Source organism: Oncorhynchus gorbuscha, linkage group LG23 (genome assembly GCF_021184085.1).
Source record: "Oncorhynchus gorbuscha isolate QuinsamMale2020 ecotype Even-year linkage group LG23, OgorEven_v1.0, whole genome shotgun sequence".
Taxonomy (NCBI): Eukaryota; Metazoa; Chordata; class Actinopteri; order Salmoniformes; family Salmonidae; genus Oncorhynchus; species Oncorhynchus gorbuscha.
Genome location: NC_060195.1, coordinates 46,909,570 through 46,975,323, shown reverse-complemented (window position 1 = coordinate 46,975,323; position 65,754 = coordinate 46,909,570). Strand labels below are relative to the sequence as shown.

General features: G+C 42.8%; 2 protein-coding genes across 3 annotated transcripts; both read right to left on the bottom strand.

The window, feature by feature from the left end:
- Positions 1-6,318: 6,318 nt before the first annotated feature.
- sash3 (SAM and SH3 domain containing 3) lies at positions 6,319-27,069 on the bottom strand. Of its 2 annotated transcripts, none has more exons than XM_046325183.1 (8): positions 26,896-27,069; positions 23,446-23,535; positions 19,857-19,991; positions 11,926-12,064; positions 11,683-11,840; positions 8,631-8,849; positions 8,212-8,356; positions 6,319-7,416 (listed from the first exon to the last, which is right to left on the bottom strand). In XM_046325183.1, exons 1-8 carry the CDS (start codon positions 26,962-26,964, stop codon positions 7,169-7,171), a joined length of 1,203 nt encoding a protein of 400 aa, XP_046181139.1. In that variant the 5' UTR covers positions 26,965-27,069; the 3' UTR covers positions 6,319-7,168. The 2 variants fall into 2 exon arrangements, with proteins under 2 accessions (XP_046181139.1, XP_046181140.1); XM_046325184.1 differs by having other exon boundaries at positions 7,308-7,432.
- A 4,636-nt stretch (positions 27,070-31,705) lies between these two features.
- On the bottom strand, positions 31,706-63,886 carry xpnpep2 (X-prolyl aminopeptidase (aminopeptidase P) 2, membrane-bound). The gene is made up of 21 exons (XM_046324212.1): positions 63,691-63,886; positions 56,347-56,408; positions 55,682-55,792; positions 55,395-55,458; positions 50,368-50,472; positions 48,331-48,417; positions 47,972-48,115; positions 45,141-45,242; positions 44,965-45,046; positions 44,688-44,892; positions 44,400-44,489; positions 42,115-42,224; positions 41,933-42,010; positions 41,757-41,828; positions 41,517-41,577; positions 41,121-41,190; positions 40,515-40,619; positions 40,207-40,266; positions 39,971-40,047; positions 38,818-38,907; positions 31,706-32,281 (listed from the first exon to the last, which is right to left on the bottom strand). The coding sequence occupies exons 1-21, from the start codon at positions 63,737-63,739 to the stop codon at positions 32,081-32,083; spliced, it is 2,025 nt and encodes a 674-aa protein (XP_046180168.1). The 5' UTR covers positions 63,740-63,886; the 3' UTR covers positions 31,706-32,080.
- Between the last annotated feature and the right edge of the window lie 1,868 nt (positions 63,887-65,754).

The following is a 65,754-nucleotide window of genomic DNA, read 5'->3' as shown; positions in this document are numbered from 1 at the left end:
TTGCCATAACCTCGAGAGAAGACAGATCAGAACAACAGTTTAGGGCATTTCTGATTCAGGAAATCCAGACAATTTATTTATGACAAATTAGTCATTGTATGACAAATTAGTACTACTGCCAATATTCTTAATACAAATGTCAAAGAGAATAATACACAGTCGAAACCATTTTTTTCCCCCCCAAATTGGCTTATACTCCCCTATCATCTTGGCGATCTCACCACAGAGTTACAGGGTCGGGGAGTCGGAGGGCTAATTCTTAGGGAGAAATCCCGGCCATCCAGCAAACCCAATCTGATGAGATTTGTATTGAAGCAAGACAAAAACAAAACGACAGCAATACACTTCATAATATATCACTCGATGTGGGGAAAACTTCAATCAATTTGGAGTAACTGTCAATCATTAACAACATACTTTTTTCCTTTTACAGGGAGGCATGGGAAGAAAATCTATTTGCATATTTAGCAAAGAGCTCCAGGGAATTGGTAATTCCCCCTTTTGGACACGACTCACATTGTGATTCATGCGCCCCCCAAAAAACAACACTGCCTGTTAATTAAAATAACAAATCAAATTAGAATTGTAACCCTTGATGACTCTATCTTAACTGAACTCTCTCCCATAAGGTAATGGTAGAGTAGACGAGACAGGTGTCCTTCATTCAGGGTCAGCGCTCTCTCTCTCTCTCCGTCTCATGTTTCAAATCACACATAGGACTGTTGATGATAAATGATAAACTTCTTCCTAATTATAAGTGTTTACATAACCCATTAAATCTCACCCAATGTCTCTAGTCTTTCTAGTGATTGTGATCAGGCCTCACCAGAAAGTCAGAACAGATGTCAAAGGTCATTCATTCCCATTGAGTGTTTATTTCCCTGTACCGCACGTTATTTAACGATATTTCAAACATATTGTGTATCAGGTTTACATTGGGTTTTTCAGTACATTTCTTATCAGGAGAATTGACATGTGTGCAAACAAAACTCTGACAATAGATACTTCAGAAAAAGTAATTTGTGTGCCCTTTAAGGTGCATCCTTTCTAACCTGTGGAAAAACCCACTGAAATAAAGACCCCACGCAATAAATCAGTATCAACACCACTAACAAATATAAACTAAACAAACAAAATTACCTTACTTTATTTGGGGCTCCTTTACCAGCCGGATTCAGTTACCTTCATACTAACTCCAAGGCACCAAAAACTTGGTAGAGGACATTGAAGAAGCCCTTGACGAAAGAAAATAAACATGTAGTTAGTTTTCACTATGCTACATTTTAATCAGTCCTAAACCTTCTTAATCATTAATCGAGGTTACTGCATCTTGGGCAGGAAGTCTTGATAAAACCATGCATATACAGATTTAAACTTCAGACCTATCAGCTGATATGATGTTCCATAAAGATGAATAGGCACCTTTCTTATTTAACTATTGCGTTGACATACAGTCCTGTGCTAACTGTCCCTGGGACATAAACTAGTCAAAATATGAAACCTGTTGTTTAACAAATCTGCTAAGTCAGTAGTTGGTACTAAAAACATTAACTTGAATATACTTCAATTTGGGACACAGTTCCACGTCATGGAAATAGATTATGTTTGTAGATGATATTTCCTTCTTACTTATATAATTTGTGCTACCCAAACTATAGAATTTTAGTAATAATAATTGGAACTTGTCAAATACGTGTCTTATTCAATTATTCATACCTCGATCTCAAATGTACAACTATAACCTTGTTTGAGTTCAGTGAGGACTGACGGCTATCCACTGTTCCCCAGGAAACTTATCTCTAACCCAAACACCAGATGGCGGCCTCTAATTTAATATCAGTCCCAATGTTCCATCCCTCTGTTCATGTGACCCTTTCTATAATGAAACATTTACAAAGATTTTGCATTATTAGAGTGCTCTCTGAAAGCCACTAATATTACCATTCACTTTGTTGCTTTCACTGTTTCCTTCAACTAGGACTACCTTCTTTCCCAATAGGAAGCCCTTCTCAATCTCTACTGCTAATACACTAATTTCACTCTCAAACAATGTTCTGCTTTTCCCCCTATTGCAAGGTTTAAAAACACAACTTTGTCAGTCTTGGAAGCCATTGTTTTTCATTTTAGTCTACCTTAACAATGTTACTCTATATAATTATTTCTGTAGTACATTCACTTTCTGCTTCACACTTATTACATGTCTATGTATGTAATGTAATGCGCTGAATTTTTATAAAATACTGACATTTCAGAGCGGAAGAAAAACTTTGGAGGGAGCGTCCTTTAAAAAAAATGTATCTCGAGGCTAGTCTCTTTCTAGGATCAACTTTCACTATAATGGTGCTGGCACTGTAGATCAGTCCCCTATATATGGCGTGCTCTGTCCATACTAAGTCTCTACCTAGCAAGTTAAACTCCAGTAACCCATTATACATTCATACATTGTTACTTTATAAAATCTAGTAACCTATTAATTTCTCGTAATACATTTTACACCACATACGTATGTCTACGTGTGGGAGTGCAAGTTGTATATGTGACTGACAGGCTCGAATCGGTCTTATGGAGCAAAATATGTAATTGTGTTTTTACATTGGATAAAAGTAGAGACTCCGAGCTAGAAAACAGTATTTCATACACTACAGTTGAGGAACAATGGGAAAGTCATTCTGCTTTGAAAGTTGATAAACTTGTTACCTCACTTTTGAGAAAATGGCCTTTGAGCTTGCACTTGCTAGCTAATTTGTCCTATTTAGCAAGCTTGCTGTTAGCTAATTTGTCCTGGGATATAAACATTGAGTTGTTATTTATATTATACCCGAAATGCACAAGGTCCTCTTCTCCGACAATTAATCCACACATAAAGAGGTCAACTGAATTGTTTCTAGTCATCTCTCCTCTTTCCAGGCTTTTTCTTTAATTTATATTGTGAATTGCATCTAAACATTCATAGTATTACCACGACGACCGACAACACCATTCGTCTTTCAATCACCCACGAGGGTATAACCAATGAGGAGATGGCACGTGGGTATCTGCTTCAATAAACCAATGAGGAGATGGGAGAGGCAGGACTTGCAGCGTGATCTGCGTCACAAATAAAACTCACTTCTAATTTAGCCCTTGGCAACTCACACATTCGTTGACACGCGCGAGCAGTGTGGGTGCAATTTAATAATATAGATTTTTACATTTATTTTGCAGTGCACGTTATACGAGCGGTGTAGTCAGGGTGTTAAAGCTGGTTTATACTACAGGTGTGTTCGTAAATGTAATCTGGAGTGCAAGAGAGTGCTCAGAGTGTGCTCTGAACGTTCGTAAACTCAAAGCGTTGTCTGACTGTCCATTCGTAAATTCAGAGTTTTGCTCTCGGAGCGTTAAGAGCGCACACTGGACACTTTGGCCGAGGACGAGGGTTGATCTGAGCATTCTGACCTAACAACAGCAATCAAGCACCCAAACTAACTGGCTAATGTTGGCTAGCTAATTCCAGACCCAAATGAGAGAACAGCTCACTCTGAGAATTTTACTCACCCTAGCAGAGCTGGTTAGGCTGTTATGTTATCCAGAGCATTGGTGACTGCAACTGAGCTGGCTAGACCATCTTCAAAGAAGCATCGTCCGGAGTGAATGGATGGAGAATAAACTCTGTAGTTCTGTTCAGGACTACACTACAAGTCACCGGGTACCAGACAACTTTAGAGGAGAACAACAGTAGAAGACTGTGGATCATTAGAGCTTTACAAGCGTGCCACGAAAAAGGCCCAACCCACTTTCCAAGGCGGCCCGGTTCCGGGAGATACACTGCGAACCAAGACATTTCAGGTAAATGCATTCCTGATTTCTTATGCCAAGCGGGCGACGGTTCGTGTGCAAAGTATACATTTGTAGTTTCTAAATGTAGCGATGTTAAGTGTCTCTGTCCCTCTCTCTCCATGTCTTTTGTAACAATTAGCCATATTGTTGTCAGTCCTCGAGGGACCTGTTTTTAAAGTATTAAGTGTGTATGTTTAGCCTGTGTTACCATTTTAATTACCTAGTAAATAAATAATGAAACCAATTTGTGTAGTACTGAATCATAAGAAAGGCTCAGGTTTTTGCAGATGCAAGGTTACGACTGTTCAGAATGATGATATGATTAAGTTGACTGTTTATAGATGTGATAGGTAAAGACCTTTTTCGTGTTTAATTCAGGAGATGGTAACTCTTTAAAGAACCACTCTCGTGGTGTCCCAGATCCTAATTAGTTAATGATTCATTTAATTGGGTAACAATTAGACATATTTAGGTAATTAAATAAATACGTCTTCAGAATAATGTTAAAGTCAAGTCACGACACCGGTGACGGAGGTGATTAGCTCATCAAAGTTATCGGCAGAGTCTCAAAACATATTCCAATCCGCGCTATCAAAGCAGTCCTGTAGCCAAATCTGATTCTGGTGACCATTTCTCAATGGAGCGAGTCACGGGTACTTCCTGTTTGAGTTTCTGCTTGACGCTACCCATCCCTTTAGCGGGATAATTGTCATCAACAACTGCTGAATTGCATAGCGCCACATTCAAATAATATCACAAAAAATATTTATATTCATGAAATCACAAGTGCAATTTGGCAAAACACAGTTTAGCCTTTTGTTAATCCACTTTGAAAATAAGCTTTACAGCGAAAGCAATCCAAGCGTTTAAGTTTATCGATCACTCGACAAAACATTATGAACACCTAGTATCAAGTAGATTGGTCACAAGTCAGAAAAGCAATCAAATTAATCATTTACCTTTTGATCTTCGGATGTTTTCACTCACGAGACTCCCAGTTACACAATAAATGTTCCTTTTGTTCCATAAATATTATTTTTATATCCAAAATACCTCCATTTGTTTGGCGCGTTATGTTCAGAAATCCACAGGCTCGAGCGGTCACGACATCGCAGACAAATTCCAAATAGTATCCGTAATGTTGACAAACATGTCAAACATTTTTTTATAATCAATCCTCAGGTTGTTTTTTCAATATATAATCGATAATATATCAACCGGGACTTTAGATTCATCAACTGTTGCGCAAGCAAAACTCTGGGGACACCCAGCTATACACTGACACGATGTGGTCTTTCTCGCTCATTGTTCAAAATCAAAGCCTGAAACCATGTCTAAAGACATGGGGAAGCCATAGGAAAAGGAATCTGGTTGATATCCCTTTAAATGGAGGGAAGGCATTCATTGGCACATGGAGCTTTCAAAATGGTCTACTTCCTGGTTGCAATATCAGTTCTATAAAACTCACAGACAATAGTGTTTTCTATACTAATCTGACAATTATATGCATATTCTGGGCCTGAGAAAGAGGCAGTTCAATTTGGGTGTTTTTTTTAAATCCAAAAATCAAAATACTACACTCAACAGGTTAACAGGAAGCAGGAGTACGGAGTCATGATTTGATTTGCCAAATGGCGGCTGAGGGAGGGCCTTGTATGGTTGCTTGTTGGTAAAATATCAGTGGTCTGGGACTTTATCGGTCCTAGTGGCATTGGAGACATGTTGATGGAAGTTGGGCATCATGTGTCTTAGTGATGCAGAATTCAAATTGTCCGCAATCGAAAAAGGAGCCTCTGAATGTAAATTGTCTTGCTTGTTTATAGCCTTGTAGACTTCATTAAAGGCCAGCTTGTTATCTTTCTTATCCTGAGGTGGAATGTATACAACAGTCACGATAATAGCTGAAAACTCCCCTCGGGACATAGAAGGGTCGGCATTTGACCATCAGTTATCCCAAGACAGATGAACAGTGGGTTGACACTTCCAGCGCTGGGGTTAGCGTGTAGAGGCAACCCCCCCCCCCCTCCCCCCCTCGATTTCCCTGACTCCACTGTCCTGTCTGCCCAGTGAATGGAGAATCCATCGAGTAGCATCTTGCCCGAACCCATGTTTCAGAAAATCGCAGTTTCGAGACTCCCGTTGGTAGCAAATCCGCAATCTAAGGTCATCTATCTTATCGTGTATGTTGGTGGAGGGGAAGAGGTGACTGGTTTTCCCTTCACCTTAATTTTACCAGGAATATCATCTGTCGCGCAGATGGGTTGATGGGTGGAGAGAAATAACTGGAGGTGCCTACCTGGTATGATTGAAAATCGAACTGGTGGTAAAGCGGCCTCCATTTACTATTCAAGTGCACACAGATGACATGTATTTTTACCCCTGCCCTTGTTCCTGACTGGCTGATGTCATGATCGCCATAGCCTGTCCAACCAATCAAATCCTCCTTTCGGAGGTGGTCAGGAAGATATGATCACAATCAGTTCTTTTAATAATCTACACTGGTATAAAAATCTGTTTTTATTTCAAATTGAATACAGAAAAGTCAACCTAACTACTATGACAGACATACAGACAACTTTGATCAACACAACAAAAAGGTAAAAGCAAATGTACAGTAACTCTTAACACATGAGATGTGACTTTGGTGCTGTCAAATGTTATATACAGTAACTCTGGACACATGAGAGGACTTTTGTGCTGTCAAATGTCTGAAACGCTATATACAGTCCACATACTATAGAAACATTCATTCATAGGTCATATTCAAGAATTGGTTGTCGATTACCAAAATAACGGTTGAACAACAACAAACATTCAAGCAAAAGCACAACACATTGAAAACATTTTAAAATGGAAATGCCTAAAAATTTTCAAAAGTAATAGATTGAAGATGACAGAATAAAGGATTTTTTTTAAAGACACAGGAAAGAGGAATTGCGTGACTATATCAAGTCCGAAACGCACAGAAGAATATTACCGTTTTTAGTATATATAAAATCCACTCAGAACTGCTCAAATGCCATGGTATCATGGAAAAGGATAACACGTTTCTATTTACAGCCTGGCCGCACCAAGCTTTCAACAAAGGTCTTGCATTCTTCCAAAACATTTTTAATAGTTACTGGTGGAGCGCATGCTAAGGTTGCAGTCCCTATGGCTCTTTGTTACAAAAGTATGGGGGCAACAAATGAAAAGACACTCCCTTGCAGTATATATGGCTTAATCCTGATTATCACTATTCTGATGGTTTGAATAAATCAACCAATTGTTGTGGGCTTTTGAATAATGTCCATTAGTGAAGTCAACCAACCAAGGTTCTCTTCAATTCCAGAGCTTCTATTCTCTTCAGTTCTCAGGAGATCTCCTCATCCACCATAAGCTCCTGCAGTTGCTCCTCAACAGAACTCAGCTGGTCCTCCTCGCTCTGTTGCTGCTCTGGCTCCTGGTTAGACTTCTGCTCCATACCAGGCTCTCCCTCTGGTTCATGGCGCCCGTTCTCAATGTTCTCTGTGCTCTCGAAGCAGCCAGAGTCCCTGGGTACGTCACCCTTCTCCTCAGTGCTACTTCCCTCCTCCTCCTCTGGCTCAGACTCGTCATCCGCTGAGGGGGACAAAGACTAAAACAATCAGCATCATCAATACAGCGTAGATTAACGATCCCATCAATTTCAGTTTTGGTCCAAATGCATTATTTCAGTATGCATGTGCCTCTAACATCAGGGAAATTGCCTTTGAAGTCAAGTGCGGTGCGACGTCAGCGCAGTGTGGTTCGTTTGAATCCCAGTCGTGGTGTACGTAATTTAAAACAGGGAAACACGTTGAAGTCTGAGGGGGCTAGCAGCTAACAGCCAACCAAGCACTTATGTTCAGAACAGAGGAAACAGCCATAATGATATGGATCATAACTGGTCGGAAACAGGTGTTTTTAAATGAGGGCTAATTATCTGACTCGAGGGAAGAGAGCTCCCATATCAAAGTGTTTATGAGGGCCAAATGGGGTTTCCTACAGGCCAATGCAGTAACCTGTGAGCGGAATATTGTACCTTTTACTGTACAGTTTGGCTCATGAAATTAATCTAATTAGGTAGCAGTTTCCCAAGAAAGGAGAGAAAGCTGAAGATGGCACTGTACAGAGAACAGTTATAGGCTTTGCTGAAAATGTCCTGCATTACATTACATCTTGAAGTACCACATAGGAGGCTATGCTCCCATGTAAATGAGAAATGAATACATACAATGGAGTGATTGCTTAAAGGTACATTATGGCATCATCTACCTGTAGTAAAGCATTGCATCTGTGTGCTTAGTCTTTCTGTGATTTATTTTGTGATCATGGGCCCCCTATAGTGTTTGTTGTGTGATCGAGTATGTTATATGTAATTGAGTGTGGACCTACAGTCACGCAGCAGCTCAGAGGCAGTCAGAATCTTGGCACGTTGCTCAGCATCTGTGATGTTAAGTTCGTTGAGGTGACACTCCTTCAGGCCGCCAAAGTCCTCCAGGCTCTGGAAGCCGTGCATAGACAGCAAAGAGCCCAGCTCCTGAACAACAGAGAGAATCATCACATTAGCATTAGTTTTTCACAATAATCCAAAAATAAATATTAATTTGACAGGGATTTCTGAGGGCTACGAATGCAATGCAATTATATGAGATGCGTTGTCAGATACTTATCCAGTTTCACTAATGTCTTTATATATCACCTTTTCCAAATCTGAACTGATCGGAGTTAATAATGATTGCTCTTTGACTGCGTTCTCTAAGCCAATTGTCTATTTGAATGTGTATGAGATTAAGAGGATATGACTGTCTTACGGTGAGACCGATCCTCTCCAGAACTTCCTCCAGGGTCTGGGGCTTGTTTTTGGCCTTGGAGAAGCGGTTCTTGCTGGAGCACATTTTCCTCATGGGCGGCGTGACCTCATCCGGTAAGATGTTGACATAGATGAACTTGAAGGTGCCCACCTTGTTGTTAAGCTTCCCTGTCCATGTGCCCACCGGGTCCTTCTCAATGATCTGGATGATGTCGCCTTTCTGCGGGAGAAAGTGATGATGAATACCTGGATTCAAACTAGATCCAATCTGCTTCCCAGTTATATAATACAATGTGACCACATACAGTGCCTTCAGAAAGTATTCATACCCTTTGACTTATTCCACATTTTATGTTACAGCCTGAATTAAATAATGGATGACAGATTTTTCTCACCCATCTACACACAACACATAATGACAAAATGAAAACATGTTTAGATTACTTTGCAAATTAGTTGAAAATGAAATTCAAAAATCAAATTTGCATACGTATTCACACCCCTGAGTCAATACTTTGTAGAAGCGCCTTTGAGGGTGATTATAGTCATCTTTGGTATGACTGTCAGCTTTACACATCTGGATTTGGGGATTTTCTCCCTTTCTTCCTTGCAGATATTCTCAAGCTGTTAACTCTGCCTTTTCCTGGTTGCTAAAATGCTAATAGTATAGATCATTTAAGTTTATATGACATAACAAGCAAGTATGGTGTAGAGAATCATTGTACCATCATAACCGCAGTGAAATATATTATCCATAAGTTGGTGTACAAAACCGTAAGTAAAAGATGCAAAAATGAAACTTAAGAACGGGAAACAGAAATAGCGCACAATGAGAATGACAGATCTATAACTGGTCGGTTCACCAAAAAAGTTACATATTGCAGCTTTAAATTAGATGGGGAGTGGCGTTGAATAGCAATCTTCAAGTCTTTCCAATGGGATTCAAGTATGGTCTTTGGCTGGGCCACTCAAGGACTTTCACATTCTTGTTCTAGCATTGCTTTGGCTGTATACTTGGGGTCATTGTCATGTTGGAACGTAAATATTCTCCCGTCTAAGGTAATTTGCACTCGGAAGAAAGGTCTCAAGGATTTGTCTGCATTTAGCTCCATTCATTGTTCCCTCTAACCTTACCAGTCTCACAGTCCCTGCAACTTACAAGCATCCCCATAGCATGATGCTGCCACCACAATGCTTCATGGTAGAGAGATGGTGTTAGACTGGTGATGAGCTGTGCCTGGTTTTCAGACCACAGAATCTCTCACGTGGCGTCATGTGCCTTTTTCTCAAGAGTGTCTGGCCACTCTCACATAAAGCCCATTGGTGAATTGGTGTAGAGACTGTTGTCTCAGCCAAGTTCTGTCAGAATGGTCACGGGTCCTTGGCCACCTCCCTGACCAAAGTCCTACTTGCCCGGTAGCTCAGTTAGGTTGTACGGCCAGCTCTAGGCTGAGTAGTTCAATATTCTTTTCAATTTCCCAATGAGGAAGACACCTGTGCTCTTGGAAACTTTCAACACTCTAGAAATTGTTTTATACCCTTCCCCAGATACAGTATCTTCCTCATCACAATTTTCTCGGACATCTACAGACAGTTCCTTGTACTTCATGGTATAGTTTCTGCTCTGACATGCAATGTCAACTGTGGGAACTTTTATATAGACAGGTGTATATCTTTCTAAATTCTGTCCAAACAATTGAATTGGCCACGGGTGGACTACGTGTCATTTCATTTAATACATTTTCAGAAATGACTAAAAACATGTTTTTACTTTGTCATTATAGGGTATTGTGAGTAGATGGCTGAGAGAAAAACACATATATATAATCCGTTTTGAATTCAGGCTGCACCAACAAAATGTGGAATAAGTCAAAGGGTATGAATACTTTGAAGGCACTGTACATTTTGTAGTACTATGTGAAGTGGTTCGTTCTGTCACCTTTCTGCAGGAGTAACAGTGGATGACTACCTCGATTGAAGCATTATCTGCATTCCAGTTAAGTAGTATATGATCACATACATTTTGTGGTATACAGTATGTGAAGTCGGTCTGTGTAATTCTATACTTCACCGAGCTACTCTAATAATGGCTACATGTCTAATCTGGTCAGCGCTCAGTACAATTGCCCTCTATATAGATTCAGCCATGGATGAATACTAAGGAACCATTATTTTACTTCACAATCTGTTCACAATCTGTTAACAAGTTCTTTCAGGAGGGCCTTACTGGTTGAACCAGTCTGAATGTGGCTAGGGGGCAGTATTCGAAAGTTTGGATGACTGACGTGCCCAATGTAAACTGCCTGTTACTCAGGCCCAGAAGCTAGGATATGCATATAATTGGTAGTATTGGATAGAAAACTCTTTACTGTTAACATAATGTCTGTGAGTATAACATAACTTATATAGCAGGCGAAAACCTGAGGAGAATCCATCTGGGATTTTTTTGTCGTTGAGCTCACCACTCATTATAATGGCTGTCTATGGGAATGGAATACCTCCCAGATTGCAGTTCCTAGAGCTTCCAGTAGATGTCAACAGTCTTTAGAAAGAGTTTCAGGCTTATTTTTTGAAAAATTGAATTTGTAGTTTTTGTAAGTGGCTCCCATTTTGGCTGTAGTGTTGTGGTGCACGTTGGTGAGGGTGTGCACTTCGTTATTTATCTCCGGTAATGAACTTACTATTCTCAGTCTTAATTTTAGCATTTATTTTCATATCACGGTACCCAAGGATTCATTAGAAACATTGACTTGTTTGGACGAAGTTTATTGGTAACTTTTGGGATTCATTTGTATGCATTTTGAACGAGGGAAACCATTGGATGACTGAGTCAAGCGCGCCAACTAAACATACTTTTTTGGGATGTAAAGAAGGACTTTATTGAACAAAAGGACTATTTGATGAACATTTAATACATTTAATATTACGAATTTTGTATTTTGAATTTCACACTCTGCAATTTTACTGTATGCTGTCGAGGTGGGGCGCTAGCGGCACGCCTAGCCCAAAGAGGTGTAAGTGGACCGTCAGTCTGGTTAAACCAGGCTACTTACTTGGAGCTTGAGGGACTCTATGTCATAGGGGCTGGGGATGAAGTCTGTGTGGACACGAGCACGACCACAGAAGGGGCCTGTGTAGGGAGTACTGGACTCCTCCAGCCTCATGCTGTCTCTCTGGCTGTAGCCACTGTCCAGGCTCTGGCGGTCCCCACCTGTTGTAATACACAACACCCATAGTCAGACAATCACTGAAAATCACTTGGCTTAGATATATTTAATTTAACCATCTTAACTTACACCCAGAGAGCTGGCGAGAGACGGGGCTGTGGACAGTGTCCTCGGAGCCATTGGAGCACACAGATGTCCTATTGCCTGCTGTCAGGCCTGGCATCCAGTCTGTGGTGGGAGAAAGGGAACCCTCCTCACCACTCTCCCCCTGTATACATAAAGGATATTATTTAGGTGTTCAACAACAGACCGAACCTTCAGGTCAAAATATGCCCTAACCATAGACATATATTCGTTATACAAAAAAAGTGTGTTGTGTATATACATACAGTGGGGAGAACAAGTATTTGATAACCTGCAAAATCGGCACTGTTTTCTATATACAAAGCATGTCTAGGTCTGTAATTGTTATCATAGGTACACTTCAACTGTGAGACGGAATCTAAAACAAAAATCCAGAAAATCACATTGTATGATTTTTAAGTAATTAATTTGCATTTTATTGCATGACATAAGTATTTGATACATCAGGAAAGCAGAACTTAATATTTGGTACAGAAACCTTTGTTAGCAATTACAGAGATCATACATTTCCTGTAGTTCTTGACCAGCTTTGCACATACTGCTGCAGGGATTTTGGCCAACTCCTCCATACAGACCTCCAGATCCTTCAGGTTTCGGGGCTGTCGCTGGGCAATAGACATTCAGCTCCCTCCAACGATTTTCTATTGGGTTCAGGTCTGGAGACTGGCTAGGCCAATCCAGGACCTTGAGATGCTTCTTACGGAGCCACTCCTTAGTTGCCCTGGCTGTGTGTTTCGGGTCGTTGTCATGCTGGAAGACCCAGCCACGACCCATCTTCAATGCTCTTAATGAGGGAAGGAGGTTGTTGGCCAGGATCTCGAGATACATGGCCCCATCCATCCTCCCCTCAATACGGTGCAGTCGTCCTGTCCCCTTTGCATAAAAGCATCCCCAAAGAATGATGTTTCCACCTTCATGCTTCATGGTTGAGATGGTGTTCTTGGGGTTGTACTCATCCTCCTTCCTCCAAACACGGCGAGTGGAGTTTAGACCAAAAAGCTCTATTTTTGTCTCATCAGACATTACCTTCTCCCATTCCTCCTCTGGATCATCCAGATGGTCATTGTCAGACTTCAGACGGGCCTGGACTGAGATGGCCGCCTCGCTTCGCGTTCCTAGGAAACTATGCAGTTTTTTGTTTTTTTACGTGTTATTTCTTACATTAGTACCCCAGGTCATCTTAGGTTTCATTACATACAGTCGAGAAGAACTACTGAATATAAGATCAGCGTCAACTCACCATCAGTACGACCAAGAATATGTTTTCCGCGACGCGGATCCTGTGTTCTGCCTTACAAACAGGACAACGGAATGGATCGCATGCAGCGACCCAAGGAAACGACTCCGAAAAAGAGGGAAACGCGGCGGTGTTCTGGTCAGACTCCGAAAAAGGGCACATCGCGCACCACTTCCCAGTATTCTTCTTGCCAATGTCCAGTCTCTCGACAACAAGGTTGATGAAATCCGAGCAAGGGTGGCATTCCAGAGGGACATCAGAGACTGCAACGTTCTTTGCTTTACGGAGACATGGCTTACTGGGAAAACGCTATCCAGGGCGGTGCAGCCAACGGGTTTCTCCACGCATCGCGCCGACAGAAACAAACATCTTTCTGGTAAGAAGAGTGGCAGGGGCGTATGCCTCATGACTAACGGGACATGGTGTGATGAAGGAAACATACAGGAACTCAAATCCTTCTGTTCACCTGATTTAGAATTCCTCACAATCAAATGTAGACCGCATTATCTTCCAAGAGAATTCTCTTCGATTATAATCACAGCCGTATATATCCCCCCCCAAGCAGACACATCGATGGCTCTGAACGAACTTTATTTAACTCTTTGCAAACTGGAAAACATTTATCCGGAGGCTGCATTCATTGTAGCTGGGGATTTTAACAAAGCCAATCTGAAAACAAGACTCCCTAAATTTTATCAGCATATCGATTGCGCAACCAGGGGTGGTAAAACCTTGGATCATTGTTACTCTAACTTCCGCGACGCATATAAGGCCCTGCCCCGCCCCCCTTTCGGAAAAGCTGACCACGACTCCATTTTGCTGATCCCTGCCTACAGGCAGAAATTAAAACAAGAGGCTCCCACGCTGAGGTCTGTCCAACGCTGGTCAGACCAAGCTGACTCTACACTCCAAGACTGCTTCCATCACGTGGACTGGGACATGTTTCGTATTGCGTCAGATGGGAATATTGACGAATATGCTGATTCGGTGTGCGAGTTCATTAGAACGTGCGTCGAAGATGTCGTTCCCATAGCAACGATAAAAACATTCCCTAACCAGAAACTGTGGATTGATGGCAGCATTCGCGTGAAACTGAAAGCGCGAACCACTGCTTTTAATCAGGGCAAGGTGTCTGGCAACATGACTGAATACAAACAGTGCAGCTATTCCCTCCGTAAGGCTATTAAACAAGCTAAGCGTCAGTACAGAGACAAAGTGGAATCTCAATTCAATGGCTCAGACACAAGAGGCATGTGGCAGGGTCTACAGTCAATCACGGACTACAAGATGAAATCCAGCCCAGTCACGGACCAGGATGTCTTGCTCCCAGGCAGACTAAATAACTTTTTTGCCCGCTTTGAGGACAATACAGTGCCACTGACACGGCCTGCAACGGAAACATGCGGTCTCTCCTTCACTGCAGCCGAGGTGAGTAAGACATTTAAATGTGTTAACCCTCGCAAGGCTGCAGGCCCAGACGGCATCCCCAGCCGCGCCCTCAGAGCATGCGCAGACCAGCTGGCCGGTGTGTTTACGGACATATTCAATCAATCCCTATACCAGTCTGCTGTTCCCACATGCTTCAAGAGGGCCACCATTGTTCCTGTTCCCAAGAAAGCTAAGGTAACTGAGCTAAACGACTACCGCCCCGTAGCACTCACTTCCGTCATCATGAAGTGCTTTGAGAGACTAGTCAAGGACCATATCACCTCCACCCTACCTGACACCCTAGACCCACTCAAATTTGCTTACCGCCCAAATAGGTCCACAGACGATGCAATCTCAACCACACTGCACACTGCCCTAACCCACCTGGACAAGAGGAATACCTATGTGAGAATGCTGTTCATCGACTACAGCTCGGCATTCAACACCATAGTACCCTCCAAGCTCGTCATCAAGCTCGAGACCCTGGGTCTCGACCCCGCCCTGTGCAACTGGGTACTGGACTTCCTGACGGGCCGCCCCCAAGGTGGTGAGGGTAGGCAACAACATCTCCTCCCCGCTGATCCTCAACACGGGGGCCCCACAAGGGTGCGTTCTGAGCCCTCTCCTGTACTCCCTGTTCACCCACGACTGCGTGGCCACGCACGCCTCCAACTCAATCATCAAGTTTGCGGACGACACAACAGTGGTAGGCTTGATTACCAACAACGACGAGACGGCCTACAGGGAGGAGGTGAGGGCCCTCTGAGTGTGGTGTCAGGAAAATAACCTCACACTCAACGTCAACAAAACTAAGGAGATGATTGTGGACTTCAGGAAACAGCAGAGGGAACACCCCCCTATCCACATCGATGGAACAGTAGTAGAGAGGGTAGCTAGTTTTAAGTTCCTCGGCATACACATCACAGACAAACTGAATTGGTCCACTCACACTGACAGCGTCGTGAAGAAGGCGCAGCAGCGCCTATTCAACCTCAGGAGGCTGAAGAAATTTGGCTTGTCACCAAAAGCACTCACAAACTTCTACAGATGCACAATCGAGAGCATCCTGGTGGGCTGTATCACCGCCTGGTACGGCAACTGCTCCGCCCTCAACCGTAAGGCTCTCCAGAGGGTAGTGAGGACTGCACAACGCATCACCGGGGGCAAACTACCTGCCCTCCAGGACACCTACACCACCCGTTGTTACAGGAAGGCCATAAAGATCATCAAGGACATCAACCACCCGAACCACTGCCTGTTCACCCCGCTATCATCCAGAAGGCGAGGTCAGTACAGGTGCATCAAAGCTGGGACTGAGAGACTGAAAAACAGCTTCTTTCTCAAGGCCATCAGACTGTTAAACAGCCACCACTAACACTGAGTGGCTGCTGCCAACACACTGTCATTGACACTGACCCAACTCCAGCCATTTTAATAATGGGAATTGATGGGAAATTATGTAAATATATCACTAGCCACTTTAAACAATGCTACCTTATATAATGTTACTTACCCTACATTATTCATCTCATATGCATATGTATATACTGTACTCTACATCATCGACTGCATCCTTATGTAACACATGTATCACTAGCCACTTTAACTATGCCACTTTGTTTACTTTGTCTACACACTCATCTCATATGTATATACTGTACTCGATACCATCTACTGTATGCTGCTCTGTACCATCACTCATTCATATATCCTTATGTACATGTTCCTTATCCCCTTACACTGTGTATAAGACAGTAGTTTTGGAATTGTTAGTTAGATTACTTGTTGGTTATCACTGCATTGTCGGAACTAGAAGCACAAGCATTTCGCTACACTCGCATTAACATCTGCTAACCATGTGTATGTGACAAATAAAATTTGATTTGATTTGACATGCGCTGGCTTGAGCGGGGGGACCTTGCGTGCGCTGCAGGATTTTAATCCATGACTGTGTAGTGTGTTACTAATGGTTTTCTTTGAGACTGTGGTACCAGCTCTCTTCAGGTCATTGACCAGGTCCTGCCGTGTAGTTCTGGGATGATCCCTCACCTTACTCATGATCATTGATGCCCCACAGGGTGAGATCTTGAATGGAGCCCCAGACTGAGGGTGATTGACCGTCATCTTGAACTTCTTCCATTTTCTAACTTTTTCCATTTTGCTTGCCTATTGTCCTGGAGCCCATCCCAGCCTTGTGCATGTCTACAATTTAGCCCTGATGTACTTACACAGCTCTCTGGTCTTGAACATTGTGGAGAGGTTGGAGTCTGTTTGAGTGTGTGGACAGGTGTCTTTTATACAGGTAACGACTTCAAACAGGTAATGAGTGGAGAACAGGAGGGCTTCTTAATAAAGAAACTCTGAGAGCCGGAATTCTTACTGGTTGGTAGGTGATCAAACACCATTTTCTTGTTCAGAAAGTGAGCCATGGGCACACCAACACTCAGGTGACATTTACAAAAGCATTTGTGTTTAGTGAGTCCGCCAGATCAGAGGCAGTAGGGATGACCGTGTGTTCTTTGTAATTGTGTGTATAGGACAATTTTTCTGTCCGGCTAAGCATAAAAAATGTAACTAGTACTTTTGGGTGTCAGGGAAAATGTATGGAGTAAAAAGTACATTGTAATTGTTTTATTTAACTAGGCAATTCAATTAAGAACAAATTCTTATTTACAATGACTGCCTACCCCAGCCAAACCCTAACAACACTGGGCCAATTGTGCAACGCCTTATGGGAGTCCCAATCACAGCCAGTTGTGATACAGCCTGGAATTGAACCAGGGTCTGTAGTGAACTCTCTAGCACTGAGATGTAGTGCCTTAGACTGCTGCGCTCCTCGGGAACCCCCTTTTATTTCGGAGATACCTTAAAAAACGACGTAAGTAAAAATACTTTAAAGTACTACTTAGGTACTTTACACCACTGAGCCTTGTATGGTAGAATGAGTTATAGCTGTGAAAGCCTTTGTTTGGATGCTTTTTGAAATGTGTCCACTAGGGGGAGGCACTATCAACCTTTTGAAGATATTCATAAAAAGGGGTACAGTAGTGACACCGGTAACTACCAAAATAATGGAAACACTTGAGTAAATGAGGGATACAATGTAAATTGAAAGCAGGTGCTTCCACACAGGTGTGGTTTCTGAGTTAATTCAGCATTCAACATTCCATCAAGCTTAGGGTCATGTTTAAACATTCTGGGCAGGCCATTATTTTGTCTATCATGGCTATGCCCTCATGGGATGACGATGCCCCCATCCACAGATAACAAGTGGTCACTGAATGATTTGATGAGCATGAAAACTATATGCCATGGCTGTCTCAGCCACCAGATCTCAACCCAATTGAACACTTATGGGAGATTCTGTAGCGGTGCCGGAGACAGCGTTTTCCACCACCCATCAACAAAACACCAAATTATGGAATTTCTTGTGGAGGAATGGTGTCGCATCCCTCCAATAGAGTTCCAGACACTTGTAGAATATATGGCAAGGTGCATTGAAGCTGTTCTGGTGGCTCATGGTGGCCTAACTCCCTACTAAGACACTTTATGTTGCCTTTATTTTAGTTGTCATATGATATTCAGGAAATATAGTGTGTCGCTTTCAGGGGTAAACTAAATATCTATGTCCCCCAAAATTATATCACATATTTGAATCTATATTTGATTTTTGGAATATAAATAATGTTGATGTTTACAATATAAACTCAGCAAATAAAAGAAACGTCCTCTCACTGTCAACTGCGTTTATTTTCAGCAAATTGAACATGTGTAAATATTTGTATGAACATAAGATTCAACAACGGAGACATACGCTGAACAAGTTCCACAACGTGTGACTAACAGACATGGAATAATTTGTCAAAATCAAAAGTAACAGTCAGTATCTGGTGTGGCCACCAGCTGCATTAAATACTGCAGTGCATCTCCTCATGGACTGCACCAAATTTTCCAGTTCTTGCTGTGAGATGTTACCCCACTCTTCCACCAAGGCAAGTTCCTGGACATTTCTGGGGGGAATGGCCCTGCCCTCACCCTCTGCTCCAACAGTTCCCAGGCATGCTCAATGGGATTGAGATTCTGGTTCTTCGCTGGCCATGGCAGAACACTGACATTCCTGTCTTGCAGGAAATCACACAGAATGAGCAGTATGGCAGGTGGCATTGTCATGCTGGAGTGTCATGTCAGGATGAGCCTGCAGGAAGGGTACCACATGAGGGAGGAGGATGTCTTCCCTATAACGCACAGCATCGAGATTGCCTGCAATGACAACAAGCTCAGCCTGTTGATGCTGTAACATACCGCCCCAGACCATGACAAACCCTCCACCTCCAAATCGATCCCACTCCAGAGTACAGGACTCGGTGTAATGCTCATTCCTTCGACGAAAAGCGCTAATCTGACCAGCACCCCTGGTGAGACAACTGTGACTCGTCAGTGAAGAGCACTTTTTGCCAGTCCTGTCTGATCCAGCGACGGTATTGTTGCCGGTGATGTCTGGTGAGGACCTGCTTTACAGCAGGCCTACAAGGCCTCAATCCAGCCTCTAAGTCTATTGCAGACAGTCAGAGCACTGATGGAGGGATTGTGCGTTCCCGGTGTAACTCGGGCAGTTGTTGTTGCCATCCTGTACCTGTCCAGCAGGTGTGATGTTCAGATGTACCGATCCTGTGCAGGTGTTACATGTGGTCTGCCACTGCGAGGACTATCAGCTGTCCATCCTGTATCCCTGTAGCGCTGTCTTAGGCGTCTCACAGTATGGACATTGCAATTTATTGCTCTGGCCACATCTGCAGTCCTCATGCCTCCTTGCAGCATGCCTAAGGCACGTTCACGCAGATGAGCAGGGACCCTGGGCATCTTTCTTTTGGTGTTTTTCAGAGTCCTTAGAAAGGCCTCTTTAGTGTCCTAAGTTTTCATAACTTTGACCTTAATTGCCTACCGTCTGTAAGCTGTTAGTGTCTTAACGTCCGTTCCACAGGTGCATGTTCATTAATTGTTTATGGTTCATTGAACAAGCATCGGAAACAGTGTAAACCCTTTACAATGAAAATCTGGGTTATTATTTGGATTTTGGGGGGGGGGGATTTTTAGGGTCCTGCTGAGTTTAATTGCCATTTTATTAGACAACCTGTCAGTTATGATGATTTATTGGTAAGAAGACAGACATCACGTTGTAAGCTTTGGAACCATCTTTGTTCAGACCAAACCATAGTGTTATGGGCACTGTAGTATATCACGTTACACTTACCCCCTCTGCCAGGGCCTTCTGTACCGTCTTGGAGGTTTTGCGGGTCATGGTGCGTGAGATGACTTTACGCCACGACTTCTTCCCCTGCTTACTGCCACTCTTCAATGCATCCTCCACAGGCATATCCTCTGGCACCTAAAAGTTTCATTTTGGTTACCATTTCAACATTCACATAAGTCTGTCTTTTCAAGATGTGGGTGTTGTGTGCTGTTTTTAATCTATGTGGATCACAAATGAAGTGCACAGGGTCACCTAACTAGGGCTGGTGCGGTCATTAACATAAACAGGTGTAGCATCTCCTGTCTTCCAAGCATAGCCCACAAGCCACTGATGCAGACCTTTGGAACATCTAGCATACATTTTAAAAGTCTAATAAATCCTATTAAAGTAGCCTACACCATCACAACAAATCCGTTCATTATTCATCAGACAAGTCTAAAGAAAAATGACAAATGTAGTCTATTTCAGAATAACAGATTAGCATACTCCGAGATGCCCTTTTCTAAAAGGCCCTGATCTGGCTATACCATATTGTGAGCTACACTAGTTCATTTAGAAGACAAGATTTGCTTAGAATTCCATGGCATTATTTTATATTTTATAGTATGAAGAATATTATTGAATACATTCTAAGGCATGATGCTACTTTAATGGTGATTTGAAAAATGTTGCATGCAAAGCTCCGCTTTGTTTCTTGTGCAGGCTACACACACTTCATCAGTCTCTCATTCACAATTTGACAAGCACTTGATAATATTCTCACCAGGCCTCGAATTTCCTGGCGGCATCCCCCTTGTGTGGCCGTAACGCCCTCTAAAACAAATTGGCCTTTTGCGGCCAAAATGGTTGTTGTGCTCTTGGACTGAATATAATAACGAGAATTCCTTTCTCCCAGCTGCCAATCGTTGTGCTCCAAAGCACCTATCTCACATGGCTCTCTGATATGTCAATTCGTATTATAAACCGGATGTTTGATGGGAGAGATGTTTGAGCCCTGTATGCTGATTGGCTGACAGCCGTGGTATATCAGACCACATACCATGGGCAACATGTATTTATTTTTAACCCCCTTTTCTATCCAATTGTTAGTAATGACCGCAAATGCAATTCTGCATGTAATGCTTTATTTATAAAGGTGAATTTTTATGGTGAAAATGGACTTGAAACTCACGTGCGGCCTATCTATGCCAGTTAGGCTCTACACCGGTAGGCTCTGCTTAATTATTATATATTTATATTTTTCTCCCCAATTTCAATCTTGTCTCATTGCTGCAGAGGCCAAGGTCGAGTCATGCGTCCTCCTAAACATGACCAGCCAAACTGCGCTTCTTAACACCCGCCCACTTAACCCGGAAGCAAGCTGCACCAATGTGTCGGAAGAAACGCCATTCAACTGGACGACAGAGGTCAGCCTGCAGGCGCCCTTTCCACCACAGGGAGTTGCTAGAGCGCGATGATCCAAGTAAAGCCCTGCTGGCCAAGCCCTCCCCTAACCCAGACGATGCTGAGCCAATTGTGCGCCATCTTATGGGACTCCCGGTCATGGCCGGTTATGACACAGCCTGGGGTCGAACCCGGGTCTATAGTGATGCCTCAAGCGCAGTAGACCCCTGCACCACTCCTTAGACCCCTGCACCACTCTGGAGGCCCCAGCCTCTACTTATTTTAATAATTGAATTGGTCACTTTAGTTGTGACACAAACCTTATCCAGACATATAGGATTATGGGCTAAGCGACATGAGGTGGGCGACTATGATTTGAAATAGTCGGCAAATAAAAAGGCATGCACTGTTTCTTTCTTTACTGAACAAGCGGAGCATCATTCATAAGTGATAGGTGAATATTGTCACCCATCAGATTATTCTTAATTTAATCTCGTCTTCACATTCACAAAATAATATACATGAAAAAAATACATGTCATCTATGCACTTAAATAGCGAATGGAGGACTCTTTTCCTGTGGTTCATTTTCATGCCACCCAGGTAGGCTATACTCCTGTTGTAAAAGATAAGCAAAATGCTTAATATTAGTAAACTTGAGAAATAAATATAGTAGGCCTAGCCTATAGAAAGCTAATGGGATTTTTTAAGAGGGATCTCAACTCTTTTCTCACGCAATTGCATAGCCTCTATAAATGTTGCGCAACATGAGTTCATGGGCTCTCATGTGTTTGATTTGATTTTTGATCACATTTGCATTGACGTCAGAGTGATTAGAAGAACAATAGAGGGCTTAGTACCAGGCAGTTGGCAAGTTTGGTAGGCTACTTATGACCATCAGCATCAGAGCATAGAGAAGCCTAGTTACCATGACTAAACGGTCACGTGGAATTTGACTGTGATCATGACTCATGACCACTGAGGCGGTAATACGGTCACCATAACAACCCTACACCTAACCTAACTGATTTCATTCACAAAAATGTAAGTGATCAATGTAACTTGCGTGATGATGTGCTCTAGAGTGGTTCATGCGCACGCTTCACACACACAAACGGATTGCAGTGTGAGACATGAATCAGTGATTGGGATGCTGTGTTGGGGAGAGTGCTTCCAGTGAGGTTTGGCTGTGATGACAGTTTGTGTGTGTCACCGGCAGAAGGCCCAGAGAGCGAGAGAAGAGCAGAGCATGGCGCAGTGAGTCATACTAGCTCCTCCCCATCTTCAGCACAACAGACCACATCACCACAAGTACTGTAAACACATACTGCAGATTTATCATATACATACAGAGCGAAACTTGAAAATAAATGCAGAAACACATACAAAAGCATGGATGCACGCACTCACCTACAAAATCAATAGAACATTGCTTAGGCTGATATCTCATTATTTAGTCATCTCTGGAGGTGGAATAGTTGGGGTGAATGGGATCTGGCTGAGAAGCAGCAGACTGTCTGGAAGACACAGCAGCCAGCGGTTCTCTGCTTGACTGGCTTTCACAGAGGACATCCTGCTCTGGTATTTCTGTCCTTCTGTCTTTCAATGTGGTTTAATTTGCCCGCAGCTCTAAGCTTCATCCTCTGAACTTCCTCTCATTGTTGAAAACCTCTTCTAAACTTCTACCTCTGTCTAACTTCCAGTCATACTGTTTGTAAAATACAGTAGGGAAATAAATGCTATCCAGTCAAGTTTGATTATATTGTCATCAACGTGACACTGAGGAACTCCAGACCTCGGCTATTGTTGGTGTCAGTTGTCGACAGTTCTTTTGTTTTTTTTTGCAATTTTTGGGAAGCACGAACTGCAAACTTCCATTTATCGTTAAAGATTCAAACACTGATGTCAGTTTTCCCTTTGTGTTCAATAGACAATTTGTGTGAATGTGGGTATGGTTAAAACTCAGTTGTTTGCATGAACGTTAACCAGTATGTCCTCCGTCGAGGAACAAGTACTTTTAGAATTTCAGTCAACTAAGAGATTGAATTTGAAACCATCCCTGTATTTATTCAATCCATTTTTTCTTCCCCAAAGGCCTGAAGAATTGCTTTAGCTTCCCAAGCTAATGCCTAGGCTTTAGCTCAGAAGACTAACACAGCAGACTGGAGACCCGGGTTCAATGCCAGTCAGTCTCACTGTAAACTTACTGTGTAGTCCAAGTTGAACTCCTTGTCCACCACTACTGGGGACTTGGGCTTCATGAAGTCCTTGAAGCTGCTGGACCTCTGCAGGGTGAGCTGTGGAGACAGAGGGAGGACACAGAGAATTAATGTAGGGGAGACCTAGAGAAATACACATATGAGTCATAAAAAATATAATCTCGACATTCAAGTCATGTGGTCTTAAAAACGTACAACATTTCGTCAAAGATATTTTTGCACCCAGAGAGTTCTTCTAGTAAAATACGCAGACAGTTGTAATAGAGACAATGAGCCAGGAGGAAATAGAACCGTGGCATGATATCTAAAATACAGTAGAGAACACATGATAGCATTTATCATTTTGGCAACTTCTTTTAAATAGTTTCTTCTTCCTCAAATCTAAAAAAAAAATTATCAGATACAGCTGAGAAGAAGAGCCAAAATGCCACTGTGGCCACTCTTTGGGGGTTTAAGCCTGGTTATGGTTCAGGCCTCTTGTTGAGCACTTACAGTAATGACAAAATCTGAATCATCAAGTTTATTAAAATGAGAACTTAACAAAACCAATTCCTCTTATTTCATGAAGCGCCTACATTCAACTAAATGTACCTGATGATAGACATTTCTCAGAACATTAGAAACAGTTGTGTGCAGAGTTTGTTTGTGTTGTTGGTTGAAATCACTCTTGAGATGGTACTTTACACACTGATGTTTCACTATACGTGGTATCACGTCCTTATCAGTCGAGATTCACAGAATAAATCTATATCAGACAGGCTTAGTCATGTACGCTAGCTCGGCAGGTTGTCATGGGATATTTAGTCATATATTATGGGATATGTATCCTTACAGTATATCCTGATCAATATCTGACTACAGGTAAAAAGGACACTGCTGCTCCCAAAGCTGCCTGCACAGATGGTGACTGTATTAAAAAGTGAATTTTGAACCTTTCCTGGGTCACAAATCAATACAGTGGGCTGATCCCAACCAGGTTTTACCAGCATGCAGCATGAGACACTGCTTACCCAGATCGACAAGGCTTAGACGCAATCAATAACATTTATAGAATACTGTTCCCAGAATATGCAAAGATAAAAGCTGAAGTCATGTGTGCTGTTTTTATAGACTAGTGTGCTTCTATTTGCTCTATGCCTCCATATCTAGTCTCTCCAATGCATTTCAATAAACCCCTTAATTAGCCTTTGCATCTGTTCTCATCTCTGATTATACACTTCAGCTATGAATCAAAGATATCCCCCATCTGTGATTACACATATGATTGAGTCTCAATTTGATACTGCACTGAGAATCAATACAGAAATCGTTGATTCGGTCAAACCGTTTCCACTTGGAGTTCTCTATAGCGACAGGGCAGAGTGGGGTAAGTATGTGTTTTTGATATTCAGCATCACTCCGTCAAGGAATTTATTGTATTCTTTCTAACAAATCTATCTCCATAACATTTCAGGATGTTGTGTATCCCTGGAAATAAGAATGAATGTAAAACATTATAGTTTTGAGAACATAACGGAGTCCAAAAAAGGTGGTCTCTTGGCACAACTTATCCTGGGTATACGGGGCAAACACCCATTCAACGCAATCACGCCCCCTTTTTCTACCCTATTTCGATTTTGTTTCATCGCTGCAACTCCCCAACGGGCTTGGGGGGCGAAGGTCGAGTCATGTGTCCTCCGAAACATTACCAGGCAAACCACGCTTCATAACACCTGCCCACTTAACCTGTAAGCCAGCCGCACCAATGTGTAGGAGGAAACGCCATTCAACTGGACGACAGGGGTCAGCTTGCAGGCGCTCGGCCTGCCACAAGGAGTCGCTAGAGCGCGATGAGCCAAGTAAAGCCCCCCGACCAAACCCTCCCCTAACCCGGGCGACGCTGGACCAACTGTGTGCCGCCCTATGGGACTCCCGATCATGGATGGTTGTGATACAGCCCGAAATTGAATCCTGGTCTGTAGTGACACCTCTAGCACTGCGAAGCAGTGCCTTAGACCGCTGCGCCACTCGGGGGCCCCATTTAGTCTTTTATTCATTTTAAGAATCTTTTAACACGGGCTTAACACCAAACACTTACTACTTTTTAAAAACACTTAACATAGTACAGGCTCTTTTTTTTACTTCATGGGATAAGAAAGAATGCCTTGCATTATGCCTGGGAAGAAAACACTTCAATTTTCTCAACTTGCTATGAGCTCAACTTACCCCAAGGCAAAGCATCATGAAACCTCTAACTGTTTTTTGGACCTAACTTGCTTACCCCTTTTTCATGTTTTGTTCTTCAGACTCCATGAAATTATTAAACATTTTGTGCATGGTTTCCTAGAAACAAGGGCTTCTCAACTTACCCCACTCTCCCCTAAGCAGCCATTACTTTCCATATGACACCATGGCCTATGTTCATATCCACCTCTCCTTCTTGCCTAAAGAATCCTAAAAATAATTCAAAAAATCCACAGAATGGGGGTACATGTTGGGCAACTGTCAGCATCCAATTGCTGCAGGTGTCTAGACAGCCTTGGTGGCAATAGTGCTCTAGGTCATCTCTTCCTGATGCCACTGAATTAGAGGGTACAACTTCTCAGAGAAGATGGCGTTTGTGTAGTTTATCATGATAGGCATTAGTATAATCTAATATCCATTAGGTGATCTTGCTGAAGAGCAAATCATTTGCCTTGTCTAGCATCAAAACCCACTGAAGTGTCATGGTGGTGAGGAGCAGTGAGGTGATGAGATGTGTAATGATGAAACTTGGATAGAAGCGTAGATTATGCATGCAGATGGAAAATAAGGGCACTGGTGTTAAACATAGGAGAATAGCTGTTACCCAACCAAGCCAGTAGAGCTTTAGAGCGAGAAGCCACAAAATGCCTAAGTATGACTCAAACTGAATTTAGCTGCTACGTCCATGGCCAATAGCAATGAATCATACAGCAATATTAGAGGAACTAAGGTTTAGTGCCAAGAGAAGCAATACTTTTGTATTTTTAACCCTGACAACCAAGGCTCCCATCTATTTCAGTTGCAAGTTTCAGAAGTTTTTCTTTTCTTTTCAGGTCACCACAAAGGTTTCTTCTTCTAAGCCTGTGTAGCAAAACCTGTCCGTGTTGGCTGCACATACAGACAATGGGCTAATGTGCCTCTCACCGTCGTCAGTGTTTGAGTTTGTACAAGGGAATGAGCCAGAGAAAGTAGCACTCTAAATTACTGTTCATCTGTTCATTCATCAATAAGATGAACACGTTGTGGTGTTCTCGTTTTAGCAAAAAACTTTTTTTTCACTTGATCACTGCTCATTTTGAGAAGAAAGAGAATTGCAGTCCAAAGCCCTTTTTGCGGTGTTCAGACAGCTCTTCTCCTCTTTGTCTTTGCACTTTGTATCAGCATGACTCAGACACAATCCTCCCATCCAAACACAGACAACCTGAACCTCCTCACCTTCTTCTTCTGCACCTTCTCCTGCACCTGCTCCTTCTCTGAGGCGTTGGAAGGTTTTCGCCTTAACATTGTTCCTCTACGGTTTCTCCTGCTATTCTTTTTGGTCAAACAGTGGAGAGACAGGCACCAACAGACTTCAGCAGCTCCTGTCACTCTGATGTCACTTCTAGAGAGCTCTGACAAAACAGTAGAGACAAAAAAGAGTGACTTCCTGTTTGACAGAGTGGAGCAGAGACTGAGAGGAAGACACATGACCACACAGGAAGTGGAGAAGCAAACGTCTGTAGGCGCTTTGGTTTGGGTTTGACAGAGAAACTCAACATTGCTTGTATTTTCTTTTCATTATCTTAATAACCTTGGGTGCCAGGCTTTTTTCGACATACATTGCTGGTGAAAGTGCAGATTCATCTCTTAAGTTCACAATACTAATGGTTGATATCAGTGGATGCTGGTGAGAGGCGCTATAGGAGGATGGTCTCATTGTAATGGCTGGAATGGAATAAATGGAACAGAGTCAAACATCTGGTTCAACACCGTTTGATACCGTTCCATTTATGCCACTCCAGCCATTACAAGGAGCCTGTCCACTTATAGCTCCTCCCACCAGCCTCCACTGGTTGATATAGTCAGAAAAAGTAATGGTTCTAATCCAATTTGTCTAAAATAAGGGATAGCTAACATAAAATAGGGGTTAAGCCACGGAACAAGAGTAACCAGCAGTTAAAGATGACAATTTTCTGTGTCGGTAGGCCTACTCTGTCTGGGGTGGAAAGGTAGGCCTATACTTATTTTCCACCATAATTTGCTAATAAATTAATTAAAAATCCTACAATGTGATTTTTCTGGATTTTTGTCCCTCATTTTGTCTGCCATAGTTGAAGTGTACCTATGATGAAAATTACATGCCTCATCTTTTTAAGTGGGAGAACTTGCACAATTGGTGGCTGACTAAATACCTTTTTGCCCCACTTCCCAAGACTTGGACTCACTGGCCACTTTAATGGCATTAGAGCATTGGGCCAGTAACCAGAAGGTTGGTGGATCGCATACCCGAACTAACAAGGTAAAAATGTGTCGTTCTGCCCCTGAACAAGGCATTTAACCCACTGTTCCTAGGCCATCATTGTAAATAAGAATTTATTCTTAACTGACTTGCTTAGTTAAATAAAGGTTATATGATGGGGCCACAGTGTCTCCTGACTCCTCCTGTCTCAGCCTCCAGTATTTATGCTGCAGTAGTTTATGTGTCGGGGGGCTAGGGTCAGTTTGTTCGATCTGGAGTACTTCTCCTGTCCTATTCGGTGTCCTGTGTGAATTTAAGTATGCTCTCTCTAATTCTCTCTCTCTCTCTCTTTCTTTCTCTCGGAGGACCTGAGCCCTAGAACCATGCCACAGGACTACCTGACATGATGACTCCTTGCTGTCCCCAGTCCTCCTGGCCGTGCTGCTGCTCCAGTTTCAACTGTTCTGCCTGTGATTATTATTATTTGACCAGGCTGGTCATTTATGAACATTTGAACATCTTGGCCATGTTCTGTTATAATCTCCACCCGGGACAGCCGACATAGCCTGGTCACCCCACATAGCCTGGTTCCTCTCTAGGTTTCTTCCTAGGTTTTGGCCTTTCTAGGGAGTTTTTCCTAGCCACCGTGCTTCTACACCTGCATTGCTTGCTGTTTGGGGTTTTGGGCTCTGTTTCTGTACAGCACTTTGAGATATCAACTGATGTACGAAGGGCTATATAAATACATTTGATTTGATTTTGATTTGATTTAGTTAAATATAAATTCATAAATATAAATTCAACACTAGTCACTTTAATAATGTTTACACACTGATTTACTCATCTCATATTTATATACTGTATCCTATTCTACTGTATTTTAGTCAATGCCACTCAGAGCAATGTCAATCTAATAGTTATATATTTCTTAATTCCATAATTTTACTTCTACATGTGTGTATTATTGTGAATCGTTTTTAGATACTACTGCACTGTTAGATACTACTGCACTGTTGGATATAGGAACACAAGCGTTTTGCTACACCCACAATAACATCTGCTAACTATGTCTGTGACCAATAACATTTGATTTGATAGGGCTATCTGTGTCCATTCTTAGCCTGTAATTTCTGTCATTTGTGTGGTATTAATTGTATGAAATGTTTATAAAAGGCCATTTTTCTCAAACCTGCAATTACGATGATAGATTTGTGTAATAATTTTACTATAAAGGAGAGAGAGATTCTTGCAATGCTTTTACTATAAAAGAGATTGTTCCATCCCTACTCTTGTCCACGGTGGTCTGTGAACCCACAACCTTCTGGCCCGCAGCCCTGAACAACATTTCTGCAATGCCACGTAGCCTACTACACAGGACCAGGAACCGTTTCTAAAACTGACTCTGGCCTGTCCAAGAATTAATGGTAAACGGTAGACGCGTTCTCTGCTATGCATTTTGTTTTATTTATTGTTTTGCGTATAGGGAGGGTCATTTATTTTTGTTTTCAAGCATTCAGGGTGGATTTAGGTCAAATATATTTTGCTGAAGGGAGGGCCATTCATTTTAATTTCATACAGGTCTGATTTTCTCCATGTATCCCTTACTATAAAAAAAGTTCCCTCCCTAAAGGTGTGTAGTAATTTAACCATTTATTTTCTGAAAATTATTTCTCACATATATAAAAGATACGTTCCTTATGTTTCCAAAATATTACCGCAAGTGATGCGTTTTAACGTTCAGAACAAGCATCGGGGCTCTTCACAAAACTCCCCAAAATAAAATACACTCAAAAGGCACCGACGGGCAGTAGTGTCTATGAATGGGTTAAACAAGGTCATTCCTCCCTCATTCTGTCTATATTTACCTCTTTACGAAACAGAAGGCAGATCCACCAGAGTGCGAGAAATGAATCATATTTTGCATGTAAAAGGAGTAGTGGAGGTTTTCTTCCTCTTAACCCTAACATACTGAAATATGGTACTGGGCGGGAGTAAAACCCAACCCTGGCTTGAAAGCTGCCATCCCTTTTGGCATTCACTCCTCCACATCCTATCTGCTATGAGTGCTCATTAGAGTTTTCAACGTGCTATTCACTTGTTGTTGGGCACGGTTACTAGTCATGCCAGTCAACTGCTGGCCAGAAGAAGACGAGTTCCACCTTTTATAGTGATTTCTGTCTGATAGAGATGCTAGTTGATGTTGTGTCTGATAGAGATGCTTAGTTGAGGATTCGAGCACTGAGCCAGCTTTACAAAAATACCCAAAATATTTCTACCAGAGCAGACCTGAACCCTGGAAGTGAAAGCGAACAAGAGATGACACATTTAGAAAATGAAGCGGACGTGCAGGTGTTAATCCCTCTCACAGGAGAAACACACAGCCTGCCCGACCAGAAACACATCCATGTTGATCCTCGTCAAGGTATACAGAGTGGTCTGTCAAATCACGCATTTCCCTGTGGATTCTAGTTCTAGTATTTTCTTGATTGTCCATCGGTTGATTTTCTTGGTTGTTATTGGCTCAAGGTAGAAGTTGTCCTTGATTTAGGACCAGATTACCCTGCCCCCAATCCTAACTTGAGCCATTAGGGGGATAGAGCGTATTGATACCTGCTTCAGTGGTTAGGGACATCTCCCTGACCCTGCAACTCAAGGGCAACTTTTACTTTGAGCCAATAACAACCAATAAAAGCAACTAATTGATGATAAAGAAAATACTAGAAATAGAATCCACAGGAAAATGTGTGTACATTTTACTTTTGTATTTTGGACAAAACAAGCAATTAGTAGGCCTATACGGAAATAGACATAGAAGGAAGTAGATATGTGTTAAATGTAGCCTATTATTTTGGAGGGTTGTCAAACGACATGACTAGAGGATGCCCTAGTTTATTTTCAGAAGGTTGGCAACAAGTTTGAGGTTTTGCGTGTTTGTACAAACGTTTGAGGGACAAAAGCATAAATTAACAATATTCAGCATAAGACATACTGGTTTCATTGAAAGAATAAACAGTAGCAATCCAAGAGGATGTACAGTATACACAACAGTATACAGTTCATTTAGGGACAATGTGAAAGTTAAGATATAGTATATTTACTAGAACTGTGTTCAGGTCCTAGGGAAATATTTGCCTTACACAGAGACAATGAGCTCATATTTTCAACATCGATTAGTAATGGCATTGTTCCTCTTCTTCCAGTGGCCATAGCCACAGACCCAACCACTTCAAACACACAGAGAGTTAAATGGACAGTGTCATCTAACCAAAAACAATGGAAATACAGCACAGCCATCTATCTCTTCTTACGAAAACTTGTTTTCCTATGCGGGAGGGATGCAAGTCGAATAAAAGCATGCAGCAGGGCGGACGTCTTCGTAAAAGCCACATTCACACCTTGCAGCTCTTGATAGGTCTGTTGCCAGGCAACAGCCCCCATCTCGCTGGCACTAGTTCTTCACATGTGGTAGAGCTAGACAAACCTCAAGAGCTGTTCAGATGGTTGGATGGGGGGGTGAGACTCATATCAGACAGTGACAATGGCTGCTTTTAGAGACACTGATTAACACAGCATGTGATGATGACCCTTTTTATCTGTCCCTCACAAAGTGCTAACAGGCACAGATTACAATACAACACTCACCCTGTCATCGTGGCCATCTTGTAATGTAGTGTTTTATATTGAGTTTGTTTTGGTTAAACTTTTTCTTCAGGGACAAAGTACAGTATGCTTGATATGCATTTAAATCATTCTACACATAAAGTACGTAGTGAACAACAGGTCAGTTAACAAAATGGTACTCAAACGTTCAAATAATCCTCTTTTAATAAATTACAAATCAATTTACACTGTCTACAGCCAAGACACCCTTTTGGGATGAAAATTAAAAAACTGATTCGAAACACAGAGGTTGGACACAAAAAAAATGACAAAACAAACCATCTGAACATATTCACCAAATAATGAAATAAACCAATTGAAATAAACTAAAAGGTACTAATCAAACATTAATTGATATCAAACATTGAACGACAACAATACATTTACTATGCATAGGCACTGCATAGGTTGACAGCTAAGATAATAATACTAGCCATAAAAGATGCGATGAGAGTGTGATGAGATGAAGGGAGAGAGGCACTGAGAGATGGCGGGAGAAGTGGAGTGAGGGATGGAGGCTCCTCAGAGGAGGATGTGGAGGAGGGCGGTGGCCAAGGCGGTGAGGGTCAGGCTGAGGGAGGAGACGGCAGCAGAAGCAGTGGCACTCTGGAAAGGCACTGTGTGCTTCAGCATCCATTTCTTCTCCTCTGTCAGGCCCTGCCTGTCCAGCTCAGCCCCCATTAGCTCACGTATGGTCAGGTAATAATTATCCAGCCACTGCAGCTGAAGGGGAGAACAATGGAGACTAGGTCATTGGGGCACAGACACAAATGAGCAGCAACCCAGTGCCACACACCACAGTAAGCTGGCACGGACACACATACATGCACTCACACATGCCACATGCATGAGTGAAGGCTCCTCAGAGGAGGAAGGGGAGGACGGACCATCCTTCTCAGTGAATTTCATAAAAATACTGAAACATTAAAAAAGTTATCCCTTTTAGATAAAACTATACTAAATATATTCACATCACCAAATAATTAATTAAAACACACTGTTTTGTAATGAAGGTCTACAGTGGCCTCAACAGTACTCTGTAGGGTAGCACCATGGTGTAACCAGAGGACAGCTCGATTCCGTCATCTTCTGGGTGCATTGACTTCAATACAAAACCTAGGAGGCTCATGGCTCTCTCCCCCTTCCATAGACTTACACAGTAATTATGGCAACCTTCGGGGGACGTCCTCCAACCTATCAGAGCTCTTGCAGCATGAACTGACATGTCGTCCACCCAATCAAAGGATCTTTCGAATGAATCTAGTACTGAAAACATAAGCTACAGCTAGCTAGCCCTGCAGTGCATAAAATCTGGAGAGTAGTTGACTCAAAGAGAGGGAAAGACAATAGAGGAACAGTTTTGAACAAATTCATTTCTTTAAAAATAAAGGAGAAGCAAGAGATATTTAATTATATTTTTGTTTTACTTTCACTTAGCTAACAAATGCAACTAGCTAGTTTATCCTACTCAAACACCCGGTTCAAACAAAGAGGGATGCTATTGCTATGGCTATGGTTATCCAACACTGGAACTCTTCCAAGTCAAGGTAAGCTTTTGGTTTTATAACTGTATTGCCAGAGTGCGTAGATACAAGAAGGAATTCTACAATGAGCAAATGTCCACGCTGTTTGTACAGTATGTGGCTCCTATGAAAGTTAACTGTGTTTGCATGTGATCAGGGGTGTATTCATTCCACCGATTCTGTTGAAAAATGTTTCTTAAATGGAAGCAAATGGAAAGAAATGGGGATAAACATACCTGAATTTGTCCAATAGAAACTAATTTAGAACTGCTGGACTAATGATTACACCCTAGATCAGCTAGACGCAGGCAAGAGTGTGCAAAGCAGTATTAAATGTGTCACTGTCTGTCACCTCAATTACTAAAATGTTTCTCTCGACCAATGCACCTACGTTGTAAACTTTTTAGGTTGTAGTAACCTCATGATGGGTACAGGGAAAATGAGAGTATCAGGTAGTAGCCTAAACCTATTGATGTTACATTGAGCTGGGTGAATGGAATATGAATGACAGTCATCCAATATGCTGTAGTAGAAATAAGGCCATGCTCATAAAACAATAATAGTTCTCCCTCATCTTAAATGTCACCTACAGCCACTGACATGCACGCACATATACACACACAATGAATGTATGTGTGTGTATATATATATATATATATATATCTTGGCTCTTTTCAATGTCTATTCCTGATAAATTACCCAGGAAAGAGCTGAAAATAGCCCATATTAATATATGTAGCCTTAGAAATAAGGTTAGTGAAATCAATAACTTTCTAACATAAGATAAAATTAATATATTAGTGATTTCGAGGACTCACTAGATAATTCATTTGATGACAGAGCTGTAGCAATACAAGGATATAACACCTATAGAAGAGACAGGAATGCTTATGGGTGAGGTGTTGCTGTATACAGTGCCAGTCAAAAGCTTGGACACGCCTACTCATTCAAGGGGTTTTCTTTATTTTTTACTATTTCCTACATTGTATAATAATAGTGAAGACATCAAAACTATGAAATAACACATATGGAATTATGTAGTAACCAAAATAAGTGTTAAACAAATCAAAAAATATTTTATATTTGAGATTCTTCAAAGTAGCCTCAAACAGTCACACTCCAAACTCCACTAGGCCAAGACCAAAGAGCTGTCAAAGGACACCAGAAACAAAATTGTAGACAATTGTAGAATTGCACCAGGCTGGGAAGAGCAATTGTTAGGAAATGGAAGACATACAAGACCACTGATAATCTCCCTCGATCTGGGGCTCCACGCAAGATCTCACCCCGTGGGATCAAAATGATCACAAGAACGGTGAGCAAAAACCCAGAACCACATGGGGGGACCTAGTGAATGACCTGCAGAGAGCTGGGACCAAAGTAACAAAGCCTACCATCAGTAACGCACTACGCCGCCAGGAACTCAAATCCTGCAGTGCCAGATGTGTCCCCCTGCTTAAGCCAGTACATGTCCATGCCTGTCTGAAGTTTGCTAGAGAACATTTGGATGATCCAGACAGAAGAAGATTGGGAGAATGTCATATGGTCAGATGAAGGGACCAGGAAGACTGATCCGTGTAAAGGAAGGAATGAATGGGGCCATGTATCGTGAGATTGTGAGTGAACACCTCCTTCCATCAGCAAGGGCATTGAAGATGAAACGTGGCTGGGTCTTTCAGCATGAAAATGATCCCAAACACACCACCCGGGAAACGAAGGAGTGGCTTCGTAAGAAGCATTTCAAGGTCCTGGAGTGGCCTAGCCAGTCTCCAGATCTCAACCTCATAGAAAATCTTTGGAGGGAGTTGAAAGTCTGTGTTACCCAGCCACAGCCCCAAAACATCACTGCTCTAGAGGAGATCTGCATGGAGGAATGGGCCAAAATACCAGCAACAGTGTGTGAAAACCTTGTGAAGACTTACAGAAAACGTTTGACGTCTGTCATTGCCAACAAAAAAACTTTTGTTATTGACCAAATACATATTTTTTCCACCATAATTTGCAAATAAATTCATAAAATCCTACAATGTGATTTTCTGGATTCCCCCCTCATTTTGTTTGTCTTAGTTGAAGTGTCCCTATGATGAAAATTACAGGCCTCTCTCATCTTTTTAAGTGGGAGAACTTGCGCAATTGGTGGCTGACTAAATACTTTTTTGCCCCACTGTATATGTCACTCCCTTTGGTTCCTTCCCCAGGCATTATTGTTTCTGTGTTATGTCTGTGTGTTGTTCATGTTTCTTATGTTATGTTTATTTATTAAAACACTCACTCCCTGAACTTGCTTCCCGATGCTCAGCGCACATCGTCACAATGAGGTAGTCACCTGTAATGCATTTCAATTAACAGGTGTGGCTTGTTAATAGTTAATTTGTGGAATTTCTTTCCTTCTTTGTGCATTTGAGCCAATCAGTTGTGTTGTGACAAGTTAGGGGTGATAGCCCTATTTGGTAAATGACCAAATCCATATTATGCTCAAATAACCAAAGAGAAATGACAGTCCATCATTACTTTAAGAGATGAAGGTTAGTCAATTCAGATACATATCCATGTAATTTATTAACCTTTATTTAACTAGGCAAGTCAGTTAAGAACAAATTCTTATTTTACAATGCCTGCCTACCCCAGCCAAACCTTCCCCTAACCCAAACAACTCTGGGCCAATTGTGTGCCGCTCCATGGGACTCCCGATCACGGCTGGTTGTGTTACAGCCCGGGATCTAACCAGGGTCTGTAGTGATGCCTCTAGCACTAAGATGCAGTGCCTTAGACCGCTGCACCACTCGGGAGCCCTAAATGCCTAAATAAGATTCTATGTGAAGTGTTATTGAAATCTTGAGTTTGCAAGTTCACCTGGCACATCTAAAGTCTTTTCTTTTGGGGTATTGCTATCAGTCACCATGTGCTAACAGTCAGTATCTAAATAATGTGGGAAATGCTTGATAATGTAGTGTGATGTAAACAGAGGTCTAATTTCTTGGAGACCTGAATATTGACTGATTTTCATCAAGCTGTCCACTCAAGAAGAAGCTTCTCCCTGTAACCCCTGCCTATAATCTGGCTCAGGTTAATTAATCAACCTACCAGGAACAAGATCATCCACATGTATTGATCAGATTTTTACTAATACTGTAAAACTTTGTTCTAAAGCTGTATCCGTACCCATTGGATTCAGTGATCACAATAGCTAGCTAACATAAGGCTCTAACTAGCAAAGCAAACGGTCCTGGGATACAAATAATAACGTCATACACATAATGTTAGCTAGGGAGCTAGCCAGCTAACGGTACTTAGCTAGCTAACAGTACTCTTTAGCTTGAAATGAAACCACTTTCTGTCAAAATTAGAAATGAGTAATATCTGAAAATGTAGCAAGCTAGAATATCATACCCGTATACATCATTATGCATGATGGATGTGTTTCCCTGTCACGGAAGCCATGCCACGGTTGCCCTTAGTTTGAAGATGTAATCCAGAGACAGTTGTTTTCTCCATCTCTTTAGCTATCACACTCTAATTCCACTTATTTCAAAACTCGATCCTCCAGAAAGTGGAGAGTAACACTTATGCAGCTCCACTACACAATACATTTTTTTTAAAGCCGTGTTCGTCAGGATTACCAACACGGACTGACCAACTCAAATAGACAAAAGCCTTCTATATGGCTAATTTCTTTATTTTTTACTATTTTCTACATTGTCGGATAATAGTGAAGACATCTAAACTATTACATAAAACATATGGAATCATGTAGTAAGTAGTAACCAAAAAATGTCAAACAAATCAAAATATATTTTATATTTTAGTTTCTTCAAAGTAGTCACCCTATGCCTTGATGGCAGTTTTGCACACTCTTGGCATTCTCTCAACCAGCTTCATGAATTAGTCACCTGGAATGCTTTTCTAACAGTTTTCTAACAGAGTTTCCACATACACTAGCGTTCAAAAGTTTGGGGTCACTTAAAAATGTCCCTGTGTTTGAAAGAAAAGCAATTTTTTGACCATTTAAATAACATCAAATCGATCAGAAATACAGAAATACATTGTTCATGTTGTAAATGACTAGCTGGAAATGGCAGATTTTTTAATGGAATATCTACAGAGGCCCATTATCAGCAACTGTCACTCCAGTGTTCCAATGGCACATTGTGTTAGCTAATCCAAGTTTATCATTTTAAAATGCTAATTGATCATTAGAAAACCTCTTTGCAATTATGTTAGCACAGCTGAAAACTGTTGTTCTGATTAAAGAAGCAATACAACTTCTTTAGACTAGTTGAGTATCTGGAGCATCAGCATTTGTGGGTTCGATTACAGGCTCAAAATGGCCAGAAACAAATAACTTTCTTCTGAAACTCATCAGTCTATTCTTGTTCTGAGAAATGAAGGCTATTCCATGCGAGAAATTGCCAAGAATCTGCAGATCTTGTACAACGCTGTGTACTACTCCCTTCACAGAACAGCGCAAATTGGCTCTAATCAGAATAGAAAGAGGAGAGGGAGGCCCCGGTGCACAACTGAGCAAGAGGACAAGTACATTAGAGTGTCTAGTTTGAGAAACAGACACCTCACAAGTCCTCAACTGGCAGCTTCATTAAATAGTACCCGCAAAACACCAGTCTGAACGCCAACAGTGAAGAGGCGACTGGCCTTTTAGGCAGAGTTGCAAAGAAAAATCCATATCTCTGTCCAGTGTTTTCTTTTTATTGGCCAGTCTGAGATATGGCTTTTTCTATGCAACTCTGCCTAGAACCCTTTTTTGTTTACTACATGATTCCATATGTGTTGCTTCATAGTTTGATGTCTTCACTATTATTCTAAAATGTTAGAAAATAGTCTAAATAAATAAAAACCCTTGAATGAGTAGGTGTGTCCAAACTTTTGACTGGTACTGCAGGTCATATGTGACTTGTTTAGGCTTTTACGGTAGTCCTATGTGTGTGTACCGAAGTAGTGTGAGATTCACTTTGAGCGACAGGTGTACTTTATTCAAACTGCAATAATATATGAGCGCTGTTTCTAAAAATGACCAACATACAAGATACCATTTTCTTTAAAGTAGCACGGCTGAACATAAACACGAATAGATTACAGATCAGGCTACATGTACAAAATGAAAGTGCTGGCTTTGTTTTCTCTAAGACCTCGGATAGTTAGTAATTTCACTGCTGATAAACGTCATACGTGGTTTAAAAAAAAAAAAACTTGCAGGTCTTGGAAGCTGCCTGTAAACTACGAGGGGGATTTTCAGAGGAAACCCACACTGTCAGCATGCATACACTTCAACCAGTCAGTCAAATGTGTATTTACCTCATGCTATCATACTAGATGTCCCAGAGAATTGAACCGTTCAATGGTTTTGAACCTTCAGTCATACTATAATGCAGTCATAATAATGACCTAACGTGCATAACAGAGATCATATACACACATAGTAACTCCAATGTTGCAGTCTCCACTGACCCCTTTTCGTCATTTTACATAATACATAACAAATATAATAAAGGAAATGAATGAAGGAAATTAAATTACATTAAATATGTAATTGAATGATGGGCATCATGTCAGTCTTAGTTCAGTTGTTAATTGAGCTGACACTAGCTGTGATGGCGGTGAGGATGTTTTATCATGACTGCTGATTATGTGTTTACTCTATGATATCTGCTGTCATTACAGCAAGTAAGGCCTCATGACAGTGCGTACAAGTTAAGCATCAACACATCGTGTGTTTCTTACCTGTTGAGGGCTCATGAGAGAGGTGTCAATCAGCTTCCTGTCATAAGGGACTAATGATACGGTCTCAAAGGTCAGGTAATTATGGCCATACTGCAGGAGAAAAATACACAAAGGGCAGAAAGTCAACGATTGTCTACCTTTGGACACATTCCTCACGGACTACATTGCAGAAACATGCCAGATCTCACAACTATTGCACTTTGTGATGTAAGTGCCTTAATGTGTTTGGACCCCAGGAAGAGTAGCGGAAGCAGCTAATGGGGATCGCTTATAAATACAAATGTGTTTCACGTATCAGCATTTAATATAGTCATCTGATGTCGGACTGCATGACGTGGCCACTCTACCATAAAGGCCTGATCGGTGGAGTGCTACAGAGATGGTTGACCATCTCCACAGAGGAACTCTGGAGCTCTGTCAGAGTGACCATCGGGTTCCTGGTCACCTTCCTGACCAATGCCATTCTCCCCCGATTGCTCAGTTTGGCCGGGCAGCCAGCTCTAGGAAGTGTCTTGGTGATTCCAAACTTCTTCCATTTATGAATGATGGAGGCTACTGTGTTCTTGGGGACCTTCAATGCTGCAGAAATCTTTTAGTATCCTTCCCCAGATTTGTGCCTTGACATAATCCTGTCTCGGAGTTCTACGAACAATTCCTTCGACCTCGTGGCTTAGTTTTTGCTCTGACATGCACTGTCAACTGTGGGACCTTATATAGACAGGTGTGTGCCTTTCCAAATCATGTGCAATCAATTGAATTTACCACAGGTGGACTCCAATAAAGTCATAGAAACATCTCAAGGATGATAAATGGAAACAGGATGTGCCTGAGCTCAATTTCGAGTCTCATAGCAAAGGGTCTGAATACTTATGTAAATAAGGTATTTCTGTTTTTAATTTTTAATAAAAGTAATCAATTTTAGGCTGTAACTTAACCAAATGTGGAGAAAGTCAAGGGGTTTGAAAACTTTGCAAATGCACCGTAGATGTCAGACATTTTACATCTGACAATTGACGTCATATTATGGATAGCTGGAATCTTTCCACAGCTTTAATACTTCCCCATCATTGTTAAATGTTATTCATATTTACCCACACTTATCTGATATTTCAACATGTTAAATAAAAACGCTGTAGTTCAATAGTTTATCTACCTTTGTGTGAGCTGGCACGATGACGACAACATCTTCAATACGGATCCCAAAGTCATTTTCCTTGTAATATCCTGGTTCTGGAAGAGATACAACCTGCTCATGAAATAAAGGTCTCCATTCTCTTCATTATTCATTCAAGTCAAAAAGGCAGCTAAAAATTCTAAATGAACCTTTGTGACAAACCTCAAGATGTTAATTGAAGATAAGGACACAAATTTGACTTGGTGAGATCTTACCTATAGACGTGAACATGCCTTCCCGGAATGGAATGTTATTGCCCTGAAAGCCAACAGGCCCTGTGACGGAATTGAGATTAGTCAAATCCCAAAAATATATGGTTACATACTGTACCAGCTACATTAATTTCCTTCCGTTATTTTCAATAGTGGATTCAAGGATTTTTTTTAGCATTGAGAATAAAAAAATGTAAAAAAGAGAAAATAAAACAGTGTGATTGCTACAATGAAATGAAAACAACTCTGAATATCAGTATCATAAAACGATACTAAAGATTCAAAATTAACAATAAGTAAAGCAATTGTACATTCATGGACACCAAAGTAGTTTCCCACGCCGTGACCCGTCCCGTGGCCGTAGTTCAGGCCCACTTCCCACAATGCCCGGCGCCCCAGCATCTCCATGTTTACACCTGTTGATAAACAAAAGCGTTAATGTGCCCTGGTGTCAAACATCCTCCAAACCTTTACAACCACTTCTTGTTGGCACACTTTAAAACATGTTTTTTTCCTTCCTCTCTTGAAGTAATCACTGATTTAACACAAGCGTGAAAGTAAAGATTCCCTCATCAAATCAAATTGTATTGGTCACATTCACGTGTTTAGCAGATGTTATTGCGGGTGCAGCGAAATGCTTGTAATATACCTTTCAGTCATGTCAGATCAGCGATCTCAAAGAAGGAAAGATGTATTTTCAAACTGTTCTTCAAACAGGGCCTCAAACAGACACAATGTACTTTGTGTAAAATAAGCACAAAATCATCTTGCTAATGGACTAGTGAAAAAAGAGTTCCCTCTTGTGGTTGTGTAGGACATTGCACGTGTGCTTTTACATATCCACCAGTAGTCGCCTCTGACAGTGTGACGTGAATGAGCATCTGCTTCTGTGCAGTTGTACACTGCATTGCACTCACCTTTTGTACCCGAGGGGAAGATGGTCCGAGAGATTTCAATATTTCCCATGAGCACACGAGTGAAGGCCTCCTTTGGAGTGAGAGAACGGTGTAGATCAGAGAATTGGTTTGAAATGATGAGAATAGACATATGAAATAACTATAGGCGACATAAAGTTATATATCATGTATAAAGGTATATATCTACATATTCATTTGACGGAGATAACACAATTTCACTTGGGCCCCCAAAAGGCTAGGGCCGGCTCCGACTGCGGGTATGGATGTGGGTACGCAGACCCGTAAGCCACTCCGGCCCCTCGTGATGAGTTCAGATTTTTTGTGTCCCCCACCCCTATCAAAGTTGCCCATCCCTGGTATATATAAAGCTACTTAGCCCCATAGGGCCACCTGTACCTTCTGCATGTCGGTGGGGATCCCCCAGTGAACAGTTCGTGTGATGTCAGTGGTCCCATCTCTATGGTCACAGGAAGAACAAGTCATGGCTCACATTTGAATCAATGTGGATAATAACTGAAGAATAAACTGCAAATATTTACCATGGAGATCCTATTAAATTACTAATATAATGTGTTATTTGTAATTCTATGGTGATAACTACATTCTCAGCTATAGTGAATAAGCTTCTCTACTCACAGATACTGGCCACCGGAGTCCACCAGGTACATCTCATCAACAGTAAGCTTTCTGCTAGTTGCATTAGAAGGGCTATAATACAATGTTTGTGACAAAACAATAGTTAGTGGTACTGTGAGGCAGATACTAAGCAAAAACCATTAGGAGACAAGGTGGAAAAGGAAAGCTCTAGATACCTATAGTGGGCCAGAGCAGCATTGGGCCCACTGGCAGATATGGTTTCAAAGCTTGGCCCCCTGCTGTCCTTCTGCTTGCTGTCAAGTGTCAAAGATAGTGTTAGCAAATAAGTGTGTGTGTGCTTAAGTGCTTGCATTTGTGTGCATACATGCATGTGTGTGTGTGTGTGTCTTCTCCCCACCTGCGACACTCATTGACGTAATATGCTGCTGTCATCTCTGTCTCTTTCCCCTCTGGTACAACTTTTTCCAGCCACATCAGTAGCTGTATGACTGCTACGGCATCCCTCACCTACGGAGAGCAAGGGTGGACAATCAGACCACACGAGGTATTCCCCTATTACAACTGAGAAGTAGGATGACGTTACCCTTGAACTCTGGGGCTGTATGTTTCAAGCGTCTCAAAGTAGGACTGCTGATCTAGGATCAGATTAATGTAATCTTATGAATTGTGATCTAAAAGATAATACTGATCCTAAGTCAGAACTCCTATTCTGAGATATTTGATACATACGGCCCCTGATCTCAGATCAGCATTCCGTTTTTTCCCACAGGTTAGGATTTTCAAGCTGGTGGAGGTTAGGATTTGTAATGGTTTAAGTTAGTTTGTGTAATGGTTGAGGTTAGGGTGTGTAATGGTTGAGGTTAGGGTGTGTAATGTTTGAGGTTAGGGTGTGTAATGGCTGAGGTTAGGGTGTGTAATGGTTGAGGTTAGGGTGTGTAATGGTTGAGGTTAGGGTGTGTAATGGTTGAGGTTTGGGTGTGTAATGTTTTAGGTAAGGGTGTGTAATGGTTGAGGTTAGGGTGTGTAATGGTTTAATTTAGGGTGTATAATGGTTGAGGTTAGGGTGTGTAATGGTTGAGGTTAGGGTGTGTAATGTTTTAGGTAAGGGTGTGTAAGGGTTGAGGTTAAGGTGTGTAAGCTGATTACTAGATCTGATTCAAAGGACAACGTCCATCCAGAGTCATAATTCATCCAACCACATTGACATATTGGCCCATATTAAATGTGAATGCCATGACAACAGTCTGTCATATCTTTGTCATGTTTTGTCATTGATTATCATGTCTTGTCCCTGTGCTTCCCCTTCTATTTGTTTCCCTCTGCTGGTCTTATTAGGTTCTTTTCCTCTTTCTATCCCTCTCTCTCCCCCTCCCTCTCTCCCTCTCTCGCTCTCTCTCTCTATCGTTCCGTTCCTGCTCACAGCTGTTCCTCATTCTCCTAACTACCTCATTTACTCTTTCACACCTGTCCCCTATTTTGCCCTCTGATTAGTGTTCCTATTTCTCCCTCTGTTTTCCGCTTCTGTCCTTGTCGGATCCTTGTTTGATGTTTGCTGTTCTGTGTCCTTGTTCCGCCCTGTCGTGTTTCTGCCTTCTTCAGATGCTGCATGTGAGCAGGTATCTATATCAGCTACGGCCTGCGCCTTCCCGAAGCGACCTGCAGTCTGTGGTCGCGTATCCAGTTGTTCCCCTCTACTGCCTAGAGGATTTCAGTTTTCCTGTTTGACTTTACCTGAGATTATATCCAGGATTATCGTTTTTGTTATAGACTGGAATAAAGACTCTGTTTCTGTTAAGTCGTTTTTGGGTCCTCATTCACCAGCATAACATCTTACTGCTGCGCTCAGATCTGGATCTTTATCTGGATCCCCATTAGCTGACAGCCATGACGGCAGGAATGGAGGAATTTATAATAACACACCCGTATAAGAACCATACATTTAAGGGCATTATTGGTGCCAATCATAAAAGCTGACTTTAATGGTGATGGATAGAAGACAGAATCTTAGACAGGATATACCATGAAGGGTTAATGTATGCAATCTTGCCTCCAATATAAAAATCCCAATATGGAAAAGTATGGCTTGTCAAGATGAACTGATAACACATCTGAAGAGCTATTGGAGCCACCAGCATTGCTGTTGTAAGACTTTATGGCTTTAATAAGAGCACAACTCAATACAGAGAGGGAACAGGGAGTCTTTAGTCTCCAGCTCTGTCTGTCTGTCTGTCTGTCTGTCTGTCTGTCTGTCTGTCTGTCTGTCTGTCTGTCTGTCTGTCTGTCTGTCTGTCTGTCTGTCTGTCTGTCTGTCTGTCTGTCTGTCTGTCTGTCTGTCTGTCTGTCTGTCTGTCTGTCTGTCTGTCTGTCTGTCTGTCTGTCTGTCTGTCTGTCTGTCTGTCTGTCTGTCTGTCTGTCTGTCTGTCTGTCTGTCTGTCTGTCTGTCTGGTCTGGTCTGGTCTGGTCTGTCTGTCTCTGTCTGTTCTTCTTCCTTATCAGGACCATAACGTCCTGACAAGGTAGGAAAACAAGAATAGTTTTGAAAAGTCAGGACTTTTTTCATGTCTTGAATTTGTTAAAATGCTATTTTAGGCTTAAAGGTTAGGTTTAGGATTTGTGGTTAAGGTTTTGTGTTAAGGGTTAGGGTTAGGAAAAATAGGATTTTGAATAGTGTGTGTCACATACATGAGCATCTCTCAGGATGCGCTGCTCTGTCTCGTCCTTCACCGCTTTAGTGGTCAGCACCGGAGAGTAGGCACTGGTCAGTAACTTCTCCTAAAACAAAGGGGTAGAACAATATGGTTTTAATACTCTCAGTTCCTACTCATGTACATGAAATGCGACACAACAACAACTTTCTTCCACAGTAAAGTGTAGGGAGTTGTGATAAATAAATATGCCACACATTCAATGGACCATTCCCAGCCAGTGAGGAGTTTAATAATAGGTCAATATCCCCACCCCTGTCCTCACCTCTGGAGTTATGAGCTCGTACAGGGCGTAGTTGGTGTACTCTGTTCCAATCCACACCTTCACACCAGATGTGGTCATGTAGTACTTCAGCATTACCCGCACGTGTTCATATTCGAACAACTGCACACATTGGGCCAGGTGGAAACAAGTGGATTCCAGGTATAACTTCAAGTCTTCTGTCACTCTGTCTTTGTGTACAAACAACCTGAGAGGGAGAGAGAAAAAATGAATGAGCAACTTTTATGGCGCACAAAGGGGACTGGGACTTCAGACTCACCAGATCTCATTGAAGGTCAGCAGTGTATAGGAGTAGAAGAAGGGGTTGTAGGGGACATCACTACCGCGCAGATTAAACAGCCCTGGAACAGAGCAGATAAGAAGACTTTGATGAGGACTTCAAGTAATGAAGTGTTAAGTTAATGGATATGAATGTGGAGTGTCCAGGCGTCTTACAGGCAGTCTCATCAAGAGCAGAGAGCAGGACCGCTGTGGGCTTGTAAGGATTGTTTGTCATCTGAGTCCGTATGTTATCCACTTTCATCTGCCAGGTCCTCTCTGTCAAACGGGTGTGTGTCGGCGCCAGATGAGAAAACACAATCAGACTCTGGGTCACCATAAAGGCCATTTTGTTTTATGATCCCTCCATTTACTTACTGTCTAACAGTGGAGTGTATTCGTGGATGCCAAGGGAAGCCAGGTTTCCCCAGCAAAGTGACCAATATTTTTTATCTTTCGTCTCTCTGTGTTTTATGATTTTCCTTCAATTTTGAAGAGGCTGAATCTATCTCACCAGGGAAAGCATCCGAGCTAGTGAAATAGTGCCTCTCTTTTTCTGTATTTGTGGGTCCTCTATCTGATTCTGTCTGGTCAAAAAGAGTATGATGTTGTTGCCGCCTGTAGCATTGAATGCACGGGAAGCTAGCGAGCTTTTGGCTTCCTTGATTTAAAAAAGTATAAAAGAATGTGGTCCTTCTGTAGCTCAGTTGGTAGAGCATGGTGCTTGTAACGCCAGTGTAGTGGGTTCGATCCCCGGGACCACCCATACGTAGAATGTATGCACACATGACTGTAAGTCGCTTTGGATAAAAGCGTCTGCTAAATGGCATATATTATTATTATTATTATTATTATTATAATAGCCTATCAGCGTTGAGCTAAAGTAAACTGGCTAGCTAGCTAGCTAAAATAGGCCCTTTCCTAAATTAGCAATAGATGGAGATAGGGATTTGGACTTGTGGTTTTACTTAATAAAATACAAACGTGTTTAACCTTTAATTCTCCGTACTGGCCAATGATTATAACGGTGATTCTGATCCAACCATATATTCACATAATGTGCCCCTGGCCTGAGAGGATGGAAGTTGAATATGTAGCTCTGGATATGAGTGTCTGCTAAATGGCTAAAATTTAAATGTAGAAGGCTAATGCTAGCTAGCTACCGTTGCCCATGAAAGGAAGTTAGGCTAGCGAGCAAGCATTTTAGCCAGACACCCTAGGACAACAAAAAATAAAAGCGTGTACTGTATGACAAAGTGATAGACCATTTCATCAACATGAAAGAGAGGAGGATGGGATTTGCGTTTCTCTACAAGTAGGGTGAGTCAACATGTTTTTTCTACTTGCACGCACGCACACATACACACACACAGAGAAATCAGAACCATGGACAGCCACATCATATTTAGCTTACGTTGATTGGACTAAATTGTTTTTGGTATATTTTAGTTTTCACTATATAGGAGTAGAAGAAGGGCATACGTGATTTGATGATGTTGAAATGTTGAAGTTGAAATGGTGATGGGAATAGTGGAGGCAGCTCCTGTTTTCTTTGTAACTCTCCATGGTTCTAAATCAACAGTTGTTTAGTGGTCCAACAATGTTGGAAACATTAACTTGCTTGACCATGCTGTAGGTCATGTATCTGTTACTTGCAATACGCTTTGTGGACTTCAGACAGACGTTGCTCTCCAGTTTAGTGATGAAACAAGGTGTGGGTCAAATTTATTCTGCCAATGTCTTCTTATTCTCTCAGCCTTAGGCCTATACAGTATAACACGGTGGCAAGGCATACGAACTACCAGGTTATAGAGCAAACAACGCAATTACCACAACACACAGGTTGTGATATGGCTTTTTTCCCCCTGGTTTGGCTTCCCCCAGTGATTTTAATCACACATCACTACTGCTGTCTAATCATGATAACAGAAAACAAGGTAAAAACAGAACTCTCAGCAGTGCATGACTTGGGATGGAATAAGTGCAGGAGCAGTCTTTTTCCAAGTCGGTCCATTAGACTATGATTACCAAAATTCACCGATGACATTATGCTATAAAGCTCTCTGATTATTCACTGTTAATGGTTTAAACACATTTTCCATGACTTCGCCATTTTAACCAAATTTCCATGATTATTATCATAGCCTACATGCAAAAGTAAGCATTATTGACATGGGGAAGCTGCTGTGTCTGATCCAGTGTAGACTTACCACCTCCTGGCATTGTTCCCTTGATAAAGGCACTTAGCCCCCCCACATAGAACTGCACAGTTAGTCACATGATGTCAACATGTGGTCAACCCTCCATCGGGAGAGCACCTGGGCGTGCAGGCTTGGCTTATGATTACAGCCCCGAAACACTCAAGTCTGCTTATCAAGGTCCCGTTGAGCAGATGATGTTTAGCCTACAATGTGGTTAGACCAGGGCTTGAACAAAAGCCTGCACACCCAGGACAGCCTACTGTCACTCTCAGACCCACAGACTAGTGTCAAATAAAGTAGAACAGAGTGGGAATCAGTAAATTAATACCCACTCTCCTACTCAATGAAGATCTTGTCTTCATTCCAATTTGATCAACATGTTTTGCTTCAGTATGCGAATCTGGGACAGGGATAGGTTACTTTGTTTGAAATAGAGGAGCTGGTACCCAATTCCCCAACAATTAGATTTGCTGGTACACGTTCAGGACAGCTCTGTACCAAGACAGGCACTGACTATAAGTGTTTATTATCAGGGGAAACACACAGAGACAAGACTAATGGAAACAACCCCATTCATTTCCGCCCCTTCCACAGAGTAATAATCGGCAATGATTACCAGCCATAAGCAGTTAAAGGGGATGTTTATGACAGTTTGTGAGCCTGTGGCTTTCTGCACTGTTTGCCGGTATTTATCTATTCATCAGCCCAGAGATAAGGGAACTGCACAGTAACTTACTCGCTCACTCACACACTCATCACACGCACACACTCACACACACACATGGATAGACAGTGGCACACACACACCTACGACTCTGTCGGGCAGGCGGATGAGGTTATCAGGAGGGATGAGGGGTCTGTCTGTCCACACTCTGTCCACCAGGTTGTCAGGGATGGACTTCAGCATTAGCTTGGCTGGAACTAGGTTGTAGCTGTAGGACTCATAGGTTTCTATGGGATTGGAAAAGACAACCATTATACAGTGGTACATCCTGCAGGGATCGCATACACAGCATATACTGTATGCATTTACTGCACTTTGGATCAAAGCATCTGCTAAGTGGCATATATATAGCCATATATTTGATAGTACATGAATACTTATTTGCTAAACCAAAGTGCCATAGTCTGTCAAGTATGACATGGATCTTTATGGACTGCCTTACGGATAGAGAAGAGGAAGGGGTCAAAGCCGATGTTATCAGTGTCCGAAACCTCCCGAATAAGCCAGTCAGCTATACTGCTGATGGACACTGTGGAGCAGAAGCAACAATGGGACAGACCAAACATTTGCTTGAGTAAACATTGTCACAACAGTCATCTTTCTTGCCGAGACAGTTTCATTTGTTCAGATGACATAAATTCATGTTTGACATTTGGTAGCCTTGACAATGTGTTTGTTTAAGGTCACCTCTATCATAGCTCTATTATAATAATACACTGAACAAAAAAGAACACAACATGCAACAATTTCAAATTTGTTGCTGAGTTACAGTTCATATAAGGAAACAGTCAATTGAAATAAATTCATTAGGCCATAATCTATGGATTTTGCATGACTGGGCAGGGGCGCAACCAATCACAACGAGTTTTTCCCCCTCCAACAACGTTGGAGGCGACTTATGGTAGAGAAATTCATGTTAAATTATCTGGCAACAGCTCTGGTTCCCTCACAACTTGAGACATCTGTGTTGTGACAAAACATTGTGTTGTGACAAAACTGCATATTTTAGAGTGTATTTTTATTGTCCCCGGCACAAGGTGAACCTGTGTATGATATGCCACACCTTTCAGGTGGATGGATTACCTTGACAAAGGATATAATGCTCCCCCAAAAAATGTGCACAACATTTGAGAGAAATAAGCTTTTTGTGTGCATGGAACATTTCTGGGATCTTTTATGTCAGGTCATGAAACACAGGGACCAGCACTTTACATGTTGAATTTATGTTTTTGTTCAAACTTATATTTGCCAATACAACGGGTGTGCTTGAGCTTCCTTATCCCAGACCTGCTGCCCGACCCCCTCACTTCCTACCTGCTTCTGCTTCCTGCTAACCCCCCTCCGCACCTTTCATTTTGAAACTTTGAATGCTTGTTTATGAAAAGCCAATTAACATTGACTCCCGAGGTGTTGAATTGTTGCACCCCTACAGCCACCATGGTTATTATTTGACCCAGCAGGTCATCTATGAACGTTTGAAGGCTTTGAAAAAAAGATCTGGCCTTACAGCATGTACCCATAAACCTCCACCTGGTACAGCCAGAAGAAGACTAGGTTTCTAGGTTTCTCCTAGGTTATTGCGTCCTAGGGAGTTTTTCCTAGACACTGTGCTTCTGCATCTGCATCGCTTGATCTTTGGGGTTGTAGGCTGGGTACAGTGTCTGTAAAAAAACGTTGTGCTGCTGGTGATATAAAAAGGGCTTCATAAAATGAATTTGATTGATTAATTGATGGCTTGCATCACTGTGCATTTTTTTGTGCATGTGTTTGTGACTGTAATTCCTTTCTCCTTTTGTAGTTTCATCAGATAGAGATGGGCATTTGAAATGAGAGGATCAGGCAGACAGGAAAGCAACACCGTCTGCAGCTCTAGGCTAGTCAACACACACAGTCTGCAGCTCTAGTCTAGTCAACACAGTCCGCAGCTCTAGTCTAGTCAACACAGTCTGCAGCTCTAGTCAACAGTCTGCAGCTCTAGTCTAGTCAACACATGCTGCAGCTCTAGTCTAGTCAACACAGTCTGCAGCTCTAGTCAAAAGAGTCTGCAGCTCTAGTCTAGTCAACACAGTCTGCAGCTCTAATCTAGTCAACACAGTCTGCAGCTCTAGTCTAGTCAACACAGTTTGCAGCTCTAGTCTAGTCAACACAGTCCGCAGCTCTAGTCTAGTCAACACAGTCTGCAGCTCTAGTCAACAGAGTCTGCAGCTCTAGTCTAGTCAACACATGCTGCAGCTCTAGTCTAGTCAACACAGTCTGCAGCTCTAGTCTAGTCAACACAGTCTGCAGCTCTAGTCTCTTCTTTTTGCAATACAGTCTCATGCACACAAACGACACACACAAAGGACATGTTCATGTTTTTAAACGTATGTAAATTGTAAAGACGTTTGTCTGTAATGTATTGTTTGGTTATGTGTCGGACCCCAGTAAGACGAGCTGTCTCCATTGGTATCGGTTAATGAATCACATCAAATCATCTTACCATCTTTCTCCAGCTCCCAATTGCAGTCCATTTGGCGTTCAGCCTGGACCCAGTAGCGACTGTCTGTCCAGAGGACCGCCTTGTTCAGGGTCACCACTGCTGTGCCTGGGGAGGGAGGGTTACATTACACATCATGGAGGGTTGTGTTCAGTTTCAATGATGTGTGGCCATGTCAGAGTTATGGTACTCTTTTATGCATAGGCAACTTACAGTGCATTCGCAAAGTATTGAGACCCCTTGACTTTTTCAACATTTTGTTAAGTTACAGCCTTGTTCTAAAATGGATGAAATATATGTTTTTTCTTAACCATCTACACAATACCCCATAATGACAAAGCAAAAACAGGTTTTCAGAAATGTTTGCAAATGTACTAAAAAACAAACTGAAATATCACATTTACATAAGTATTCAGACCCTTTACTCAGTACTTTGTTGAAGCACCTTTGGCAGCGAATACAGCCTCGAGTTTTTTTGGGATTTGACGCTACAAGATTGGACAACTGCATTTGGGAAGTTTCTCCCATTCTTCTCTGCAAATCCTCTCAAGCTCTGTCCCCTGGCTGGGCCACTCAAGGACATTCAGAGACTTGTCCCGAAGCCACTTCTGCATTGTCTTGGCTATGTCTTGGCTGAGGTCCTGAGTGCTCTGGATCAAGGATCTCTCTGTACTTTGCTACGTTCAACTTTCTCTGAATCTTGACTAATCTCCAAGTCCCTATCACACTCCCTATTTTAGAAACGTTTTCAAATTGATTAAATCCTCAAAAACAGAATTACCTTACAGTATTTACATAAGTATTCAGACCCTTTGCTATGAACCTCGAAATTGAGCTCAGGTGCATCCTGTTTCCATTTGTCATCCTTGAGATGTTTCTACAACTTGACTGGTGATTCAGTTGATTGGACATGATTTGGAAAGGCACACACCTGTCTATATAAGGTCCCACAGTTGACAGTGCATGTCAGAGCAAAAACCAAGCCACGAGGTCGAAGGAATTGTCTGTAGAGCTCCGAGACAGGATTATGTACAAATCTGGGGAAGGATACTAAAACATTTCTGCAGCATTGAAGGTCCCCAAGAACACAGTGGCCTCCATCATTCTTAAATGGAAGAAGTTTGAACCCACCAAGACTCCCCCTAGAGCTAGCCACCCGGACAAACTGCGCAATCGGGGGAGAAGGGCCTTGGGAGGTGACCAAGAACCCGATGGTCAGTCTGACAGAGCTCCAGAGTTCCTCTGTGGAGACGGGAGAACCTTCCAGAAGGACAATAATCTCTGCAGCACTCCACCAATCAGGCCTTTATGGTAGAGTGGCCAGAGGGAAGACACTCCTCAGTGAAAGGCAGATGACAGCATTGTCCTAATTGTCCCTAGAATTTCTAAGCAAACAGCTGGAGGCAGGGCTTTCTCCTATAGAGCTGCATTTGTATGGAACGTTCTGCCTACGCATGTCAGAGACGCAAACTCGGTCTCAACCTTTAAGTATTTACTGAAGACTCATCTCTTCAGTGGGTCATATGATTGAGTGTAGTCTGGCCCAGGAGTGGGAAGGTGAACGGAAAGGCTCTGGAGCAACGAACCGCCCTTGCTGTCTCTGCCTGGCCGGTTCCCCTCTTTCCACTGGGATTCTCTGCCTCTAACCCTATTACAGGGGCTGAGTCACTGGCTTACTGGGGCTCTCTCATGCCGTCCCTGCAGTGGGTGCGTCACCTGAGTGGGTTGATTCACTGTTGTGGTCACCCCCCCTTGGGCTGTGCCGTGGCGGAGATCTTTGTGGGCTATACTCAGCCTTGTCTCAGGATGGTAAGTTGGTAGTTGAAGATATCCCTCTAGTGGTGTGGGGGCTGTGCTTTGGTAAAGTGGGTGGGGTTATATCCTTCCTGTTTGGCTCTGTCCGGGGGTGTCCTCAGATGGGGCCACAGTGTCTCCTGTCCCCTCCTGTCTCAGCCTCCAGTATTTATGCTGCAGTAGTTTGTGTCGAGGGGCTAGGGTCACTTTGTTATATCTGGAGTACTTCTCCTGTCCTATTCGGTGTCCTGTGTGAATCTAAGTGTGCGTTCTCTAATTCTCTCCTTTCTTTCTCTCTCTCGGAGGACCTGAGCCCTAGGACCATGCCCCAGGACTACCTGACATGATGACTCCTTGCAGTCCCCAGTCCACCTGGCCATGCTGCTGTTCCAGTTTCAACTGACCTGAGCCCTAGGACCATGCCCCAGGACTACCTGACATGATGACTCCTTGCTGTCCCCAGTCCACCTGGCCATGCTGCTGCTCCAGTTTCAATTGTTCTGCCTTACTATTATTCGACCATGCTGGTCATTTATGAACATTTGAACATCTTGGCCATGTTCTGTTATAATCTCCACCCGGCACAGCCAGAAGAGGACGGGCCACCCCACATATGCTCTCTCTAATTCTCCCTTTCTTTCTCTCTCTCGGAGGACCTGAGCCCTAGGACCGTGCCCCAGGACTACCTGACATGATGACTCCTTGCTGTCCCCGGTCCACCTGACTGTGCTGCTGCTCCAGTTTCAACTGTTCTGCCTTGTTATTATTCGACCATGCTGGTCATTTATGAACATTTTAACATCTTGGTCATGTTCTGTTATAATCTCCACCCGGCACAGCCAGAAGAGGACTGGCCACCCCACATAGCCTGGTTCCTCTCTAGGTTTCTTCCTAGGTTTTGGCCTTTCTAGGGAGTTTTTCCTAGCCACCGTGCTTCTACACCTGCATTGCTTGCTGTTTGGGGTTTTAGGCTGGGTTTCTGTACAGCACTTTGAGATATCAGCTGATGTACGAAGGGCTATATAAAATAAATAAATTTGATTTGATGACAGCAGGCTTGGAGTTTGGCAAAAGGCACCTAAAGACTCTCAGACCATAAGAAAGATTCTCTGGTCTGATTGAAACCAAGATTGAACTATTTTGCATGAATGCCAAGCGTCACGTCTGGAATTATGGTGGTGGCAGCATTATGCTGTGGGATTTTTTTTCAGTGGCAGGGACTGGGAGACTAGTCAGGTTCGAGGCCAAGATGAACGGAGCAAAGTACAGAGAGATCCTTGATGAAAACCTGCACCAGAGCACTCAGGACATCAGACCGGGGGCGAAGCTTCCCCTTCCAACAGGACAACGACCCTAAACACGCTGCCAAGACAACGCAGTTTGGTTTCGGGACAAGTTTCTGAATGTCCTTGAGTGGCCCAGCCAGAGCCCGGACTTGAACCCCGATTGAACATCTTTGGAGAGACCTGAAAATAGCCGTGCAGCTACACCCCCCCATCCAACCTGACAGAGCTAGAGATGATCTGCAGAGAAGAATGGGATATAGGTGTGCCAAGCTTGTAGTGGCATACCTAAGAAGACTCAATGCTGTAATCAACTGCCAAAGGTGCTTCAACAAAGTACTGAGTAAAGGGTCTGATTACTTATGTAAATCTAATATTTCAGTTTTTTTAAAGCTTTTTTGATGAGGGGAAAAAAATAATTTAATCAGTTCTAGAATAAGGCTGTAACGTACCGAAATGTGGAAAAAGTCAAGTGGTTTAAATACTTTCCGAAGGCACTGTATATTACAAGTACATACCAGAGTGACGTACAACAGTAGAAATGATCACAAATTATTCAAAGCATTTTCATAACACAATCATAACAGCTTTGTAATACTGGTGATGACCTCTATTTATACAGTGGGGCAAAAAAGTATTTAGTCAGCCATAATTTGCAAATAAATTCATAAAAAATCCTACAATGTGATTTTCTCAATTTTTTTCCCTCATTTTGTCTGTCATAGTTGAGGTGTATCTATGATGAAAATTACAGGCCTCTCTCATCTTTTTAAGTGGGAGAACTTGCACAATTGGTGGCTGACTAAATACTTTTTTTGCCCCACTGTATATCGCAATCTGCCAGACTCAGACTAATCAGAACATCTGCCGGATATAAAATAAAAAATACTATAAAATACCTTTTCTCATTCACAGGGGAGAAATTTTAACTGTGCTTGGAATGATCTATTCATCTGCCTGAGCTCTAGTACAGAAATGGCATTGATCATCCGTTTATGTCAGTGCAATAGTCCAGGAATAGATCTCCCCATCAATCTGTCCAACCTGGACTCAAGGGTAGACTTAACGTAGTGTACCTAAATCTGTCTCCCTCCATTTAGTATGGTATGTATTCATTTGTGGATGTCCATCATCCATTTAATTTGATATTTTACAAGTTATAATTTGTATGATATGCTATGAAGTGCAATTTGTAGAATATGTTACGAATTTGCAATACATTTGACATGTTACGAATTCCAAGTTGTTGTTGTTGATGTTTGCTAGGTGGCTAAAGCTAACGTTAGGTAGGTTGCTAATGTTAGCTAAGCTAGGGGTTAAGGATAGGGTTAAGGTTAGGAGTTAGGTTAATGGGTTGAGGTCAGGGAAAGGGTTAGCTAATATGCAATTGTTCAAGTTGTTCTTGATGAGATTTGAACAGACAACCTTTGGGTTTCTAGATGTTCACGTTATACCACCCTCCTTTAATTTTTTTGCCTTACGTAACCTCCTGTCTTATGTAACCATACCAAATGTAACATCTCAAACTAATTTCAGTGTTTGAGTTTACTATGTTACGTCTAGTCTATGAGACCAGGCTGATCGGTCTTTGGAAGCTCCCTGATTCACAGCTCATTTGTCACTCATCGATGGCTCTGAGAGGGTGGGGGAGGGGGCAGGGAGCTGATGGATGTGGGAAGGAGAAGCGGTGAAGATGGAGGAGTGGAACAGAGGGTATCAGGAGAGGAGGGTGGGAGTGAAATGATTGTGGGACTAGGAGATAGGAGAGGATAAGGAGGAGGAGGGAAGAGGAGGAGGGTGAGAAATGAACTGAGAAGTAGAACGGTGAGATGAATGGGAAGGACTGAAATTGAGACAGGAGGAGAGGTGGTAGATTAGAACTGAGGGGAGGCGAATTAGGAGCGGAAGGGAGAAAAAGGAAGGGAGGAAGGAAAGGACATCTAGGAGATCTACCTGCAGAGCCTGTGAAACCCGTCATAAAAGCCATCCGTGCATCACGTGGGGCGATGTACTCACTCTGTAGGAGATACACATGCTGTCAGCACCACACACAACACATACACACACACGCACACACGCACACACGCACACACACACACACACACACACACACACACACACACACACACACACACACACACACACACACACACACACACACACACACACACACACACACACACACACACACACACACGTTCACCATGCGCACACATATGCTTACATACACACACTCCTACCAGGTGAGCGTCTGTCCCAGGGATGATATAGGCAGAGACATTGACAGAACTCATAGCCTCCCTCAAGGCCTGCAGCCGTAGGGTAGTGTTGACCACGGTGGAGGGCAGGTACTGGAACAAACAGTAGAGAGAGTCAGAGGGCTGAATTCCAACCTTCAAATCTGTGTGAATCGCCTACTGACATGAATGCATGATTCACGTGATAGTCAGAGTCACGATGGGTGGATTTCTCAAAATAGAGAGTTTCCTGGAATCCAAAACTCAAGTTCCCCAATATTTGTCCAGACAGAATGAGTGAAGTAAAACAACAGTGGAATTGAGTGATATTTAGTGTAGATTCCTTGGCCCATATTCATAAAGCGTTTCAGAATAGATGTGCTGATCTAGGATCAATAAATATGAATTCATCAAATGATATGGACAGGGAGGACCTGATTCTAACCAGAACGCCTGCTCGGAGTCTCTTTTTAAATATGAGTGGAGGCTAATTATGCCAATGAGTGGACCTTAGATTTGTAAAAACAGGGCTGCATACTCTGTGTCTGACCTGATTACATATTGACTGATCTGACACTCATTCACTAAACATTTATTTGAGTCCCCAGAAGGGACGTGGTATACAAGGACACATGTAACAGCACTAAATCTGGGCTAGATAATCATACCGGAGGGATTGCAGAGCAGTTCCTCTCAGACCCACCGTCTGCACGAATGACATTCCAGCTTCCTGAAATGGGAAAAAAACTAATGAGGAAGAGACCTTGGAAAGTGACAATTAAAGTGCTGTGTAAGCGCGTTTCTAGATCAATGTTGTTGTTCAGTTACTGACTTTAATCAGACATTACAGTCTGGGCAGCCAGGGGCAAATGAGGAGTAAATGCAATGGTGAGAAAATGACAAATTATAGAATCTCTTGTGTGACGACCCTCCCACTCTGTCTGCCGTATTCTGTCTTTGTTCTTGTTTCCTTATTAGGATGCCGGTGGGCGGAGTTGAGAGGGTCGTCAGCTATATGGGAAACACCTGGGCCAGGTGTCTCCCAGGATAAATAGACCTCTTCCACATTCATGGAGGAGACTCTCTCCATGCAGACACCTGTTGTAGATTCTGTTGTGGTTCTTGGTGGCCTTTTGTTTGTTTGCTTTGGCACCTTTCATCACCCTGCATTATCACATTCATGCATGCAAAACACTCACTTACACTACTGATTACTGATTACACACACCATTGTATATTATACTTAGTTACTTATTTAATAAATATAGATTTTGCTACTCCTTATCTCCACGTTGTCTCCCTTTGTTACGGGCTTTGAGCCGGTTCGTGACAAGTGGGGGCTCATCCGGGATCTTTGAACTATTGGTTTGGGAGACCGTGGAGGTACGTGTTTGGTTTGAATATGGTGTTTGAGTGTGATCGGCCCAGTATTGGTTGCCTTTGTTGTTTGGTTTGTGTGCTATGTTGGAGAGAGTATAATGGTTAGTTTCCAGGCCCTGCCTAGCCTGAACTCTTGTTCTACTTTCTGTTGGGACGTCAGTCTGAAGTGAGTAATCTGCTGTGTACCTCGGTGGGAGATTTGGGTAGGGTAGTGGAACTTGCTACCCGGAGCTATAGCCTTTTTCCCCTGATAGGTTTAGCGACGTGTTTCATTTTTTGGAATATGTTGGGCATGGTTAATGTTTGTTATTTTTGTGTGGTGTCTGTGGACTGAGCAGTTGTCTCGGGGCACATCCGTGGCTTGGTGGAATTTGCCAGCATGCTGGGGAGTTCTATTTCCTTGCCAGCGGGCTACAGTGCGTAAATTCCCACCGCAAATCTGCACGAAGACTAGGGTTGAGTTATTGTAGGTTTTGGGGAAGCTCCATATCTCATCTCTCTTCTGTGGTGCTCAGGGTGATTGTCAATTCTCGGGTTGTGTTCTGGTGTGCTCAGCAGAAGGGAAAAGCGATAAAAAAAAATTTGTGTGATTATGGCGTCTTATGTAGATAAGTTCATTCGCTCTCCATCAGAGGAATTGTTAGATTTAGGTACTAAAGAACAGCTGTTGAAGGTCGCGGAACACTACAAGGTTGAGATTAGTGCTAAACGTCTAAAGAATTCTATTAGGTTGATATTGAAAGCCAATCTGATGGAGAGTGGTATTCTTGAAGTTACCACCGGGCCAGCCTCTGCTGAGGATTTGTTGTCTCCCATAACGTTACAATGGCCATTCCATCGGTTAGTCCTAGTAGCCTTCTTTTGAACAGCAGAAAGAACTGCTTTTGTTACAGCTAGAGCATGATCGTGAGAAGCTAGAGCATGATCGTGAGAAGCTAGAGCATGATCGTGTGAAATATGAAAAGGAATTGGCATTTAAACAAGATATGGAGCGTGCTAAAATCAAGTTGCAACAAGAACGTATAGAGTTGGTTAGGGAAGGAAAGATCTCAGGGGAGAGTTTGTTTTGGGAAGGTGACCCAGATTTACCTAGGGGTAGTTCCGCTTTTGGTCATGCCCCAGAGACATTTGATATTGTTGGGAACTTGCGGTTATTGCCTCGGTTTAATGAAAGGGACCCCGAGACATTCTTTTCGTTGTTTGAGCGGGTTGCTGACGCTAGGAGTTGGCCTGATTCTGACCGCACTTTAATGTTGCAGTGTGTGCTGACTGGTAAAGCGCAGGAAGCATATTCAGCTCTTAGTGTACACGACAGTGCCAGTTATGATAAAGTTAAAACAGCTGTGTTACAGATTTATGAATTGGTCCCTGAGGCTTACCGTCAACGATTTAGAACTTTAAAAAGGGACGATAACCAGACTCATGTTGAGTTTGCACGACAGTTATCTTTACAGTTTAATCGCTGGTGTTCCGCCTCTGCAGTTGTGACTTTCCAAGGGCTGTGTGATCTGATTATGTTAGAGCAATTTAAGGACACAATTCCTGATCGTATTGCCACTTATATTAATGAACAGAAAGTAAAGAATGTTGCTGAAGCTGCGGTTTTGGCGGACGAGTATGTGTTGACTCACAAAAGTGTCTTTGCAAAACCCCGTATTCGGAAAGAGTGGGGGCATTCGGATAGATTTGGGCTTCGCTCACCGAGATACTTTGGTTCTCGGGCAGAGTTCTATTCAACTAGGGTTGAACCTGACTCCCATGGTAAGGCTGACTTTGGGCAGGAGTGTCACTACTGTCAAGGTTCAGGTCATTGGAAAAACGAATGTCCACTTCTCAGGTCAAAGGGTGCTTACGCTAAATCTAAGCCTGCTGCGTTAGCTGCACCTGTTCCACATCAGTTCATTCTTGACTCATTTCCTCAGGCCCAGGAGAATGTGAAAGTCCATATTGATCCAGACTATTTACCTTTCATTACAGAAGGTTTTGTGTCTATGTTAGGAAGTAAAGACCTAGTGCCAGTGAAGATCCTGAGAGACACAGGTGCCTCTGAATCATTTGTGTTGGAGTCTGTGTTACCCTTTTCTGCTGAGACTGATTCGGGGAATAGTGTTCTAATTAGGGGAATAGGTTTGAACACTCTGTCAGTTCCATTGCATAAACTGATGTTGGATTGTGGGCTGGTGAAGGGTGAAGTTGTTGTGGGGGTGCGTCCTTGGTTGCCTATTGAGGGTATCGACGTTATCCTTGGGAATAACTTGGCAGGTGAGCGTGTATGGCCAGTCGTGTTTCCATCTCTAGTGGTTTCCACTAAGCCGTCATTTGTTGGGATTCCTGATGAGAGTGTACAGAGTTTCCCAGAGGTGTTCTCTGCGTGTGCAGTGACACGTTCTATGAGCCGTGGCGAACTAGTCACTGCGCCGACTAATGATAATAATACAAAGTATGTCACTGTCTTCCCTGTTATCCCGTTATCTGTAACCCGCTCAGATCTAATCAATGCTCAACGGGATGACCCCACGTTGGAAGAGTTGCGTGATCAAATTGTGCCTATAGAACAGTTGGGAGATGTCGCCCATGGCTATTTTCTCCAAGAGGATGTCCTGATGAGAAAGTGGGTGTCTCATGATAGTGTTTTTCTGGGGAGGCAATTAGTCAAGTTGTTGTACCAGTTAAGCTTCGTGAGTTGGTGTTGGAAACTTCTCACAGCGACGTTGCTGGACATATGGGGGTGAGGAAAACCTACAATCACATATTAAGACATTTCTTTTGGCCTAGATTAAAGAGGGATGTTTCTGATTTTATCAAAACTTGTCACACATGTCAATTAACTGGTAAGCCGAATCAAGTTATTAAACCAGTACCATTGTTTCCTATTCCTGTACTCAGCCAACCTTTTGAGTATCTGATTATTGACTGTGTGGGTCCTCTGCCTCGTTCTAAAAGGGTAGCAGTTACCTGTTCACTGTGATGTGTCAGACCACTAGGTTTCCTGCTGCCTATCCTCTCCGATCTATCACGACTAAATCGGTGTTAAAAGCTTTGACTCACTTTCTCTCATTGTTTGGAATCCCTAAGGTCATTCAGAGTGATCAAGGATCTAATTTTACCTCTAATCTGTTTGGTCAGGTTCTTCAACAGCTCCATATTAAACACAATGTGTCTAGCGCCTATCACGCGCAAAGTCAAGGAGCACTGGAACGTTTCCATCAAACACTTAAGTCTTTGTTGAGAGCTTATTGTACTGAGATGGATAAGGATTGGGAGGAGGGGTTGCCTTGGTTACTGTTAGCCGCTAGGGAAGTTTCACAGGAGAGCACAGGTTTCAGTCCAAATGACCTTGTGTTTGGACATAGGGTGCGTGGACTTTTATCTGTTCTCCAGGATGACTGGAAGTCTCCCGAGCCTCCTCAGTCCCTGTGTTCGTATGTGTGTGATTTCCGGCGACGGCTGTATGCCGCTGGTGAAATGGCTAAAGAGAAGTTATCATCTTCACAGGAGAGGATGAAGGGCATATTTGATCGCCGAACTGAGCCTCGTCACTTTAGTCCAGGTGACCAGGTTCTTGCTCTGCTGCCAATTGTTGGTTCTCCTTTTCAAGCCAAATTTCAAGGTCCATATACAGTGGTGCGCCAGTACACTGAGCAAAATTATCTAGTTGCCACTCCAGAACGGAGGAAAGCACACCAGCTGTGCCATGTAAATCTGTTAAAACCCTATTATGCACGTTCCTCTGAGACTGAACAGTGGGATTCTACAGAGGACGGTAAACCTGTTCTTTTGGCTGATACCGTTGTTTCCTTGGGTTCTTGTCGTGCTAGACCTGTGCATGAGGAGGAAGATGTTCCTGGTCCTGACGATTGTATATTGCAGGGTAGATTGAAAAATTCAGAAACACTGGATATTTTAGAGTCTTCTCACTCCCCTACCTGTTGATGAGTGGAAAGAGATGGTTGGTCTGATTCAGAGATTTCCAGGTTTATTTTCTGATACACCTACACGTACAAACTTAATAGAACATGATATTGACATTGGAGGTGCTGACCCCATTCGTCAGCGGTTCTATAGAGTTTCTTCAGAGAAACTACGTTGTCTGGATGCTGAGGTCAAGTACATGCTGGAGAGTAAGATAGCAGAGCCTTCTTTCTCCAGTTGGGCTTCTCCCTGTATCTTGGTCAGTAAACCGGATGGAACAAACCGTTTTTGTACGGACTACCGTAAGGTAAACAGTGTCACAGAGCCAGATTCATTTCCTCTTCCTCGGATGGAGGACTGTGTTGATCAAGTCGGTGCAGCTAAGTTTGTGAGCAAATTTGACCTGTTAAAAGGCTATTGGCAGGTGCCACTGACGAGTAGGGCACGTGAAATCTCTGCCTTTATTACACCCTTTGGTCTGTACTCGTATTCAGTTATGAGTTTCGGTCTGCGCAATGCACCTGCCACTTTTCAGCGACTTATGAACAGGGTTGTCGCCGGTCTGACCGGGTGTGCTGTTTATTTGGACGATGTAGTGATCTATGCAGATACTTGGGAAGAACATCTGTCCCGTATTCAAGCCTTGTTCGAACGTCTGGCTGCGGGTCGCCTCACAATCAATCTGGCAAAATGTGAGTTTGCTCAGGCGACCATTACATACCTTGGAAAAGTGGTTGGGCAGGGTGAAGTGCGTCCTGTTCGGGCTAAAGTGGTGGCTATTGATGCTTTTCCACCACCAACTACTAAAAAGGAACTGATGCGTTTCTTGGGCATGATTGGTTATTACCGTAGTTTTTGTAATAACTTCTCTACTGTGGTCGCTCCCTTGACAGATATGCTGAAAGCTAAGGCTGTTTACGTTTGGTCTACTCGTTGTCAACACGCTTTTGAAGATTCAAAGAGGTTGCTTACCTCAACTCCAGTGCTGGCTGCTCCTCGCATGGATTTGTCATTTACCTTGCAGGTGGATGCTAGTCATGTGGGGGCAGGTGCAGTTTTGCTGCAAGCAGATGTGTCTGGGATTGAGAGGCCTGTTAGTTTCTTTTCTAAAAAGTTTAACGATTATCAGTTGAACTATTCGGTTATTGAAAAGGAAGCGCTAGCACTCATTTGGGCGCTACAACACTTCGAAGTGTATGTCGGGTCGGGGTAGTACCTATTGTGGTCTACACCGACCATAACCCCCTCACTTTTTTGAGGTCCATGATGTGTCCAAACCAGAGGATAATGCGATGGTGTTTATTTTTACAATCATTCCATCTCGATGTGAGGCACATCCGGGGACTGAAAACGTGATTGCTGATGCGCTCTCTCGTGCGCCCTGTTCCTAATGTTTACGTGACTGACCATTGTTTCGTATTGTCATGTTCTCTCTGTCCTGTCTGCTCCCTCCTGGTCTTGTTTTCTTTCCTCTTAAATGTTGCTTCCTGTGCGAAGGTTGCTGAGGTCTGGGGAGGAGGTTGGCTGGGGCAAATTGTAAGTGTGAACACGTAAACCCTCATCAATTTGGGGCACAGAGGCCTGTGTCAATTTGGGACGCAGAGGCCTGTGTCAATTTGGGACGCGGAGGCCTGTGTCAATTTGGGACGCGGAGGCCTGTGTCAATTTGGGACGCGGAGGCCTGTGTCAATTTGGGACGCGGAGGCCTGTGTCAATTTGGGACGCGGAGGCCTGTGTCAATTTGGGACGCGGAGGCCTGTGTCAATTTGGGACGCGGAGGCCTGTGTCAATTTGGGACGCGGAGGCCTGTGTCAATTTGGGACGCGGAGGCCTGTGTCAATTTGGGACGCGGAGGCCTGTGTCAATTTGGGACGCGGAGGCCTGTGTCAATTTGGGACGCGGGAGGCTGGTATGTTGTTCCGGGGTCCTTGTTGGTCCCCGGTTTTATGGGGGGGAATGTGACGACCCTCCCACTCTGTCTGCCGTATTCTGTCTTTGTTCTTGTTTCCTTATTAGGATGCCGGTGGGCGGAGTTGAGAGGGTCGTCAGCTATATGGGAAACACCTGGGCCAGGTGTCTCCCAGGATAAATAGACCTCTTCCACATTCATGGAGGAGACTCTCTCCATGCAGACACCTGTTGTAGATTCTGTTGTGGTTCTTGGTGGCCTTTTGTTTGTTTGCTTTGGCACCTTTCATCACCCTGCATTATCACATTCATGCATGCAAAACACTCACTTACACTACTGATTACTGATTACACACACCATTGTATATTATACTTAGTTACTTATTTAATAAATATAGATTTTGCTACTCCTTATCTCCACGTTGTCTCCCTTTGTTACGGGCTTTGAGCCGGTTCGTGACACTTGCAAGTAGAGAAAGAAGAGAGCAGCCAGACAAATCGTGTATAATAATACCTTTCATAAAATCCCAGTGCAACACAATAGTTCTCTCAATTAAAGAAAATAGAAGCAATCAAAAGATTGACTTCTCAACAACATGCCAGAATGCATAATCATTGATAAGAGTGTCATTCTCATTAGATTCATTCTCAGGCAAATGACATTCAAAGATATTCCAATGAATTATCCAACAGGCATGAAACCAACAGCAGATGGCAAATTCTAATGTACCCTATATCAACTAAGAGCCTCTCGACATTTCGCACAGAAATCCTACATCAATCATCACAGGAAGTTAGAACTCAACTTTTACCTCCAAGTGCCAGAAGAGTGCCAACCAGGAGCCAGTCAGAAAAGGGCATCTTGGCACAAACTGTCTGCCACCAGCGATTCCACAGAGAGTGACGGTAATGCCTGCATGAATGTACTGTATGTGAGACAGGTGGGTGTGTGGGTGTGTCAGTGAGTGTGTTGCCACGTCTCTCTCCTCCCTCTGTCTGTACGATACACCATGCACTATCCCCTCTTCTGACAGAGATCAACCACAACAGCTTAAAGGGTGGAACTTTGGCTGAGGTATGGATCTCTTTTCTCCGTTCCATAAATTCTCTTTGCTCCATGCCATAAAAACCAGTGTGTCATTTTGCCGTTGCCGCTCAGCTCCACTGCTTGTTGCCCGTCTCTCTTAGCAGTCCAAGGCATATAAAACAATATTCCCTTCAGGATGCCCTTTTATTTCTATTTCCTGGTTAGAAATACCATCATTAATCGAAGAACCTGATAACACAGGTTCTATGTAATACAGGTGGTCTCTTGAAATAAACATCTATTTTGTAATAGAGGTCTGTTCTGCACGAGATACCCAAGCCTTGCTGCATATAATAGTGCAGCACTGTGGTCATCCTGCACAGGGCTCCTGGATGTATGCCTCTCACACACCCAGACATTTTTTATCTTGTTTTCACTCCAGCCTCCAGTACACGGCCAACACATGCCATGAAAAACATGGTCTAAGGTGCATAGAATATAATGAGTGTGTATATGTGTGTCCGTCATTCTGCAGTATGGGTGGAGATTGACAGATACAAGACCACTTCTGGTAATTCCTCCTAGGTCTCAGTGGAAAACAAAGACTACTAGTCAGTGTTCGATTTATACAACCTCTTTGTGTCTACTATGATGTGAGCAGAGGGCATAGGAAAGAGGAGAGGAGTCTCTATTACACTGTGTTCCATTCCATCGCCTGAACAGAACCATTCAGGAGACTCCTCAGCTCCCCGGCCAATTACTGCTTAGCAACAGTGGCACCTCGAAAGCCGACAAGGAAGATCTGCTGTTGATGTTATGGAAATCAGGGGTGTATTCATTAGTACACACCATAGCAAACAGTAGCACAACATTTTTGCGACATCAACGAGAGTTTCTTGTTATTGGGCACGTTAAGATAGTATGCCTTGATGCAGCCGCTTGCTTCCATTTGGTGCCTAGTGAACATAACCCTGGAGAACCACGAATCTACGGTCCACTTTGAGTGACTAGGTCTACACTGTGGGTGAGTTAGCTAATGGAACACCGTTAGGTTAAAAATAACTTGTGAAGATCAGCTGCACTTCAGCCTTTGATCAAAATAGCCTCTATCAGAGTTATGAAACGCAGCTGTTAATGTTTGGCCAATGGCCAACATCTGTTGTGTACTCTGGAAGATTTTAATATGTTTCATTTATTTAACCTTTACTTAACTAGACAAATCAGTTAAGAACAAATTCTTATTTACAATGACAGCCTACCCCGGCCAAACCCGTTTTGTCACCAAAGCTCCATATACTACCCACCATTGCGATCTGTACGCTCTCGTTGGCTGGCCCTCGCTTCATACTCGTCGCCAAACCCACTGACTACAGGTCATCTACAAGACCCTGCTAGGTAAAGCCCCGCCTTATCTCAGCTCGCTGGTCACATTAGCAGCACCCACCCATAGTACGTGCTCCCACAGGTGTATTTCACTGGTCACCCCCAAGGCCAATTCCTACTTTGGCCGCCTCTCCTTCCAGTTCTCTGCTGCCAATGACTGGAACCAAGTACAAAAATCTCTGAAACTGGAAACACTTATCTCCCTCACCAGCTTTAAGAAATAGCTGTCAGAACAGCACAGATCACTGGACCTGTACATAGCTGTAACGATCTGAGTGTAATGGGTGAGGAGTCAAGCGCAGGAAGCAGAGAGTTCAGGTGAGTGCTATTTTAATGCACCGACAAACGGCGAACATAAGCCAACCCTCACGAACACACAGGGCGTAATGAACACACAAATGCCCACAAACAGGGGGACTTAAACGGTCTAGGGAAAACCCACAAAATGGGAAAAACACAAAACCCA

What these genes read in the sequence shown, in the direction of transcription:
- sash3 (XM_046325183.1), bottom strand. Translation starts at nt 26,964, where the DNA reads ATGTTAAGGCGAAAACCTTCCAACGCCTCAGAGAAGGAGCAGGTGCAG. An exon ending in AGAAGGTGCAGAAGAAGAAG is followed by an intron (nt 23,536 to 26,895) that starts GTGAGGAGGTTC and finishes CTGTCTCCACAG; the next exon opens with CTCACCCTGCAGAGGTCCAG. An exon ending in AGAAGGCCCTGGCAGAGGGG is followed by an intron (nt 12,065 to 19,856) that starts GTAAGTGTAACG and finishes TTATGTATACAG; the next exon opens with GGGGAGAGTGGTGAGGAGGG.
- xpnpep2 (XM_046324212.1), bottom strand. Translation starts at nt 63,739, where the DNA reads ATGCCCTTTTCTGACTGGCTCCTGGTTGGCACTCTTCTGGCACTTGGA. An exon ending in ACTGCTCTGCAATCCCTCCG is followed by an intron (nt 55,793 to 56,346) that starts GTATGATTATCT and finishes TGTTTGTTCCAG; the next exon opens with TACCTGCCCTCCACCGTGGT. An exon ending in GACTCCGGTGGCCAGTATCT is followed by an intron (nt 41,578 to 41,756) that starts GTGAGTAGAGAA and finishes CTGTGACCATAG; the next exon opens with AGATGGGACCACTGACATCA.